Raw genomic sequence first — 72089 nt, 5'->3', positions numbered from 1 at the left:
ATAGAAACTATACATATCGAATAATATTATTGTTTGTTTATCACTCTTATTGATAAACCATAATTTGTTTCTGGACATGGGTTTAAAGATAAAAGAAAAGTGTTATTTCTGTTTTTGTAATTAAATTCTGATGGGTTATCGTCTCAGTTACTATTTTGATATATAAGCCCTTTATCTGGCTGCATCTACAAGCTTGGGAACAACCTCCAATTCAGTCGTCCATTTTGAAAAACGTGTAATTTTATATTCTGAAATCTTTTGAAGAAAGATAAAGTATGATATATATGGCAGCCACGCGACTGTCTGATTGGTAACTTAAGATAGAAATATGATCATATGAAGAGATTACCTCCAAGCTTAACTTTTCGTTACAAAGCATTAAAAATCATTCCTTTAAATTTATATTCTGACTCTTAGAATTAAAAACTATATCATCTTAATTTCTTATAATATTAAGATGTTTTTATAAGTAAATATCTGTCTATTTTCATATTTATCACAATTTTTATGTTAATGTGATATTATCAGACATATAGCAATTGTATACCTTTCCAAATAAATAGGCCAACCATATTCTCTACAACTCTACAGGAAAATAATTCATACTCTGTTTCTCAACCCTTGTACTCCTCGTTCCCTCGTTGTAACTTCTATCTGGTACACCTTCGCCGCAGATAAGCAAAATGAAAAAACACAATGTCCAATGAAAGCTATTCGAAGAATGACTTATTGTTGATTAGGCAAGAGATCTTGGCAGGGACGGTTATCGAGAGATGTCACTTGATCATCATATGAAGTCAAAAAGCTTTCCAGAGACTCAATACTTCAGTGAGTGTGATATGGGGATGAAATTCACGGTAAAACAGGGATCTTTGTCTAGAACAATATTCTGATGTGCGTTTAAAGGGCAGTACATATAGTGTTACCATTGCTCAGATATTTAGCTTCAAGTACCTTCGTACATCTTTCAAATATTATGTTGCACTGCTTGATACCTACCAAAACACTATTTTTGATGAGTAACCCACTGAACTTACCTGAATCTAAAATATGCATTAACCTATCCTTTATTTGATTAGAAAGCATTATTTAGTACAAACAGAAGTAAAAAAAAAATACCAAGACTTGTCAGAATGCAATCAGTTAATCTTGACAAGATGCGTGCTCGAACTGATGCGCGATGTTTTTAACCCTTGTACTCGGTTCATGCAGAGAAAAACTATAAGATTTTCAGTAAAGAATTTTTTGCACAATGGAAATCGATGGACACGGACGTTGATTCTGTAATTGGTTTGTAAAAAATGTGTACCGGTAAACCCACGTCGAACTAAATGACTCTATTACTACCATTGTTATTCACGAATATTCTCGTCTATACACACGAGATTTGACGTAAAATAATTCCGGTGCATCACTACAGGGGTTTCTTTCATTTTTCCTTCTTTTGTTATAACAATAGAAATTATGATAACGTGAAGTAAAATACGATAAAAACATTGAAGGTTAGTGATAGGCGACTAGCTAGTATCTAATGAGTAAAAATGGATTGAATGAATATTGTGGTAATATTACAAGAATTGTGCAAACCAAAATCGGAAAATGCTTTCTATAAAAGTTGAAATCTTATATTTATCAAAATTATGTAGTTGGAGATACAACCAATAATTACAAATTAGTACCAAATTACACTTCAATTAGGCTGCATCGAAATTTTGAAATAGTTGTATCGATTAGTAGACTGCTTGAGTCAGTGAAGGATTGGCGTAATCATCTAAAAATTCATATAAAAAAAAAGTTTTCATATTTTTTATTATAACGTACTTGAGATACTACAACCTTTCAGTGCATTACAACATTACAATATAATGCAATTATTTCAACAATGAGGAATACAACTTAAAAAAATAAAACAAGAATGTTAATAAGTTATCTAGAGTAAACAACTGATCGTCATTTTGCCACATCATAGGATGCCATTAGATGTTTCTTTAAGAGCCGGGTATACAGTGACCTCGGGCGAGCTATTTTGTTTCTTCCTACCAGAGATATGATTAAAAGAACTACAGAACTATTCTTTCCTTAACATTTAGGGTTATGATAAACCAAGTACTCACGATCCTAACCAAAAATCCAAAATCTGTCCTAATTATACAGTCATTCAGGTGTTTATGTTTACCATGATTACAGTAATGGTAACATTATGTCATATTCATATTTGAATAGAATTTCTGACTGAGTCACTGATTTACACTTCAACAATTCCTTTTTGAATAACGAACATGATGAACATCTACTTTACTTATGTCATAAATCATTTACACGATCGTCGCATGTTAGCTTCAAGTATATCATGATTCATCTGAACCAAAGAAAAGAACAGACACGTGACTTGCAACAGATTGGTAATGGTTGGGTTTCGGGAGGAATGCTAATCAACTATTCAAAGAGAATACAGTTTCTTAAGTACTTGACACCTCGTGATACAAATTACCATGTTGATTAAATTAGAAGCAATCGAAGCAATCTGTTGATGATTTAAATCATTATACTATCCAGTCATTCACCTCATATTTTTATTCAGACTTCTCATTAGAACCGACTAACATAAGCTGATATGCTTAAAAAGAAAGCCTTTGCCTTCTGGGAGCTTAATGCACTTCCAGGTTAAATGGTCAAACCAATTTTCGATCGTGTTAATTCCATACGCTTTCATGATAACATGGTCTCAATGGTAGTTTCGAATTTTCGAACAAAAAACAGATAATGCTTTCATATTGATGGTGGGAATCTCTATTAGCTTAACCTTGCATAGAATGGAGTTTTACGTCTTTTTTTTCTGTACCAACTGTAAGGTGTACAGCCTCTGTTTCACTGACACACCAATTGCAATATAATATATTTAAGGACGACTGTCCAGACATTTCAATTTTTTAAAAAGTTGATTTCTGAAGTTAACATTGTTTCGAATGACTAAATTCGAAAACTTCATCGCATTGCAGTATCTATTTTCGCGAAGAGATGACTGCTTTTGGTAATATTTCATATCAATATGGTTACAATAAAGCTTAACATGCTTGAGGTAAATTGTTTGATACCCTGGATCCATTAGTATTAGTAAAGGTTTGACTCTGGGAATTCGGGTCCATACAGTCGACAGTTCTACTTCAATATACACAGATGAATCAGAGACAACTTGTTTGGCAATGTCTGCAAGTTGATTCGATGCCAAAAACACCACTAAGAATTCTGAAGATTTTGTGAATGATCTCATGGTTGATTCATTGTTTTCTCCTTGACTGAATTCAACAAATATAACGAGTGATTCAAATATAGAGCAGAGTATTATTTGTGTCTGATATACGTCATAAGTTTCTATTGGGACACAATCAATAGTAACTATGTGGTTCTCTTTCAATAGATCTAAAGTACATCACATAACTAACAAGTTGTACCAAACAAACCACGTTTTAACTGAGTATATGGCTTAATCATAACGTGAAGTCAATGACCTTGTGTGGAATGGAATATAACTGCTGCTTCTTGGAAACAAAGCAATTTGTGGTTCTAATTTCCAGAACAAGAACTCAGGATAACTTTGATAAATGGTACAAACCCCCCTTTCCAAATCAGTCTCGATCTGGTTAACCAAAGATGTAGGCTACTATTTATGGACATAGACGACTGTCTCTCGTCCCGATGGAACCCAATCAACGGACGATTAACTAATTATAAATGTCCCTTGTGATGATGATTTGAGATGTGGATGATCAATATGTCCAGCTTTATATAGATGTTATTGACTGTCTATTTTTATACTAACAAGGGCCTTGTTACATACATTATTTATAGATAATCACTAGCTGTGAAGGCCATTGAGTGTATCATCTTTGATTAGACTGTCCTTGATAAAATACTGCGCATTTCTATATCAAAACAATTGATTCATGCGAGGGCGGACGATGTTGCTACAGCAATGAAAGACCGTGTCAAGAGTCGCAAGTTAGATGAAAACGTAGTACTATGTTCAAAACAAATGATTCAGAATGTCATCATCACTTTCCTTCGATTCCAATAACCTAATAAGACATGAAATCAACTAAAACGGTTCCATTTGTCAATATTGGATTGTTTGATTGAACAAAAATTAGTATTAAAACATCATGACAATAAAATAATGATTAGTTAATTCCATTTCACAGGTCGGTCATACTTTGTTTTCAGCTGACCACGAATTTGTTTTCACAATTTTTGTTGTTATTTGTTCATCTGAATACGCTAGAATAGTTTTCTCGGAAACCCTGTGAAGTATCTCATTTACCTTTGTGATAAGGCGTCCTTAAGCATGCGGACCCATTATTTTATCCATAATACACACCTATGAAATAAATAATTATGTTTCCTATTATCTTTAAATAAATGTCAAACATTGAAAAGTCACAAAATTATTATTTGCTGTCAAAAATTGTTTACAACTGATGTTTAGCTTGGAACCTTTTTACTAATGATTTGGACTAAATAGCCTTATTAGTCACGACATAGAGAACTAGAAATTGTACAATTAGATAAACATTTGTCCACAGATCGCCTAGGGTTGTTTTTGTGTTTTCTTTTTGTTTCGATAATGGCAGAAGGAACTGGTAATTTAATTAATATTAAAGGTATGAGACGTCTCGCACTATTTAACATTATTGACTTTTTCCTATGATCTGATGCCCTATATAAGGTCTTTGTTATCGACTATTGGCTACAAAGTCACGCAAATTGGCATTAAATATTAACTAATTCTGGACTTTGATAATAACAAAATTACTGGAGTTCATTGACTCTGTTCGTCCACTCATCCACAACGATGATTCACACAGTTTAATCGCCAATTTCTCTCAATAAATTATGGACGAAGCGTACATAAAATGTCCACTTTCTCTAAATAAGGTTAATGGTCATTTATTTCACATCAGTAATAAGTCGATTTTCTACGACCACCATCCAACTAAATCATTCGAACCATGTAATCTTTATGTTTTTGAGAGGAAAATCTTCAGCTGTTCAGAATTGTACAGTTACTATCAGATACAGATCTCGTCTACCAGCTGGTATATGACCAACCTATATAGAAATGATCTGTTACATTAATGGTTTTTTTCAAGGTCAAGCAATGTTAACAAAGTGGAAATACTGTTTTATCTGTAAAATTAGAAGGAGCAGCCAAGACGAAAAATTTCCCTGGACTAAAAGGGAACATTTACCACGAACGATTACATCTTCTACTGGATAGAAGCTTAACAAGTGTCCCTTAAAAGATATTATTCTTTGACAATTTTGTACATTGTTTCATCTATTCTTCAATACTAAGTTGTTCTTACTTTGAGTCCAAATGAACCTATTATGAAATCTGTACCAAAAGAATGAATTGTTGGTTGTTTAGAATATACATTCTCATGCTATGATGCTATGTACAGAAACACTGGTCTAGGTCGTCTGTACATGGAATGAATCACCATGTAAGAAGTCTCTTATAGATATTTGTGATCACAGATATAGTAACTGTTAGTTAACTGTTAATTATAATTCCCGCAGGTAAGACATGCCCCTCTATTCTCCAATAGTTATTTGATAGTTTATTCATTAATAAAACAAACCTTTGATGTTGACGCCACTTCAAACAGTGTACTAGTAATGAAATTAAAAATGACTGTTTGTAATTGATGATGATGATGAACAGTGATGTATTTTTAAATTTCTTTGTCTTCTTGTTATGCTTTGATTTGATTTGAATTTTGCACTTGAACACTTAGGCCCTCGTCCTCCAGCAGTTCTTCCCAACATTTAGATTTTGAAGTATATAGTTGCCGTAAATAATCCTTGAGCGACATTTAGGAGTAGAGATAAGATTTAATTACGAATGATGGTATACTACTCCTGGACTTTATTGTATACAACGTTTCAACAATTTACATTGTCGACATCAAACAACAATTCACCTTATGATGACAATGTTATTTGTTGAAAGTGTCTTACAATATAACTTAGGAGTAGTATTCTACCATATTGTCTTATTAAATCGTTGCTGTAGAAAGTTGTAAAAGGTAAAGTTTAGGAATCCTTTTCCTGAAGGATATGGACACTATTGTAGTTTATGTATAATTAAGCCCATCTCTGTGACTCATTAGATTAAGACAACGTGTGAACAATATTGTTTGTTAGTTTTTAAAAATAATATCAATCGTATTCCAATTACTTAAAGCACTGAAATTTTGTTTCAGATTAACGATATGACCAAATCTTATTGGATACAGAACAACTACATAATTATTATAAAAATGGCTAAATAATTACCTAATTAAAACGGTTTTTTTGATAACACGTGTAGAACAAGAGTTTGTTATTCGAGTCCCGGATATAACAGTTTCTATTTGTCTCAATTCATCTGTTAATTGGGTCTGAATTTCAAATCTATTTTTTGTTGGGATTGCTATTTTAGGAACAAAAGACAAAACAATCGTGGTTTGACTTTTGATTTTAATTTCGTTCCCACGATGGGTTTTTTCTGGATAAAATTCTATCCAGCACGTGAGATAAAAAACTATTGCGTTTGAACATGACAGAATAAGTCTTGACAAATTTAACAAAAGACAGCAAAATATGACTCAGAACACGAAATACATACACGACATCCATGTTTAGCCAACTGATGAACATAATCCAGTTAAAACAATTTGTCAATGCACAATGACGATATAATACATTAAATATCAAAATCATAAAGGAGACAACATTACAAGGTTTTCATAAAGACCACATTTTATCATCCAATGACACTTGACTTTTGGGCCTTCAATTATACCAAATCGTGACTTATATCGCCCCCATATTTTTACCTAATGACCTTTTTCTTTGTACACAAATTATCAAAGAAAAGTGTATAATCTTAATCGTACCTCTTGATATATTGACATACGACTGACTGACAAAGTTAAATTTTAAAAATTTCAATTGAGTCTACTGATAAGGGATGGGCTCGTTTTTACACTTTGATTTCAGATTTTTGTCATGACCTACTTTTTGTGCTATGCGGAAATATAAATATATCTTTTCTTTTGTGTGTGTAAATAGTTTTAAACATTATTTTCCTGTTGAATTCCTTATGAGACTGAATTTTTATTTCGTTTTGAATAAAGATGCTTGTCAATGTTACTCATCCTGGTGCTATCTAATAGTTCAGAAATGAGATGTTAATCAAGTTATAATCAAGAACAAATAATGTATATTAGCAATTAACATTATTCATTAAATGGTACAGAATGATACTAACAGCGATTCAACTACGTAGTGTATATATTTTATTAATTGCTTATTGACAAAATGTTGGACAGTTAAAATATGTTTTATTATCATATTATATATCATATCATATCAAATGATTGCTATTGTGAAAAATATTTATAAAGTGATATATATCGCTTTATTTAATCATTAATACATGATAAAACTCAGCTTTGCCCATCCACATCTACCAGATGCTATAATTCAAAACGTTACGACAATGTTATTTCATTTATCATTGACACCAACTATCCTCATGGAGACCTTAGTATGACTATCGATTTAGCCATAGAATGGACCATTTGATCTATATCAGGGGCAGGGGCTGTACTGTATACATCACAAAGAGATTATACCAAATTCACATGACATCATTTAAATTTCGAAGTAAATCGTCAATTTCCGGTAGTCAGAGTAATTTACCCCCAATTTCGTGATGAAATGGTTGACCTAGGTATTAATATTTCCATGTGAAATTGTGATGTACGTCATAACAGATGTCATACAGTCTACGCGCTCTGACTTCTACCTTCGTTAATCATCTAGATGTCATCTTTAACCTTGAAATAATTACAATTTTCAAAGTGTTATTCAACATCACATTGAAGGGACATAGTCTTCCGTGGTGTTTTGATTAAACTTTTCAAACTGAATAATACTTGTTGAATTTGCTACACAGTCTGTAAAGAGAAAAGTGTTACAAGAATAGCATCTGGATTATCAACGATGATCAATGTGAAATAGAGTGTAAGTACCGAATGCATAATTTAAAGGCGAAAACATCAATCATAATAAAATATAGTATTAGGCCTCGAGGTAAGCAATCCTGAACCATAAGGCCAACCTCGAGGTAAGCAATTCTAAACCATATGGGCAACCTCGAAAAAAATCGTAAACCATAAGGCCAACCTCGAGATAAGCAATCCTGAACCATAAGGGCAACCTCGAAAGCAATCCTGAACCATAAGGGAAACCTCGAGGGAAGCAATCCTGAACCATAAGGCCAACCTCGGGGAAGCAATCCTTAACCATAAGGCCAACCTCGAGGGAAGCAATCTTGAACCATAAGGCCAACCTCGGGCAAAGCAATCCTGAACCACAAGGCCAACCTCGGGGCAAGCAATCTTGAACCATATGGCCAACCTCGAGGGAAGCAATCCTGAACCATAAGGCCAACCTCGAGGGAAGCTAGAATAGAATGTGTTCCAGTTCATACGCGAAAGTTCATATATACAAAAACAAACACCAAACGGTCATCTCCGAGCAAGAATGCGCAACCTGAAGGATGCAGACCTCATATTGAAATCTGCCATTTGTGACAGATTTGAAAGTCACAAAGTAAACAAAAATATCTTAAGTCACATTGTGATTGTCTTCTGTCATTGAGTTCAGACATAATTATTAAGGTGTACAAGTGACATGGCGACATGAAATCTATTTTAATAACATTGTTTCTATTTTAGAATGAAATATTTGTTAAAACTATCAATCATATATCTGACAATCTTCTAGACTTTAAATAATATATTAAAATATATTCCTATATCAACATATTTGTAAACATGGCTGTGTGGCTGTCAAATATGAACATTTGAATAATTGCAAAGATACATGTCCACGTGATAATACCTTATAGTCCCGTTACACCGGAATGGCGTTCTTACTGCGCTGCAGTAACTCAGAGCGTGTTAAGGTGGTCATAAGCTTGGTATAAGCGTATAGGAAACTCCGAACAGTGTGGGTGCTGGTCGCTACTGATTGCCAAGTTTTCGACATGCATATAAGGAGGAGGCGACTTCCGTCCACATATCCTTTACGTCATCATTATGTTGCTTCTAAGTATTATTACTGCATTAGGAACAACGAAAGTTGAACAATAACGATCTTATGAGCTATATATTGTTAAAGATCTATTTTCTCGCTCTGTTCATAAGAGTTCCGTTTAATGAGGATGCTTCTTCCGTCTTCCAATTAGCTAGTACGCCATTTGTAGCCTTGAATAATGAAGTATTTATACATAATATATATCATCATATATTTTTATTGCAAAATGTTTCGTTCCGGGAAACAAAATCATAACTCCATTTCTACTTCCGGTAATTTCAGACAGCTTTCAAGACACACATTTCCAATCCAAATAAAGTGCCACCTGTGGAAACGTGGAAATGGCAAGAACGTTGAACGCACCATACAAGAAACCTTTGTGTAAGTTGTGGAGGTTCTTGACCGGCAAAGAATAAATAATTTCGCAATTCATAACCATAAGCTATGCACCAGTCGACAATGGCACTCCATGAACTGCAAGCTATGACTGCATATCCTCCCGGAGCAAATATTAGCATAGGTCATAGGGTGAACTATTTTAGTATTTTCATTGCCTTTGGTTATAACATCAACTATAACATGATATGACCTGAGCTACAATGTACTTATTAGCCTAGAGACCTATATTCCACACCCAAGATTATGGTTGTCACTTAGAGTATAATGTACGTCTTGACATCACAACAAGTTAAATATATCAAGTACTTATTACCTTTGTCAAACTTCACCTCGGGCGCATTAACATTCAAGATCAACTTCCGACCTGACATATCAAGATGTGAGGGTCGGACAATGTGTCTTAAAGTAAACGTAGTGGTCAACTACAATGGTCAAAAAAAGACACTCCTTTTTCAATCTGATTTAAATTCTAGATATTTCATTTTATTATAGAAATTTGCGTTACGTGTGCTGGGTAACGTATTCTGCTAAAAGGGGTTTATGAAAGAAATCGGAAAAAAATTATGAAGAACTGTTTGGTAATGAGCCTTCTTCTGTCCTCTGATCCGTATATTTAACCTTTATAAAATTAAATATTGACCTCGCTTGACGCTCTTCGTGGAAAACTTTTATCCCCCCTTTTAGGGAGATGAAGCAACAAAAAATGTTTTTTACGGAAGACATATTTGTCATATTGAACTTGATCTTGATTGGCCAGAAAGGTCACACTAGTCTAATCTTCTTTGACACAGTTTTAAAATTTAAAAAGAATCTAAAAACAAAGGGTTATTTTTTCTTAACTATGTTAACAATAGAAATGGGTCATGTTTATGGGGGTCTTAAAGTTTCCAAAGTACAAAGCAAGATATAAATCAAACGGTGGGGTTTAATCCTTCAGGGCGCCATCGAGTATTGATAAATGATTGAATGAGCTCTTTGTTACATCATACACTAGAGTTTTTGTTTTGAAGTAACTGAATGTGAATAAGCTTTCAGTCCATTGTGTATGAAATATTCCTATTTTGATACTGGATGAGTGAAAACAATTACTCTTGATAGGCTGATATGGCAAACTGGGAGTAAGCTTACCTTGTTTTGGTCGACATTTTTGAGTTAGTGTCATATCTTGTAACATGAATACATAATAATAAAGTTTCATCATCATCGATGTATGTTTGCAACGAGAGAATATTGTTTTGACTTTGACAGCGAAAATCTAAACAGATAATCTATGATTAAGTAGGCTTTACACCAATCCTGTTCACAAATGTGTACAATTCATATCTCAAGATGCTTGAAAACCTTCGCATTAATAATTACATGTACCAATTGGACATTGCACAGGTTTTTGTTAGTTCAAAATTGGTTACACGTGCACCACTGGAATCAAAAAAGAGTAAACCTGTTTTCCCCACTGTCCAAACAGACTAGGCCTCCATTGCGTTCTTATCTCTTTATCAATTCTCAGACTTTCTGACCATATATAGTAAAAATGTTACTATAAAGAGTAAGTCGAGCTGTCTTACAGCTATATCGGTCAATGTTGTAATGACCTAAATAATACAACTTCACTACATTCTCATGGTTCGCTCACCTATACAGTCAGAAGACATGGCGGGAATATATAGGCGGGATTATTACACGGCTGCTTCTATAACATTACTGACGTCACAAATAACCTCTAAAAGGTGCGGTGGTTTTGTGTGTAAGATAATCCAGACATAATCAATAAAATAAAAATGAAATTCAGAGGCTTCTCTTAATCGTATTATAACTGTTGTCGTTAGCAAGTTACATGTGGTTTAACAGTTCAACGACCTAAATGTGCTACGCGACACATATAACATTTAATAAGAAATTTAAGTGCAGCTCAAATTTAAAGGTAGTCGAATATAGTAATAATTTATATGAGACATACTATCTCGTGAACCTGAATACCACGGCTCTTTTCGAGACCAGGCATGTTGTATGGTACCGCCCACTTACGTTGACCTAAATACCACGAGTTATTACGTCACAGATTATAGTAGTAGCTTTATTCACGACTAGTCCATTCATACAACATCAGAACTAGCCATAAAAGACAAGATGAGAGACGAACGGGTTCCCGTATTGATTAAATGTTTTTCAGTGTGAAACTCTTCAAAATTATACAGTTTTTGCATATTAAACTTACAATTATGTAAATTTCTCCATCATGTTTTTGCAACTGCAACTAAATAATAAATCGTGAGCACACTCAAAGTGCAGGAAGCGAATACAACATCCAAATACAGTGAACTTGTGCTTTTAAGCAAATGAATACTAATACGAGAACTGAAAAAAACGCTTGATGCAATTAATGTAAATGGCAATGCTTTGCTCTTGAAAATTTTATGGTTGCATAAATATTTAGCCAGAGGGAGCGTATAGCAAGCTATTATTCTGAGGGAAACATAAATTTATTTTGAACAAAGCTCATCGATGTATACTTATATAAATACATATAGTAGGAAATATACATATGCATCTACTCAAGCCAATACAACGGTACATAAAAAGAAATCAATAATGAAATGAAACGCAACTATTTCACAGTGCAAACAATGATAAAGATAATATTGATCTGTAGACAGTGGTTGAGATGTTGGCCTACAGAATTCAACTGATTTATAGACATAGTATTGATCTCTAGACTGGTGACCTTGAGCTTCTTCCACAATTTATTCCTTAAGCGTCTCAAGGAAACGAAATAGGAATTCTTATCTGATATTTGCCTTTATTTGGATAATGAAGATGGACAATGACATGTAATGAGAATTGAGTTTTTCCAAGCTTGCTGTCATCTGTTGAGGGGTCGTGGATGTGCACAACCGGAAGTTGTGTGCTACACAGCTATGTCTTAGAACCACAAGTCAAAAATTGTAAATTGGAAAAAGAGAAGTGAAATGGTGCATTTTTCCTGACGATTCATCTGAAATATGTTTAAAAAACGTAAACCTAAATTGTAAGGTTACCTGTTTAACTACATTTAGAAAATTAACCAAAGTCAAATAATTTATAGTACATTTCACCATCATGGTTTCGCCACCCCACTGTGAATAAACCTGGTTTATGATTTAAGGTTACCCCCTGTAACCGCTCTGACGCCATGATATTCTCGTTGGTCAGTTTAATGATAAATATACCCAACTACAAAATTACGTCTTGGGTGTTCATTACTTCGAAATTTTTAGCATAATGTTATACTGCATAACCCAAAATAACGTAACTGTGATCTTTTTTTTAAAAAGTATGTATCGAACATGCCTTTGACCTTGAATAGTACTACTAGTCGAAGGTTTTGAGCTCGGTGATCTGTTTTATTATTTAGAAATTTTCAACTGGTCATTATCCGGAAACATGAGGAGTGGTCTACACCCAGATTTATGCTTACAGAATGTTAAAGGGATATATTTGGCTTCGAGTATGAGTATAAGTATGACGAGGACCGGACTTAATATTTAAATACTGAAAAGTTATAGGGATATCGTTATCAGCTGATGAAGCAAAATTTTGATGACTTAATTCTTTAAGTAGTGGAAACGCAACTAAAATTAATCAGATATATACTTTTCATCATTATGTACATCTTGCCATATCATTAGTTAGTCTAATTTGATAATGAGGTTAGTAATGTCCGAATTAACATGGAATGAATGGAGTTTTACGTCCTTCTTTTCAAGTCCGAATTAAAGAAAGAGAAACAAAAAGTGTGGATACAATACAATAGGTTTTAATGGCGCGTGTCATGCTGGGGTGAAAATTTCATCCTTACGTCATTTATCACCGGTGGTTAAAACAGTTTTTGTTTACAAAACAGCTGAATCTTTTGTATTGTGTTGTGAAAAAATCCTTTATCCTACGTATTATAAAACTACAAATATCTTGCACGCACACGGATCTGTGAACATCTAATGTACGTATGTATTATACGTTTATATGACTACATCTTTCAAAAAAGTAAAAGCAATTAGATTCAAACACTTGTCTAATCCTCATCATCGACAGAGGGCGTAAAATATAATTTCAGTGTCGTTTTCACTTTAAATTATTGTTAATTTACAACAGAATCTCTCTACATTTTGTGTCTAACTATTTTACAGTACATGTTAGCGCGTGTATTGCATATTTAGAGTATAGTTAACAGATCATGCAACACGTGGTAAATTATGCAAATATTGCATTTGCCGCAGACCGTGAACTATAAATACTTTAAAAAGATTGGGTTAAAAATCAGAAGCTTACATCAGAAATAGAGGTTATGTTTACAATATCGAAATAAATTTGTTATTTTTATCACAAAAGTACGAATATTGCAAAACCAAGAATGTTGCAAAGAGATCTATAATAAGTTTCCTTTCCTTTGTATCTGTATCAAGGACAGTGAAAACATCATTAGCAACATTCCAACATCCGGTTTGACGTCTGTTGTTATTTTTTTTTTTTTTGTGCAAAAAAAAATGACATCCGCTGGTTAATTGGAAAGGGAGAAATAGATATATATATGTATAAGTGACTCCTCTACAGCTAACATGGCATCAGAACATCTTTCGTATCCCTTTAACTTCAACTTTTAAACGTTAGTGCATTGCCTCTATGTTATTGATTATGCAGCAGTTTCTGTATGCTATTATTCTGTTGAGGTATTTTACAGTGTACATCTGGTTATCATTCTAAAACACGGTGGTTGTTGAAGAGAAGACTGAATGCTATTTTTAGCTGACAGTAAATCAATGAAATGTTAATGGATTGCCTTCTACATGTTAGGAAAAGTTGATATGCATCTCTCTTGAAGTGTCACTGCACTATCACTGCATTAGTATCTGTCACAACTGAAATACAGGAACATGCTCTCTGTATAGTTGATGTTGAGATTCGATGAAGAATTTATGTACCATCAGAGTAAGCGTGCACATATATGTTATTAAACTGAAATGTGTTTGCCAAACCGTTTTTTTTGGATTTTGTTTTTCGTTAGTACTTATTTTTTTTATTCTTAACAAAATTTTAGAAATAAATTGAATTAAATTTATTTAGACACTCATTACGTTGGTGTTTTACTTTGCCTTATAATCATTAATGTTTTTGGACCATCAAATTTTTGAAATAATGATAAATTATTTAAGACATGACATTTATTTCGAAATGTGTCTAGAGGATATAATTGCACAATATTCCAGTCAATCTTCCCACTGTATTACGGAAATGTATCTCGATTTTGTATTTGAAATGACACTTGACATTTTTCAAATCACAGGGAACGTTATCGCTCGAGACCAATCTCTTGTTACCATTTATATTTATAAAATTACTGATTTATATTACAAGAAAGTCACACCCCTAAGCTTATTACGAAACAATCTGGAATAAGTATAGGCTAATGACAGAATAGGTGACTAATAATGAAAACAAATGTACTTGGTAAATGAAAGCATGGCTTGGTTTTTTTCACATTCTTGGTACCAAAAGATCCCATAATATTTCATAAAATCTATATTGTGTCTTATTTACGCCAGGTGTGTTTGGGATCAGGTTAAGTATCATAAGTTGTTATTTAAAGAATTTAATTGGATTTGAAATCGATCGTTTAAGCCATTTGGTAGCGATTTACAAAACGGAAAGTCAATTAACCAAACGTCATACCACATAATACAGACCAATAAAGTCCTTACGAGAACAGATCGATATAACGACAGTCATAAATTGGTCAATATGAATGCTGATTAGAGCAATGATCGTCAGGGTTATCCAGACAGAAATTGTAGGGCTATGGCTTTTAAGAACTTGTAATGGAGACTACAATATGCTGCAGACGTAAGAAGACAAAAGGTCGTTAAACTTTTACCCATCAACCTTGACATCTTGAACTGCGATTCACTTAAAAATTTGTTCACTGAGAACTACTCCCTAATAAGAAGTGTGTGTTCGATATCAGTTTCTAAATCTAAATATTACCTGGACACGATTTGATTTTCCGATCAACTGACTGGAAGATAGCTTTTGCCTCCAGCAGAAGCTGATGTCGCAGAAAAGGTAGCCTATTTGTAGTCGTGGCTGTAGGGTCTGGATTTAACGGTAAGGTATTGTTGGTTTGGTAGTTTAACCTAATCGGTTCGAATGACGTGGCAATGAAACTCGGCCCTTGGTAGATCGATTTGGTTTGGAATTGTAAGTCGCACTAGCTATGCGTGATGAGAAGCGTCAGTAAAATGTAAAATACGTCTTGAAAATGGAAATCGAATCTAATTGTCGTTCAAGTTTAAGGCACAGACATCTGAAAGAACGAGGTTATCTTTTCTAATGGGTCATTCTCCTAACAATAACAGGATTGTCCCCATACCCACGAGCTATAATCCGGTAGATATGATCGTGTTCATCGGTAATCTGACATTTATTCAACTGGCCTTGACATACTGTTAAAAAAATCATCCTACGTAAACATATCGCCTATTTTATTCATGGTAGTCATTGTAAATTTTAGATGTGTTTAAAAAGGAGAATTCTCGCATTGCGTTCATCATTCTCATGATTGGTTTTTTTTTTTGTTTTTTTTTAATGTTTTGAATATTTTGGAATCTGTATTGGACATCATATGTACGTTTTTGAATAAAGAAGGATACTTAAATGAAATGAATGAAGGTTTACTTCCCACTTTTCTGCACCATGTGGGCTAAAACGGAGAAGGATACTTAAGAAGGGAAGAAGAACAACACCTTATTATTCGTAACGATTCTCACTACTATTGAAATTTCTATCTGCATTTTAAGTAAATTATATTTATAGACCACCAAACATTGATTTTGTAGTTTGGATTCAAGAAAATAAGCTGTGTAAAGGAGACAGTTTAAGAAAAAAAAACTAAGAACGCAGCAATCAATTTCAATAAGATGATTCTATAAAACGAAAATCCATAAAAGTTTTCAAATTCAAATAATTATATATAGATTTTTCTCAATTTATATTTTAAGGAGGATGAATGAGCTTGCCTAAATTAAGAGAAAACGTCAGTCTATTGACGTCACGATTATTTACTTTAGTTGAGGAAACCTGCTTTTAAAACCTAATATCAACACATGTTGTGACCCAGTAACACACTAATACTTCAAGTCTCGTCATCTTTTGTCTATATTTTACATGTTCTTCAATTTGTACATCGCAGGGACCCGAGTTCACTGGTGAAACACTACAAGACAGACCTCCATTATTGTCCAGGGATTTGTTGTACAGCCTGTAGCACACGGGCCTCGGGTTTTTGTGGTAACTGAACGACCAGACGCTTGTCCTATATCTATATCGACCTATGGCAAAATCAAAGCTCGGACTAGGTCTACTTTTGGAATTGAGTCAAAGTTATTATTTAAATGCTTCAACATAGTACAATGCTTTTTGACTTTTTCTTTGGCAACAAACTGAACTAATCAAATAGATTTCCATTTGTTCAAAAATGATTCAAAATATTCATTTACTAATATAAGTTAATATCTAGTAAGAAGGGCTACATTTGTATTTTTAACTTTGGCTCTTTTTTCAGACCCCTGTGGTTCACACTCATATGTCCTTGCAACCAAATGCTTTCCATGTTCTTTTAGTTTACTTTTACACCCTTTTGTACTTGGTGATAACCAGAAGGTGAAATATTTGACTGGAGAATGCATGTAGGCTACCATACTGATACTATTGACTTAGTTTTTTACATGTTATGGCGGAAACTAGCCGGGGTAAAATAATCTTTTTATCGTGCAGATAATAGACCGAGCTTTGTTTTAAAATATCACCAAAGTAACGACACAAACGCCCATGCCTTGGATTTTTATTTGACAACTCGAAACCAAATCACTGATATACTAAAGGAAATGTTGCTGATCATTGATCCTCTTTACTTATATCTCTGTTATCAATAATTTATGTGCTTATATAATATATCTTATGAATATATAAACAAACATAATGCTTGTGTAAATATTGATAAAGCAATATGTACGGGTAGTACGTGTACTTGAAATAAAATAGCTCCTGGGTAGCGGTTTGAAATAATTTTGGTAAGACAATTTCCTGATAGCCTTAAATGGTTGTAAGCCTACGTGGTAGATTCCCGACTTAAAATCAATATAATGTAGCCTAAGATAGCTCTTTTGAATTTTCCCAGCCATATACATATATCTGGTATGAATATTGCATCCTAATAATAAGGTCCAGAAGGCACAAAAACCTCAATTTCATTTGAAACAAAATAAATAGGAAGTAGACGTTATTATTGCGATTCAAAATTTTAACGGAAATAATATGTGCCCCATTTTAAAATAAAATTCCCCGTTGTTTTTGTCAATGTTTCAATCTGTATAAGGATGTCCTTGTTGAGTGTCAGTAAAACAATAAAATATTTTGACTCTCTGTCGTGGAGGATTAATTCATACATGTTCTTTGTTGAATGGGAAAACAAAATAGCACAACAGGTTTATAACCTTGTTTAAATCCAAGGGAAGGGATTCACAGACAAGATGGCGTGTGGGTGAGTTGGTGTGCACCATAGTCACCATCAAAGGTATTATAAAAACCAGATTTGCTCTGTTTTGTTTCCAGCTTTTTAAAATCGAAAGAGTTTTGTGATCAGTAAGGGTAGTCGAATTCTTTTAGAACATACAGATAACCAGATTTTCCAGATTGATGACGTAATCGTACCCCTGATTAATTTCGAGCTATCTTTTTTAGAGCTTGATGACATCACCAATTCTGTGTGACAAACAATTAATTTGAAGTTCAATATTTTAGCTGGCTTAAGTTGGATGTCAGACCGATCAGTTGTATAAAATTGAAATAATGCTTCTGTTATATTGCTTATTAATCTCACTCGTATACTTAATTGGAGTTGCTTTTCCTTTATGGACTATGTTTTTCTATGATGCGTATGAATACAAGAAAGTAGTACACACATGTATGCAACCGCCATGATGTCTGAATTTGATGATTAAAGTTTATTTGTTTATATTCGATTCTTCCTGTCCTGCTTATGCTACGCTTGGCCGTCCTTACGATACAACATAATTGGCGACGAGGTAAACAAGTTTAATACTACAAAATGGATTCTCCTACATCGGATATGCCTACATTATTCCGAGAAACTCTCACATCGTTACCTGCATATAACTTCGTATCGTATCCCAACTTCCGGTTTGAAGAGATTCTTTTGTGGTATAGGCCTAATACACGTTGATGGTGTCTTTGGTGGTTCTAACTTATATAAACTGACCCATTAATCTGTTATTTTCAACTAAATACAAAGTACTATTAAAGGCCATCTGATGATAAAGAAAGTAAACAGCCTACTCTACCCACGTACATACCTTCATTAACTTACATATTTCAACATAGCAACATAATATTTTTCAAAAAACACTGTAACTTAACCTTGACTGTATCATAATCGATTTACTACGTAACCGCGTGGCTGTCAGGTGTAAGAATGTATTTATCAATAATATCACTGGAAGTTTTATTCATAACTACCAAATGCCGATATAGCGAGATAGCCCCTCTAAACATTTATAAAATTCTCTATATCGGCATTTGGTAGTTATTAATAAAACTTCAAATACCTGTGATGATATATACCAAACAACATTAGTAATTAGATGAACTCTCAGTATGTAGAATTGATAACCAAGCTGGAGTGAAATCAGGTGCTCAAAAAGAAGGGTATTGTGACCTTCAGCACAACAATAACGCTCAAAAATGGACTCGAACCTTAGACTTAACCCATTTCCTTGTCTCACATGTCGTCATGACATTAGTAATATAAGGGACCAAAAGTCATGGTTGAAAATGAAATGTGATTGTATAACAGCAACTGTATAGCCCCGCCTAACAACACTTACATTATGTATAAGTATCTCAACAAACACGATTCGTTCGGGATCACTATTCTAATTTCGGATCGAATTGAAACTTGCAAATGTTTATATCAAGTATAACGAGCCGTCGTCCAGAATACAACCACGAAATAGAAAATTAAGTTTCAGTTGAACGCATTACAACGACAAGGGCATGGACTTAAAAAGTTCATGAACAACAGAATTTGAGCGAATGAAATACACAACGACTCTAAATGGTTTGTAAGAAGGGTGGAGATCAAGATTTATTTGGAGTACTCTTTTTACTAGTTACTAGGAAAGTGTCAATTGGATTAACACGACCACCCTTTAAGCTACAAGTATATACCTGTTTTACCTGTATTGTCTTATTGCTTGTAAACACTATTTATTACCTAGCAGTAAGCAATACCTTTGTGTACCTTAAAGAGCTTCATAAAACATCCTCTATTTATAATATGTCATTGGCTTTGATACAATGTCCTTTGATATTGTATTACTATGACCAGTAATGAAAATGTATATGAAAAATCCATGAAAAAACAGCAGCATAAAATAGCAGCTAAATTGGCATGATTCTTAGCCAGCATATATCCCAAACAAATGGTTCAAGAACTTGGTAAGAGTCAGCAAGTTGGGACAAGATTTCTTGGTTAAGATTTACAATAAATGGCCAGGTGAAAACATCAAAAGAGCCCCTCATGGTGTCATTCAAATAACAATGCATACCATGGTATACAAATACCACTTACTGATGACTGTTACAGTTTGAATTTGAAGAAATTAGGTCAGAGAAAAACGTAAGTTGGTGAAGCGATACACTATCTATGAATGGGACTAAATCAAGTAGGTTGGTATGAATTATAAAGCGTGGGAAGTGGATATGATAACTGATATACTAAACTTACTATCACATACCTAGCCTTTATTATAAATACCTATAGTGTTAGTTAAGGGTGGGAAAAATAATATTGACATTCTCACTGTGAAAATAGCTACTATAATAATAATAATATACATTGGTATAACTTACATTGCTGTTTGAATTTTACTACAACTATCATATCATTTATTTGATGAATGCCAAGTACAGACCGGCCGGACATTCTAACCCTTCCATAGTTTTAGTCCCTGACATACCCTTTGAAAGTTGTATACATGTATTATTATATGGATCAGGGTTACAATTCGATCAGGTATTATCCGTTTAACCTGATGCCAATCTGAGACTGCGCTTGTCACCTCTTCACTTCTGTATGCCGTTTCAAGTATTTCATATAACCATTAGTGCTGTCTTGGTATCTTACAGATACCTTTGCCTTGCTAATAATCTTAGTTCCAGTTCTTTTTGTATCATAATGTAGGTGTACCATCACCGGCAATCTGGTTTTTTCCATTTATCAGCAACTTTCTCGTTTCTACATTAGCCTTTCTGTACTACTTTTACCTCACAGAAATCTGTAATTAATAATACCAATTAGTATCTCGTCTAATCGCAAACTGTCTTATGCACATGCATCAATTGCTTTATATATGTGTTTCGTCCGTAAGCTGCCAAGCTAATTAACTTGAGAATGTCTTCTGTTAAAATAAGTAATTCGTGCATTCATGCCGAATATTTTGAGAAGACGATACAGCTGATGGTAATGGCGATTGATTGGCGTGCCAGACGAAGGTCAGTGACTGAAGGCTGTAGCGTCAAGGTTGAAAGCCTAGGTCAATGAATATTTCCTCGTTTACTGATACGAAGATGCTTCTAACTATGACGAGAGTTCATCCGAGGTTACTACTATTGTCTGGTCAAACTTGCTTTCCGACGACTATCTAGACCCCATGGTTTCTATTAATAGAACTGTCTGTTAAATATGATGCTTGTATTAGTGTCACATCACTCTTGACTTGTCAATAGTTCTCTTACTCATCGTCTCCCATCATCTTGGATTAAAAACATTGACGTCTAATGATCAAATATGGTCTAATTAGAAAAATCTGTATGGTTCAATACTATATACAATTTAAGAGACTCTGTTGAAATGAAGTACATGTATATTGATATCAATCACCTCGGTTCAATCAATTCATTAACAACGAGAGCTTGACCATCACTTACAACCGGAAGTCCTGACACTTTATCATTCACATCCGGTTAACATCAATTCTCATAATGCACAGTCAAATTTCACAAGCGATTTTCCTCATTGCTGACATTATACAGTGGAGATTTTAACACATTCCATGGTTTATTCATGACCATATTTGCCCTCGTGGTAACCTATTAGAAAATTTACGATTCTATTATTCATTTCATTCATATTTGACTGCATTGATAATACTATAGTACATTAAGGAGAATATATCATTCACAGGGAATTTGGCCAGATATAGTTATGCATTAAAGGAGTTTAGTGGGGTAAATCGTTTTGTCACCATGGCTGAATGTTTGCCCTTTGTTCTTGGTTTCCCTCATTTGATGAGATGAGTTTCATAATTGATGAATAATCTCAAGATGGCAAGCATCAAGCTATTTTATTTGTTATTGTTGCAAAGTTTGCATATTATTTGGTATACTTGATAATACGGAGATGCGAGTTTCACAACTCTGAAATTAGTGATGTATAATTTTCAGCTGTCTTAAGTTTCTAGGCTTTCCTAGAATAGCTCAATAATAAATTGTTTCAAGATTTTTCGCACATATGTGACATCGTGTTTTCATAACTTTTTAACACACGGTGCTTTTTGCAAACTTATTACATTATTACTTAAACTCTATTACATACCATGTCCGTTATGATATATACTATTCCTGTCAGGTGAGATAATTAGATAAAATGATAGGTAAGTCTGTAGAATCACATGGCAATCCAATGTGACGACACAAATTGATTGAACGATAAAAAATCATCCTGCGTTATAAAGCTTAAAAGTGACGACGTTTCCTGTCTATATAACTTAATCATTCAGTAGGCAGACTGTCGTCACATTTCTTGTACACGTGTACATATGTTGTAAACAGAATTATCACGATACTTCCAGAAATAATTAATTACAAACTGTCGTGTTTTCTTATTTATTTACTTAATACTGATATAATACTGTCTCTAATAATATCACGAAATGCTCAAAATGACCTGGAAATAGGATTTCAAAACATCCGTTACCATGCCACAACATTACAATGAACATTATTCAAGGATTTACCATCTGTTCACTTACAAATTGATAATTTACGTCAAAACAAATAATGACCCAATATAAATGGTAGAGTGGTTGAAAGGTAACAAATTACTATTCAACAATATTTATGTTTATAATCCCATGGGCAGTAGATTCATTAAGCCTACACGCGAATGAATATTATAGAAGAATTAATTCTGCTTGATGGTATTTGGCGATTGATGGTCAATGCTTGATTTTGGTATGGTTGTGATATAATTATGTTACAAAAGAGACTCTGTTGCTCACCAAACAAATCAAAATAATAAAACTCCTTTGAAAGAAAATTCTATAGGGATTCAACGTGTATTATCCAAGTTCCATGGAAAAAAATCAAGGAAATGTTATAAACATACAAACTGACTTAATAATAATAGTAATCATTCGAATCTTGTTTATTCCGATCAAATAATGATGAAAAGACTTGACCCAATTCCAAGGATAAGAAACCAAATAAAATTCTATTGATGATTCAGTGTCAGTTTTCAGTTCTCGTCAAAACCTAGTGGACACAGTAAACATACTACCATTATATTAGCTTCCTCTTAGTCCAGAGCAGGTTCAGTAAATAGAACACCCTGACCTATTTCCTGATAATCACAGAGTAAAAATATCAATCTATAAACACGTCTGTCTTGACCTATAAAAGAATTCGGTCAGTTTGGACTCACTATCAGGAATAAAGAATAAAGATTTTATTCCATAAACAAAGGAATTTATCACTGATCACATAAGAATACCTTTCAAACACACTGTCGGTAAATATAGACATGTTTACACTATTATGATATAAATATAGGGAAATATCGGTGAATAATAATAAAATATTAGGTAATATCAGTTTATATAAATATTATTATAAAACTTTTACATTTTAAATTCCATTATTTCTTCAAATAAAAATAAAACTCATCTATATTATCATACACTTAACTTAAATAAATTTAAACTATTTGAAATATTAATACGACCAAGAAAATGGTAAATCTGAAAATAAATTTCGAAAATTGTTATACATCTATATATATGAAATGTCCTGAATTGTTCAAACCCACAGCTATGTTATATATTATAATTATAGATGATTTGATTTGTTAATCTAGGCCACCGTGACCTACATCATAACTACTGATAGTCTATTTTTAGTTTCATTGTTTCATTATATAAGTTACATTCGGACTATTTATTAGATTGGACATGTCTTTTTTGAAAGCGTCCATAACATCAAAACCTATGGAAGTCTTTTGGAGAACAATGACCAAACCAGCTTTAATAAATACTTTTTGATAACCAATGGGAAGGCAGAAAACAGGGTCTACCAGCTGCAAAGTAGACATGGGCTTGGTATTATAAAGAAACATAATCAAGAGCATCTTTGCTAGTTTGACTTCAGAAAGACCTTCGATCACTTCGCACCGAGTAAGTGAACTTAACGGGTGAAAAACTTGAGAGGCCTTATCATGTCACTACAGCATGCTGGTTTCACAGCCCTTAGTCGTATCTGCCCTTGAGATTATCTCCACCTCTATTCAAATGATTCAGCGTGGGTTTCGTCTGGTTAAATTTGAAATAGTTGTCTGTCCAGCTGTTTGGTAGCTTGTAGCTATATTTGGTGGGTGAAGGAGCGACGTGGTGTCTTGTTTCTCCCCTAATGATATTTTAATATATACATTACTTTAAGATATAATTTCACTACCATAATAGATTATCACAATTTAACCTTGGCCATCTGGTTTTCAATATCATTTAGAAATCTAGAATAACTTACTGGCATTTTTAACCCAAACAAAATACCTTTTATGGAGTAATTTTACCCCCAACCGTGGTGTTGTCTAGTGAAGTTGTACCATTGTTAATGAATCAGGGTTGTTCTTTTTACACAAAACTAACCCAATGTAGTAATATAAGGTAATTTGGAATTGACTATTGACAGGAGCCTAGCGTTGCATGTCTGTCTATCCGATTTCCATAAGCAATGTTTGAAATAATTGTCAACGCCAACGTAAAAAAGACAAGGAAGCACTGTCAATTCACCATTTTCTTGAATTTATATGGAGAAAACAATGTGACATTATTTGTGAAATGAAATATGAGCCATTTATTCCCAGTATGAATATTTTTTCCAATTCCACCATTCAATTTTCCAGCTGGTTTTGATTTCAGTCCCCTATCGAGTGTTTCCGGAGAACTGGGTTAATAAGGCTTATCGACCTATTTTCAACGAATCCTTGTCCAAATTTCATTATCTTAATGGGAAATTTCGATTATAAATAATGCCAGTAAAGGCTCTATTGACATTACAAAGTAAATTGATGGCCTCCCTATTATGCACACGCGTGTGTTTTTATTTGACCTAATTCTAACATGACCTAAATTGATTCTCTCTGTTTTCAGAACTGGGTCACGTTTTGTGTTTCTGGTCAGCAATGAATCATGTTCAGCTGGAATAATTTGGTCACTAGGTAAAGAAACAATTGGAAAACATACACCCTATGAGTTGTGAGTATTTGACCAATCTCAACCTTGGTTTAATGAAAGAAACCTAGGGTAAAATTACCATCTTATTCTGAAAAAAAACTTGTCGTTGGATATAAATATGGCGAGCGCCTAAATTGCAGCTTGTAAAGACCATCTATGTAAAATTTTAAAGAATCTTGAAGCATGATTAAGGAGTCTATATTAGAAAAGCAAATACCTGAAATATCTCAGATCACCCTGACAGTAAACTTTACATAATTTGTTTCAGTGAAATGACCATTCGGAGTGTCCGAACCACGTGTTGGTTATCTTGTGCAAATAAAGTAGTAGGTCGATGTGGCCGAAATACCATTCTACTACAATTACTACCATGATAAGTAGTGGTCAGTTAAACCTAACAACACCTTAATACTTGGTCACTTGACCTCTTATCAGGTTACTACCAAGTACAAACATACTGACCCTATTTAGTATTTATTATCAACAGAACTGGGGTAAGTTCCAGGTGGGGGTTATCAGGTACCGTTACAGACAACTTTCATTTGTGCCTAAAACATTTAACAATTGTTGTCAGAATTTGTATGTCGTAGTTGACCTTATTTCTTGATCATTTCATCAATTCAGAACGTTTCTTAAATTTGAAATACAGGTGTGTATTTCACTATTTCAAGTTTGACTGCAATCAAAGCATTCAATCCTTGTAACTAGTTAAAAACTGGCAAAAGTTCAACTGGATGGGTCGGTATATAGTGTATTGTTACTTTCACCCCCGCATTTCATATATTATTTATGAGCTGATATACGATTGAGTGATCTGAAGAAACCTTTGTTACATCTGTATGGTGTCTCTTCAATCCCTTGAACGTCAAATTTATGATTCAACCCTGCAACAGGTTATCCTATGAATATTTTAAATGAAATGTCAAGAGGTTTCTAACGTTGGTATGTGAGTAAGAGACTTCACAGTTTCGAAAATGTCTGAAATTTCGTTCGATATCACTCGCTTTTAAACAGGGGCACTGCAATGACTTAAACAAAAACTGTGATCTACCGGTTGCCCACACAATTACCACATACGACCTTTCCTTTCCTTGCACATATTTCAAAACAACTATTCTCCAATTATAACAGATTTGTAACACATTTATTAATCATATCAATATTTATTAACCCTTACTGACCACATTGTGACAGAAATAGGTCAAGACCAACCGTTATCTAGGTCACCATCTGGGTTCGAATACATAAGTAAACATTTTCCATAATAATTGAATTTCTAATGGTTAAAATATATAAGGTAACACGTACTAGAGCAACAAAAATTATCAAAATAGAGTGAATGGGGTACTATATTTACTGCAGTGAGTGGAATTTAGTTTTATTGCAGATTCTATATTTACAGCGGTCAGGGGTTTCTTAAGTACAGGTAATGAAACCAGACTACAACAGTCATATAATTCTAGATTTACTGCAGTCAGAGCATTGTAGATGTCTTGTAGTCAGGTAGTTTTCGATACTGTAGTTTACTGGATTGCATATACACACTACTGTCAAAGGAATGCACAGTATGAACTTAACAATATAGGGTGGATCAAAATAACAACACACATCATCTTTTTATGTGATCATTGAAAGCAACCATGCAATAAAAAGCAAATAAAATACCACCCGTATAGTATATAATACATAAATAGCCCATGAAACTGTAAGTTTACTGCGTTCAAGAACAATAATGGCCATTTATATATATATCAACTTGTCTCGATGGCAACAAGCCTGAAAGGTCATCAGCTTCTGTTAATCTGAACAACATAATCACCCCCCACCGCCCAATCCTTTCGTAAGGACTGAGTATAGGGTTTTTCAATTGACAGAAGTGTTTCTGAACCCAAAATATTCTTCTTGCTAGAAGAGTAGAAGAAGGTCATCAAAACAAACTCTGAAGGACCCATTTCTACCAGTTATGAAACTTACATGCATTAATTCCAGTTTTTTAGGTACTGATTGCATGTTTCTTTTCAGATAAACCTCCATTAGACAGTTGATATCTGTAACTAAGATGGTATCGGACAAGGATTTATAGATAACATGCAAATCATTTATGTAGATAAATCAGTCTCTCTTTCGTAAATTATCAGCAAGGCTGTGTTAATGGTCATAATTCACTAGCACGGGTAAACATCATTGGGAGTTATGCATAACAAAGTGAGACATCATTGGTGTCTGATGATCAGTTGCAGATCCCCAGCGAGATTACATATACAAAATGGCTTGTGGAACTAAAAACATTATCCTTATCGTCCAACATAACCACCGTCCTAATATTTGCTCAACAATAATAATAAATCTTTGATCTGTGAAGCATGTCTTAAAGAAGATATAAAACGATGGAAAGCTTTGATAGGTATATTTTTATGAATATAACATCTGTTTGGTCACTTGAAAACGAGAAGATGATGATATATTGAGAGTTAAAACATGCTTTTCATCTCCTGGATAGTTTGAAGGGTCAGTTTTGGGTGAATATCTGGTTTATGGAACTCGTTTTATCGCCTCATAAATGCTACTGTAATTTGTATACATTTACATCAATAACACCTTTTCGCATAGATGAAGAGCTCATATAGACTGTAACTGAAACTAAAGACAAAGACAGGACGAGACGATCTTCTTTTCCAGCACAAACAAACAAAATATATGTATATATGTAAACTGCAGCTTCTTTTTAAACTTATTTCCTGTCATTAGGATCGGTAGTACTTGGTTTATCTATTATACTGCATAGCATTGACCAAATTCCCGACACTTTCAGTTAAACTGAAGTGAATCTACAAGTTATATCGTGTATTTTTGTCTTCAGATGATCTTAATTTCAGAAGATAATTGAAATTTGCTTTCAGCAATACCCTGAAAAATATTCTTTATCAACATAGAAATCAAGATTAACTCGAATAATTAGTTTTCAACTTTTTTATTATACGAAATGTTTACAAGGCGTAGAAAAAAATTAATAGCAAATTATTCTTCTTTGAATGAAATAGACAATGAAAATATGATTAGATCATAGCTATATGTTAAGCGTTGTATGGTTTTAAAAACTTTCAGCTTCGGTCATTACTACAAACGTACGGAAACGAAACACAACTATACTACTATTATTACTTTGTCAGTCTACCAGACTGAAAAATTGATAGCATCACAAGCCGAAAGATGGTTGTGTGGTTGATTTTTGTCTACATAAACAAGACACTGCTCTTCCGAATCCTTTTACTGAGAAGGTTGAATGAAAAGGGTTTCCCATCAGAATACAAGATAAACATTTTTGCTTTTAACAGCTAACTTTCTTATAAGTATGCTGAATTTTACTAAAAGAATATCGAATAGTAACATTTAAAGCAGGTGGCACATAGTGGAAATCTACGTAAATCTACACACCAAGACAGGCAAATATTTCACCATGGTTGGAAAAAGCACAAACATCAATACTTTTACACTTTCACAAGATTTTTAAAAAAAATTCTGAGAGAATATATCGACTGATAGATATGATTATTGTCTTATAGCAGCACAATACATATAGATGTTTCATTATGCATTTGAGGATGATGCACATATACTCCTATGATTTAATGACGATACAATTTTAGATCTTGCATATTACTTATTATTGTTATGTCTGAAATGATATGAAATGCATAGGTTTAAAGGTATTTTGGCATTATGAAGTTCACAACATTCAGATAAACAAATGGTTATGTGCCATATCATCATTGCTAACTTTACAGCAATTATTGAGACAATTTTGAAAATTTGTAGATTGTACACGTAAAAATGCATGGAACACATATTTTAAGAATAGTCCTTCCTATTTGTAGACTTGGATCGTTTCATTGGATCGCAACTCATTTTCTATAATATGGAAATTGTTGCTGAGGCTATAATAGGTCCATAATAGTTACTAGTTAGCTTAGCACTGCTGAAAATATAATGGGGAGTGTCGAAAACAAAATCCTGATGGTAATTTAAACCATGGGCTTGTGTGCATATTTGATTTAAGAATCATATTCAAAGTTCTTAAATACCAAGAAAGTTGCATACTCTCACAGATATACAATAGACCACACAAATCTACCCTCAGAGAGGAACATCCAACTTTACACTAGGGATACATCATCTTGATAAGGCAAGTCAAACCAAATAATAAGCATAAAAAGCAACATAGGATAGTAAACACTAAGCAAATAAAAATTGCAAAAGAAATATTTGTGTAAAATATTTTAATGAGATTCAATATCAGATATGTACAATATTTTGTTTTATTGATGTAGTGTTTTACCAGTTATTTCTACTGGATGTAAGGAGTTCATTTCAATGTTAATATTTGTGATTTGGTTCAATACTACCAAAATTATCTTCTAAAAAAGATGCTCGTTTCTGTAACTGGTATAATATCAACTTTGAAATGAACCCTTTCATTGATTATGAAAAACAGTCATGCAGCTCAATTTGAAGATATCAAACAAGAGAACAGTTACCCACAATAATAATAATGATGATAAATTTAACACATACATCAAATATAACAGTGACTAGATCCCAAATAGTATCTATTGGGAACAATCTAAAATCTCTAATAGTTCAGCAACAAGTTCTCAATGGACAAAATCATTCTTGATATTGGCATGGTTATATTAAATAGTTCACAGTATGGTAATGATTCATTTTGAATTGCATTGTAGTTTGACATAAAGATTATAATTTAAAGGAAGTTGGTGGGCGAGTGAGTGAACTTGTTACTAAACTATTATATAGACAACTATATTTACAAAGACATTACTTCATCACTGAGCCAGGTTAAGCCTAGTTTAATCCTAATCCAGGTTAAGCATAGTTTAATCCTGATAACAGCTTCTATATATCTATAGATATGAAATAAGTCAGATTTATTTTTTGAGGTATATTAACAGTTATTTTGATCACTGGATACTTTATAACAAATTTAAATTATATCATTCTATTTCTATTTACATCAAAAATCATAGGTGGATTTTATTTTCATTAATCAGCAAAATTAAGTGAATTCGTTTCAATTGGATTATTTCCTTCATATTTCAAAATGTGGTAACAATTTAACAGGAAGTTATAAAAAAATTCATTAAAACATGAAGTCAATTTAACAATAGGTTTGGAACAATAGTGAAATTCATTTGAACAATTTTAAACCATAAATCTGTTTGAGACGAGTCCCATTGAAGTTCATTATAAATTAGCCATTTGTAATGTTTCTGTTGTTGTTTGTAATTCAATGATGAAACAATGTCAAGTGACTAAAAGGGAGAAGGAAACATGCAGAATATAATAACATATTTACTATATATAATAACATTTAAACAATGAAAACCAACAATAGGACTATAAAGATAATAAATTACTTATTGAAAGAGGTTGACTTATACACTAACTAATTTCATATTAGTCAATGGTTTTATAAAATGAACACTGTAAATATATTTTATATTGTTCAAGACCAGAGTGTTTTATATGATTCACCAGATTATCAGGCAATATTTAACTTGGTGCCAAGGTGCCAGGGGGCTCACCCTAAACTAGGTATGATGTTCGCAGATTCTGTCAAATGTCAAGGTTTTACTCACACTAAGGGTGTGAACACAACCTTGACATATCAACTGTGACCTTATTAGTGTCAAATTAATTATGTTGGGTAGTTAATTCTGATAATTCTCCAACCCAATAGAAACCAGGACAGGGCTGACATTTTAAGTCAGATTTTTATAAACATGAAAATAGTTAAAGAACAAGTCTACCAGCAACACTATAATACAATCAATCTCACCCCATACACAGATTCACGGTTTCATTTTAACAAATACACATTTAACAGACAGAGAGAGTTATTATGTACAATTCATTTAAACATTTTTATACAGTTATCTTAGTACAGTTATCAGAAACAGATTGGTATTTATCAAAGCCAACGAGTACAAAATTTGAGTAAATTAACCAAATATTGGCTGGTAGATAATCTAAGTTCTGATAACTATATTGATAAGATTGAAGAAACATATATAGTACTTTAAATATTTCTATCCTGAGCCAAAATATGAAAACAGATCCAGCAGTGGTTATAAGATTATTTTGTTTTTTTTAGGTTTTTGATAAATTTTTTAGATAGATTTCATCTAGAATTTGAAAACATGAAAAAAGCACCAAAAGTTAAAAATATGAGTGACATACATCAATCTAACACGTATTCATATTGTATACAGCATAACAAGAATAAATTAAGTATCTATAAATAAACTGTGGAATATTATTCACTTTAATAAATATTTTTTTTGGGACATTTTGTATTTATATAGCAAAGATTGAAAATAAAAAAAGGAATAAGAGACTAGTTTGGGGGCCAATGGAAAACTTCTAAAATAAGCAAGAATGTTGAATTAATATACTGTAAACCTTCAGTTTTTATATTTAGCACATTTTCCAATGACTTCAGCCTCAGATTTTAAATTATTGGTTCATAAAATGATGTGAAATAATGACAGTTAATCAAATGGTAATTTCTTAAGAAGTAAGTTGATTTTACAAATAAATAATAAAGTAAATTTCACAAGAAAATCTTTGGAAAATTGTGATTTTTTAACTCAAACTGGCCATAATAATCAAAGAGAGTTGGTATGCCATTTCCTATCACTTCTGAGATTGTATGAAACTATTAATGATTTGAATGCTATTTTATAATTAGAATGGAGGGGAATTGAACTCACTTAAGATTATTTGATATGTAATGGTACAACATAAATATTGACAAAGTCTGGAGAGAAAACTGCATTAATAAATAATAACACAAGTTTCATACAAAAAAAGAATAAGAAAATAAGGAATTAAATAACATTGACACAGAACAATATACACATTTCATAATAAATAATAAACTGGTGCAAAAATATATGCTTGCAAATTTGTACAATTTTTTTTTTGTGGTGAATTTATTTATAAATTATACAAAATGTTGTAGAATTGGAAGATTACTCGATTAAGCTGAAGATCTTTTATAAGAAATAATCTTATTGTGTAAGCTAAGTGGTTGTCTTGTTTTAAAATTATTCAACAACCTTAGATCAACTGTACTAGATACTAGAAGTCATGTCACTGCTATCCCAGACATATAACCGACCTTCACCTTGAAATAACAGTGCATATATGTTCCTTACTGGAATAAGTTTTAGGAAATGTTGGCCTGTAATTCTAAATGTGACATTTTGTTGTTGAATAATTTTAATCAATTATTAATCAAATTATCTTATAAAAAAAAAGACAAAACAATATGGTAACCAAATTTAAAAATTTTGAGCATATATGATGTCTGTTGTATTTTGTGAGATTTAGAATTAATGATCTAAGTCAGAGAAAGTAGGCCAATAGACATGAACAATCATTATCCAGTTGACTATATAACATGAAGACAATGTAAACTAGCAGTCAGGATATTAATCAGACTTGTAGTTTTTGTCTAGACTATTATCAATACTTTTATACTATACAGGATAAAAAAAACCAAGTCATTGAACGCTTCAAACAAAGATCAATGTAAGAGTAAAGTAAAAATCTGGATTTGTGAATTAGAAATAAAGTGAACATGTTGTTGTTATGAACAGGCTGGTATTGAATTAGAAGTATCTATCATGTATTGTATCTGTCACAGTATTGATTTTTACTGAGGTCATTTGAGGGTAATGATAATTACTACCTTTATACCCAGCTAGAGTATATATATAATCTATATCCAATAAATAACAACAATATTCTAGTTACCATACTGCTTTGTCCACTTTCCTTTTTATAACTTTGTTATGGTGGCTACACACAATATTTTGGCTATGTTAGAATTCAACTGGGTGCACTAAGGTACAATTACCAGCTAATCAGCCATGAATAAAGCAGGGTGTATCACTGTTTTGAAATCTGTCCTGACTAAAAGAAACATCAGTCCACAACCCATTGACTAAACTAATACAGTCATCCTTCATTACTCCAATGCCTTCTAGTATTATATAGCAGGGAGAGTTCACAGACCCTTAGATCAGCATGGATATACACTATCCATAATTTCCTTATCAAATATAGATTGAAAACTAACTCTGAAAGCTGGTGAAATTTGGTACGCAAAAGGTTGCAAAGCAAACAATAGCACTCTTTCCATCACATGGAAGATCACTACAAATTAATACCAATAATATAGAGACACAGGTACAAAAAGAAAAGTGTTTATGCATATTCTATGTCTATGGCTAAGAAATGGGTTATTTGGCTCTCTTTGATGGTAAAATGATGAATTGAAATGTGTTGTTTCACAACCGTGGATAAGCCAAGCCTACCTGTTTCTTGGATACCTTATTATTAGTATCACTGCCTATTCGTTGATTTTGTTACAAACAGGAAAATTGTCTGATTTGAGCAAGGAAACATAATTAAAATGTCTAAGTCTTTAAAAAAAATATCTGAATGGTAAATCCTCACAGAAAAGTATAAAAACAGCACACAAAATAGATGATAGCAGGCATACATCCACTCAAAGTTTGATTCATCAATTTTTCTTTTATTTTCTTTGTATTTTATTAGAAATGGCAGGCAATGTTGTCATTATCTTCGTCACTAAGTGAAGTATTGTATTTTTGGAAGGAAAATCCTGAGTTATGCTTTGAAAGTTTATAATTTAATGTTAATGTTTTAATACATTTTTATTTGAATAATAAATAATTCACATTATGGTACTGTCTCTCTGTGTTGAGCCCTGTTATTTATGTAAGTTATCAAGTTTTTATATAACACTGTAGTAAACCAGGTATATCATACTGTATGTATAGTCACTGCTTCCTAGGAATAAACAAACAGGCACTATATTTTTCACTTTTTGAAGAAACTTTCACTGAGTTATTATAAATTCCAAAATCACACACATAACAGGGCCTTCACCATAGTGGTATGAATTTAACATTCCATAGCTAAGGCTCTTGCTGTAAATCGGGTTGCAAATTTTTCCTCTGCCACAGATACTCCTTGTGATAAATTGTCCACAGAATAGCCACTACTGGAATCCTCATCAACAGAAGGTTTGGAATCAAAGTCATTGTCGTTATAACCTGAACTACTAGAATTGCTCTCAGTTTCCAATGATTGACTTCGCTGTATTTCAGCTGATGAGGGTGATGGTATGGTGGGGTTGTTTTTCTGAGGGTGACATGATAAACAGGGACGTAGTAATTTAGGGTCTACTAATACCTCACCATTTAACCCTTTAAATATTGTTCCACAGCAAACTTGGGTTCTACAAAGACAAAAATATATTTCATACTAATGAATGATCTCAAATGAACATGAACATTTATTAAACAGTAAGAAGGGAAAACTGCTTAACAACATAAGGGAAATTGAATGGACAACGGAAATACATAATTACATTATTGTTATGGACAGAGGAATGACAATTTCGCATCATTAATAATAGAAATTAAAGCTACTTACTTCTTCCAGTAGGTGAGATCTAAGAAGGAGCTAACATATTGAGATCCAGATCTTTTTCTAGGTCGGGGAGAAACTTCACGTTGTTCTTGTCTTTCTTCACTATCTGATTCATCACTTAATTCAGACCTTTTCTGTGGGAATTCACTTCCATCATTACTGTTCTCATTACCTGTAAATATAACAATAAAATATAGAGTTAATTTTTTTTAACATAGGCTTGTATCTATAATTGTATCTAAAAACTTGTCAAAGGAACCAGATAAGCTCCTGAGAAATGTTACCATTACTTATTTTAGCTTTGATGATAAAACTTAATCATTTTTACAATGTAACATCAGTAGTTATATATAATGAACTTACAATGTTAATTGAAATCATTGGCTCAATAAATCAAATAAATTTCAACTTAAAATGACAAGGGCTTTGTATTGACAAAACTAGAAATTTAAAAATAGGGTGTAAATTTATGTTAATGTTTAAACACACAGATACATTACAAAATCATTTTACAAGCAAGGTTTAACAACTTTGGTGCATGATTGAAGACTGATTTCATAATTTCGAACATTGTTTATCAAAATAAAAAATTTCATATTTTTAAAATACATTCCTATGACTCATAATAAATCAACTGAGACCAGTTTGTTTTTCAAGTTCTGCCAACATCAAGGCTTTATATGGTTATATAGATCATACAGCTTGGGCTACATACTAAATCATTGAACTTTGACCTACATAGGTATGAGCTATCACAAGCATGGGGCATGGTATTAGATTAGCCATTGGGTGTCATTGAATGACCTAATGTCAAGTCATTCATAACCTTAGTAGATTTCTGACCCACAGTGAGGTATTTAGTAAGAAAGTATAGTTTTGACCTAAAAGTTTATTACCACTGTTAGGTTAGCCTATATACAACATGTAGCTGTGAAGCTTTTTATAGCACACTGGGTGTATCTATGGTAATAGGTTTATAGAACCAACAGAATTCTTTCTAATTTATACAATATTATCTAACCAGTTTTCCTTCAATAATTTGATGAAAATCTTTCAGCCTGCAGACAGTACAAATTGATTATTTTTCATAGGAAATTTACCAGTCACAGTCAATGTATGTTATCAGGTCAAAGCCAAGTCGTTTTTAACATAAAAATGTTTGGAATTCAGCCCAACTGATAGATACAAAACAAAGACATGATCAATTCTTACAGGTTTAAACAAATACAAGAGAGAGACATGGTATCATCAGACCTGTTTAAAATACAGACTAGTCACATATTATATTTGAAGATTTCTCTGGGTATATGATTCACCAGTCTCTGAATATCCAATTTGGAACATAATTGTTCTCTAAATATAAATAATAAATGAATTTCAAATCGAAATGCATATGCTATATATACAATACTTAACAAAATATCTAAAATTGTGTATTAAAGATGTTGTTAAGAGGTTTTCTAACCATTTTAAGTGTGTCAGGGTTATTCCATTTTTTCATCAGATGAATCTAATCTTACAGAACTACTTAACTATTTGAGATGTGGATTTTGTAAAAGCTGCTAATAAATTATTCACAGCTTTGGCTATAAGAATATCTAAATAAAAGCTTTAAAAATCAAGTGGAACCATAAGACCAACAGACAGATTGAAAATTGGAATTATCCCAGATACAAATAAATTTTCAGAATTCTTCTGTACAATCTGTTTAAAGTTCAACCAATCTTTGAAAGTAATGTGTTGTTATTAACAGTTTCTATTAATTCAATGTAATATTAAAACTAACTGGAATTAGGTCACAAGGAGAGAGATATGTAGGTCAAGTTTTTATCATTTTCTTTGTTAGGTCAGTGTGTTTAAACACATTACCACATTGATTTTTCAGTCTAACATATGGAAGATATTCTCTAGTCATGTATTAATGATTGCACGTGAGATGATGTTGTTAGAAAACCACTTGAAGCAAATCAATAATTTATTATATAAACTGATGAATAATGTTGATTTGGAGCAAGGTTGAACAATTTCACACAATTTTAATAATTAGAAACTAATCGATGTTGAAACTTATATAATAATTACAAACAATAAGTCAATGGTAAGTAATAATATAAAACTATATGAATATCATTCTTGGTTTCTTTCTGAACTAGTTAAGCAACAGCTGTCCAAGTTCTACTGACCAAATTTTAATAGTGAAGAATTATTCTTTGTTTATTCTATTGAATGTTGAATTCTTTAACTTTGTATTTGTATAGGCAGCTGTATTCTCACTTGTATCTTTGAATGGTTTTACATAAGAATTACACTCTGAACAAGTTCCTTACATCCATAGGTATATCTTTATCACTGGACAAGGGCAGTAATTCATGATTTAACTAAGAGCTTGTTCTCTTACCTGATGCATCTGATAAGGTGGGGCTAGGAATGTTTAAATACTGGCTTTCTTTCTTTATTTTTTTCTTATGTTTCTTAAACTTCATTGGACTCTTTTCTTTGTTCTTCATTTTATGTGCTGATTTGGTTCCTGGTCCTGCTCTGGCATCAACCACCTGAAATTACAAAGAACATCCAGAAATGAAATGAAATGCATTAAAGTGCATCAGCACCGTAGGACATCTAGAGGTTATAGACATATCAAGCAAGGTCATTCATTGCTAAGAAACATGCATATAGTGCATGAACATTCACTTGTTCACTACTAACTTTACACCTTATATATTGTTCTGCACCTAAATGAAACAAGGAAGACTTTTCATAATACAACAAATAAATAGAAAGTGCAAGTCAGCATACATATTCACTCTACTTATATAAGCTTATATTACATATTATATAGCTTACAATGGTAAAATACATTGACTTGATATTTTAATTTGTACATCATATCAAAAGGACAAAATTCATTTTCAACCTCATGGATAACATTTCTTATTTATTTTTTCCTAGCCTTCAATTTAGGATGTGCATCAACATTTACAACAAATGCAAGAACCATGACTATTTTTCATCGCTGATAAAGGTCGAAAGAAGGATGCGATTCAATAACACTATTGAACAAGTTGCAGAATGTTTTAACTAGCTGGAAGCCAACAGGAGGTTTGCATTACACAAAAAAAAAATCATTATTCTGCAAGAGCCAGGCATAATACTGACAGAATGCAGAAGATAAATCTATAAATAACTTTCTACTAGTGGTAGTAAAATTACACTAGAGTATATTGTGCTATGAAAATCAATAATCAGGTACAATTCTGTCTAATATTGATATCCTGGTTTCTAGAGATTGACAACTCTCATAAGTCTGACATAAAATAATAAAACACTGAATAACGAATATATTGAACATGAAATATGGTTCAATTTCTAGGAGAATATTTTCTTGTCCAAGCAGCTACCAGATCATTTTGAACAATCTGTTCACAAAGAATGGCTAAATGGTTAACCCCTCTCAAAAGAACAAAATCCTTTTTTTTTTTACTATTGAAATACATTGTGTCAACAAAATCCTTTTTGTGCTGAAACCCCACCATATTTTGTCAAATTTGTTACCAGTTTATGATGTCAAATTAGGTTCAAACTGCAATAAACTAATAAATATGCAAAATGAAGTGATAATGAAGATATTTTTTAGGTGGTGCAACAAACTATTTTAAGTTCTTACTGATCATTACAGTGATTAAAGATTAGGGAACTAATATTATCAATGTGTATGAATATATCTACGTGGATTTATCCAGTAATTTCCTAATATAGATACATAGTTATAGGGATTTCCAAGTTGTATATAACCAATACATGTTATTGTTATTTCAACAAATTTCAAAATATCAGGGAAGTATATAGGTTGTTTACCTTTCAAGATGACTCAGTAATATTTATCAGGGGTGATCATAAGTTCTATTAATATTCATATTTATCATGTATATACATATTATATATAACAATGTTTCTTTACTAAATATCAGTTAGTGATAGTCCCCAATAGAAAGATAAGACATAAAATATATCAAACTGAAAGTCAAGCTATTTTTGCTGTTTTTGATTGAACTTTGTGCCCTTATTCTAAGGGGTTTAGGAGTACTAGTGTTATAAACTTATTCAATTTATAATGTTAACAGGACATCAATGAAATTCATAATCAATCAAAGTTATTGGAAGTTACCTTAACTTTGAATTGTGTAATAATTTTAATGAAATACAGGCCTATTGATTGAGTATAGAAATGGGTTAATTTATTTGAGTTGCACAGAGTTTGACCTAGCCAACAAACCAAGGACAATGAACTGTTAAGAAATCAATAGAAACCTCATGTAATAAGACTGCATTGCACTGCAGGCTAGAGTTAACCTAATGAAAAATATCTTGAAACCGGTAGTAGCTGTACTCAAGCTTTCTCAATACTACATCATCCTTAGACTATAAGTTTTTTGTACCTTACAGCTAACAAATATTGGCATATTTTCTGATTAATTTTCAATAAACACTGCTAAATTGTTCAACTGGTAAAAAAATAAAATTGTATTTTAAGTTATCCTGTGATGGAATTTGGACTGATCACTACATTTTACCACTGCCAAAGAATTCAAACTGTTTTTGAGTCTTTCAAACATGCTTTATCTTGTTTATGCTTGGATTGGGTAAGGTCTAAAAATACCCTGAGAAATGAAACAAAGAACAAAGATTTCCCTCCAACCCCATTTCTTACCCTTAACAACATGATAGTAATAGTAGTAGGAATGAGGACAGGGGTTATTGAGAGGCCAGGTCACAGCTCTGGGAACATTTCGAAATGACCAATACTAGCCAATTCAAACAAGGCAATATAAACAACACTAGTGTCCTGTCATTGGCTACTAAATCCATTCAGTATTTTAAGAATTTAGTTGGCATTAGTTGTTTACTACAGTAAATACTATACTTCCAACATTTCATATTTCAGCAAGTTTTCAGAATTTTACTTCTAAAAGTTCTTAGCCAAAACTATAAAGTATCTCAGCATAAAATATATGTACATCACCTAACCTTGAATATATGAGAGATAAAATGCATTTTGAAACAGTCAGAATAGGGCAGCATTTATACCTAAATACTGGCTTATGAAGGTTACATAAAGGGTACAGTTAAGAATTCTAAAAGACATAATTAAGAAATGAGAAAGAATTCTACAAGTTGAGAGTTTGACCTTTGTATCACACTGGTAAGAGGATTTATGTAAGAGTAATTATGGCCAGAGGGAGTTATATAACCCTCAACAACTGATCACAGGGTGTCTCTACAACTCAATACTCAAATAATGCAATATGTTGATATAATAAGGTCTTGTGAGACCAGTGTCCACTAACAACTGGTCAAAAGTTCACTGAAGCTTCCAGCAGATGGAAAAAGATCAACTGTGTTCAATGACCCATTTCTTTAGTCTTCAGGGTCATCAAGTGACCTTATATATTCAACAGGTTGAAACATTTCGATACATTTCAGCTACTTTCAGGTTTTGTTTTTTTAAAAATGCAACCAAATCTATCCGTCTCAACTATGTTAATAATTGTTTATTTTTTTATATAATAATTATAAGATGATAATTTATCAGGAAATGTCCTATTAGTAAGATATCTCTGGTCAGTTGACCTAGTAATTAATCAATTTGAAACTTGACCATAAGTTATCTGGACCACATGTTGTAGGTATAATTAATGAAATGTGTTGATGAATGAATAGTAATGAGGTATAATTTATGTAAAGGATGGAAGGAACAGCTTGTTTATAACATATTGAATAGTGATGTATCGAACAGAATCACTGAACAATATTTGACAGTTGACAGTTATATTCCAACAATTGAATCTTTTTATTAAGTGAAATATATCTATTATAGGCTGGAGTAATTACATACAAGCAAAAACTGTTGTCTATTTCCTATAAATCAAGAATCATTTCCACATATTTTACTTATAACAGAATTTAGTTGAGTTTTCCTTAAAAATTTCCACCTTATCATTGGAAAAACTGTTCACACATTTTCATTAGAAACCTCCAAGCCATGGTTGCTGAGGTGATTTCTGTACCAAACAATTCATTGTTCTTTCTTACATAATAAGGTGGACAGTCAAGTATTGTTATTTGATTCAAATTAAAGCCACACCTTCATTGTGTGTCAATAAATGCTGTAATTGAAATAAAATTACAGCCCCTTTCTCTTCTTTCATTGTTATAACCCTATTTACGACACATTAATTATAGACAATTTAGTGTCGGCCATCAACACCTTGTTGGTCATTTGAAAATCCTAAATCCTCTAGGTCAGATTAATTTTTTTGTAGACCCATAAATATTTTGAACTGAACTATGGCGAAGGGAATCTGGGAGTGATTGGTGATGTATTTGGAGAGGGAATTAATTCAATTGAATGAGAACAAATAAATTTTCTGCTTGCAGCTTTGTGTATTTCTTCAATAAAACAAATCATGAATTATAAGAGGTATCAGCAAGCTTAGTGCTTGCATAATTCAGCTATAAATCACATCAAAATGTATTGCAATATTAGATGTTCGGTCAGACCAACAATAAATTTTGTCCACTTACATGTCACTGACACTTGATTTGATATTACATCATAACAAATGAACTCATTAGTTAGATTGATGAAGTTTTCAATTTAAATTGTGCCCCGGAGGAGGAAAAACTAGTCATTCAATAAACATGAGACTCCACCCACCTACATTCCACATTCTTGATTGTACAATAAAAGTACATTTCCTACTGCTGCTACACAAGAAATACTTTAACAGTAACTTAACAATTTTTTGAGCCAAAAATATGTTAATTATTCATAGTACACATTCTTGTATTGATCATTTAAAGCAAGGAACCCCACATCCATTTCGCCCTCAAAGGAACAAATCTGTCTGATTTTCAATAAAAAAAGATACTCATTTGAAATATAGATTTTTAAAGTCTAAAACTTTGATTGACAAAACAAACTATTGTCTGCCAATGACAAGGTGAAAAGTTTATCATTAAAAGTCAAACTGTGACATTCAGTGATCAGTAAAGAGATTATTTACAGTAAACATTTTTAACCAACTATAGAATCCTATATGGTATAATGATGAACCAAGAACCAAACAAACACTTGGAGTAGAGCCTGCAAAATAGCTATTAAATCCAAAAACAAGCTTCCTAGTGAGACTGCATTTCCTATGTATGTTTCAATTTGATAATGAACAACTTTAACAGAGCTATTTCACTTAAATATTACATGAAATTAAATTAGGTAAATGTCTTGACATCCTTTTTTCATTTTATTTGAGACACATACAAGGAGTGTTTGTAATGTTCAGTCAAAGACCAGTTTGAATGACCAGTAGAATAGACAAGTGGAAATAGTTCTAGTGGAAGGTATCTTGAAAGATAACACTTAGAACTACAGACAGGGATGGATTATACTAAAAGAAATATTATAATTTGGTAATCAATCATAATTCAAGCTGAAACTAATCTACGAACCATCACAACACAACATAGCTCTTGCTTCTGACCAGGGACCAATACTTTTATCTTCTTTCACTTTAACAAAACGGATAAATTTTGTGTATTGCCAACTGCTAAGGAATCCGAGAACCTTTACATTTCGTTTTTTTTTTTTTTTAATGAACTGGATGAATCTGTGTAATGTAAAAGGTAACTATTATGTTCCTGTTTATTGATATGTTATTGAAGAGAGTTAATTAGGAAATAACAATAAGCATGGTCACTATTCGAGGAATGTGTAGATAATGAACTATTGACCACCAACAACAAAATAATACTTAATGTTTATTTTTTGCCATGTCATCACTGACTATTATTGACATATTCCAGATCTAAACTCCGTTTAAACTATCAACAATTATTATCCATTATTTCATCTGACTTCAGTTTGAACTTAATACACTCTTAATTAGCTTTGGCTTCTTAAATATAAACAAATACATTCCATAATTTTATTCATGAATATTTCAGTTTTTTATTTTCATGTCACAATTTTTTGTTTTAATACAACAGCTTGTAATCACAACTAACCAACCACAATATCTAATGACAATGAAAAGTAACCTACATTAAAAGATTTTTCTGATAAAAGTCATATTCAGGTGGAAGATAGAATCACTCATGATTCAAAGAGCACAGAGGTAAATTCAAGGACAAAATCTCATACACAGATTACATAACAATTTACAAAATTCAACTGCAAATTTGAAATATCATCTCTGAATTCCCAGTAACATATGGGAAATTTGTATTTAACAATGAAAGTATGAAACTTGATGAGATTAGTTAACTTCTTCAGTCATGAACCGTTAACATCTCTCACTGGATCTTTCTGATTTACAATGTAAATATGGACAATGACTCAAGTTTGCTCTGTAAATAATTTCTTTAGTCTGCCATTAACAAACAAATAGTTTCAATTGAAAATGGAGCACTCATGAAAGGAGAACAGTTTTGAAAACTGGATTAGAAAAGGAATTACATCAAAAATAGAAGAAGAGGGACTATTATGGTCATGACTATTAAATGTATAACTGGTAACAAAACAGCTGGAAAGGTTGAACTAAAAGTTGGCAGTTCTAATCTGAACTACTGACAGCTATCCATTTGTTGTCTGTAAAGTCTAGTTTATGTGGCATCATTCTAGATTGATAAGTTTTAAATCTAGCACTGACCCAGTCTCATCTTGTCTAGACTTTATCACAATATGTTTTTTTTTTTCCTTAGTAAGTTACAAGTTCACATCAATAATGTCTGAGGAAGGCTGTCCACAGCAAACATTATATTGGAATGATATATTCTTCTTGTAAGTGTTTAGCTCGATTTAAAATGGTGGCAATATCATTGAGCATTAGAATAGCTCTATGCTAAATTAAACCATAGTTTTAAGTATGTACATGTATAACAATTTGACTTGAAGTGAAATAGTTGGACATTTACATGTAGTTTATCATATTTCTTTGCACCATGGAGTTTATCTTATACAGGATATGAAAAGTACAGTCCAGGTTAGGATATCTATAAAATATTTACTTATTGATATTTCAAACAAAATAGTTAAGTTTTTTTTATAATAATGATTAAAGCAGTTATCATTATTTTATAGAAGTAAGCTTATTTTATAAGGGTTATCATTCTCTCTGATTAAATGATAATAGTTTAAACAGTTTATTGTGTAGTATAAAAGAAAAATGACCCTGCAGCTAAATTGTGGATTTAATTATTCTTTCAAATTAAGAGAAAACAATAGTCTGTAAATAAATCTTTTTAATGGTGAGATAATCCAATTATATTGATCAACTGTTATCAATTAATATCATCATTATCAATCTACTAGATAATCAAATCTAGAATCTTTCCTGCTAGCCATGTTGACACCTTTGTTACATTCTAAACAGAAGTCATGATCGGTAGAAAGAGAAAAAAAACAAAAAATTATTTAAGTTGTAAAGTAAAATAACTTTAACTTACATGATGCCAATGACGATTGGTTCCTTCGGGTAATTTTTTCCATCTTTTAACCAATAAAACACAAGCATTACATATTTCTCCTTCCCGAGAATCAGTAATTCGGAAACAATTTTCAAACTGATCCTGGTATTTGATGCTGTCTGTAAATCGTGAGCTGGATGACTTGGCTCTGCAGATACAGCAGCCACTTAAACTTCGATAGATTTTTGGTTTGTGGAAACTGAACATGATTATGATTTGTGACACACACTGAAATAGTAATCAAAAGTAGAATGAAAACATTAATCCAAAGACAAGAAGAAAGAATCAAAGTTGACTGTACTAATACATTATATATCAGTATTGGTAAGCTTATACAACAATCCAATAAAACAAGTCAAGCTAACACGAATGACACACAAGATCCTGAATATTTCCAAATGTTGTAATCCAGTAAAAAATATTCCTGTATGAAAGTTTAAGTTGGTAATCACACATTACTTAATAATGAATCACTCCCTCATACTTTGAACTAAATATAATCCCACCTCTCTCTTTCTCCATTAAAACTGTAGGCCTAGTGGTATATTGATAAAACTAAACACATTTCACCCACTAAATATTCAATACACCCACATAATGATAGGACGGTCTAGTCTATTACTCAACAAAGTAAGTCATTTAGAGATAAATCTATATAAACTTTTCTTTGTAAGTATAATTTATTGGAATCAAGTCAAATATTTCAAGTCGTTCAACCAAAACCTTGAGTCTGAACACAGCTCAAATTGTTCAGCTTAACAGTTTTATTTTCTAAACTCTATTGAAGCAGAGTTCATTGTCCCCATTTCTAGTTCAGTCAGTCAGTGCATGACCGTGCATGAATGACTTCACCAAGAACTTTGGTTCATGACTCCTGAATCAAAATATCACTGGTTATCAATACCTTCACCATTGAAATTCAGTTCATGACAACAGGCCTAAATTGTCAAATTACTTTTTCTAATTATCCCTATCTATGTGATACTTTATTAGGCTGTCAGTGAGAGCCCACTCTTCAGCCTTTAGCCTAGTCTACTCAGACTGAATATAACTTATCTCGACAATATCAGAATCAAACTCTTTTATCTCCGACCAACATGGTTAAATAAATAATTCGTATATATGACATTGAACCAACAGACAAATTTGAGATTGAAAAGGATACCTATTGAAGTCACTTGAATTAGGCCAAATACGTCATTACAAAGGCATGAGTTAAAACCCGCCCTTCTAAATTTAACAGCCGACAATCAAAGATTATTTCAAGAAATCTTTACACTTTCAGCATTCAATGGGGAAAAGTTGAGTTATCGGAACTGGTTGTGTCATGAACGACTAGAGTTGAAATTAACATAAAATCTGAAGTAAAAAACTCTTTGTGAAGAACCGTGAACATGAAGACACGGAAGTTTATGATGACGGAAGGAAAGCACGTAATTTACTTTGGTAGATCTACGTAGGCCTAGATCTAACGGGCAAATTTTAAAACTTTGAATTAAAATTCAGATTATCTTGAATGACTTTTGGATCTTCGAATGTCTAGTACATATCATGGAATACAAATTTACAGATGACAAGAGTATTACAAGTCTTTTTTTCACATTGACAGTCAAATTTCCCAATCATCGGCAAAGCCACCTTTCCAACAATGGCGATTTTTACTCAAGAAAATCGGTCAGGACACAAAAATAAGAGAAAAATTCGCGAATTCATATATTTTTCAAAAGACAGCTGTACAGACTTAATACCCACCTTAAATTCGTACCCTTTCGATGGTTGTCAGTAATAAAATATGTATCCAATCGTTTAAAATTGAAGTTTTCTTCTCACTACCGTCGGCATGTGTGCTGTCGCGTAGTAAGGTTGTATCAGAACTGACTCTCGACAAATCAACGTCAAGCAGCTGACAACTACTCTCGTGTTATCTCGTCCAAATATTATGGGATGTACGAGAATTCATAGTTCAGTCGACGCCATCTTGTAAAGAAAATTCTTATTTCGCGCCTAAAGGCATAAAAAAGTGATAAATATAGGCTTTCGAATGCTTTATTTTATGTTGTCATAACTAGTAATTAATACCTGCAACATTGATTGAGTATTATCATCAATATTTTGGTCAAGAAGTCATTGATGACAACTATTGAAACCTTTGAACACCAGATAAGGATTGACACAAATTGTTCAAAAATGGAGAAAAAATAGCCAAAGTGACTTTAATGTGGAGCTGACAAGCCTAACAGAAGCATTTTACTATAGAAACTTTATAGACCTGTAATTGATTGATTTGTAAGTGTACCAGATTCGGTGTCAAGCTGTATTTTGGGCTTGTGTTGGTTAAAAAAATTGAAACTTCTGGTCAACGTCAACTGGTCCCCATTTATATCATAGCCCAACCTCTTTCAAGCACTGTCACAGTCAGTCAGGTGCTTGAAGGTCTGAAGCAGGTCTAGGCGCAGCCTGTTTGGATATGCAACAAAACTATTTTCTAAAGAATATGTAGTGACATTTGCATACCTTAAAAATCACCATTTTAACTCCCAACTGACAAAAAATGTAAATTGCAGCACTAACACTAAGGCTGCCAACACTAACAGGGAAGCTGTTTCAGATAATCAGAATAACTGCAATGCATAACGTTTTTCTTGTTTCATAATGGGTTGCTAATATAGCATAGCCCTTTTGATGATAACTGTTGTTCTATTTTAGATTTAAAATGTTTTGGAAGTTTAACATATTAACCAATACACATATAGATAGTCTACTAGAAAAAGAGGTTTGTTGTTTTTTTTTAACCTGGCATTAGAACTATGTAACTCATCAATGTCAGAAAAATTTGGATACCATTTGTTTGATTTGATGGTGGACCTTCTTATTGACTTTCATTTCATTTGAAGTCTATTGTTTTGGCATTCCTGGTACCTGTTCATAAGATGCTGTGCATACAAAATTTGACTTTGAGGCTCATTTTGAAGTATTTGTATCATTATTTTTATTCCAGGATGTCACATTACATGAACTTATGGATGAGGATGATATTCTTCAAGAATGTAAAGCTCAAAATAGGAAATTAATAGAATTGTAAGTTAAAGCTTTGGAAAAATTGGTTCTTTTCTTCTCTGCATTTATTATACTTACATTGATATGTCTATTTAATCTTGATATTGATAATCCTAATGTCTGATCCTCATCTCATACAGCCAAAGACCTTTGTTCTACTGGCTGTGAACATAAGGTTTTTTTGAACGACTTTTTCAATATGTATTGCCAAAGTGGTGTAGAACATCTCAACATGAAACAGTTTGCTGCATTTATTGTAGTTGCACAAATTTACAACTCTCATAATGATTAATCAACTATCGGTGTTATAACACAGTGTGTTACACTATAATGTCATACAATTTCTTTTCAGTTTGGTTTTACCTGAGAATATGGAAGCCATGGTTAATATGATAACAACTGAACCCTCAGAGGATGTTGAGGAAAAAGTTAGATTTAAGTAAGATATATTTTTGTTATATGAACATTGGTGAATATTTTGTTTTGTGAATCAATGTGATATTGTATATTTGAACAAAATGAATTAAGGCATTCTCTCTTTTGTACAATGAACACAATGTTGCATAGTGCTTGAGACTTTGTTTCAACAAATCTCTTTTGCAGCATCTCAAATTTATAATGTCTCAGTAGGCATATCAAAACTGTTAAACAAATATGGGCTACATAAATTTGTTGTTATTTTGTAGGTATCCTAATACAGCATGTGAATTATTAACATCTGATGTGTCACAGATAAATGATAAATTAGCTGGTGATGAAGACTTAGTAGATAAACTTTATTCCTTCTTGGAATCAGAGGCACCATTAAATCCATTATTAGCCAGTTTTTTTAGTAAAGTTATGGGTATTTTAATAACTCGGAAGAGTGAAATGGTAATTACTAATATATCAAGTATAATTGATAAAAATAAACACAATATCAATCTGTACACATATTTTCATATTTTTAGCAAAGATATTTGTGTATATCTAGGTACAACTCCTAATCCACTACATTTTCTGACAGTTTAAGAGGCAATAAACAAAATATATGATTTATTTATTTCAATGATTTTATTATTTATGACCAAAAATAAATTAGATTACTGAATTACTGAAAAATACATAAATATCAAGTTTGAAATGGTTTATAACTTCCTTCTTGTATGGTAGAGTTCCTCATTTGAATGTATGTTTCTATAATACCAATATATTTTCAGATATTTGAGTATTTGAAAGGTCGTAAAGATTTTGTTGGTAGTTTATTAAATCATATAGGTACATCAGCTATAATGGATTTATTATTACGATTAATAACCTGTATAGAAACATTATCAACTAGGAGAGCTGTAATTGAAGTAAGTTTATTTTCTTGTTTAGCTGGTTCTTTGTTGAGGTAGTCAAATTTATTTTCACCAGCCTTGATTCATAAGAACTTCATACTATTCAAATATTCAATTAATCTTCTGCAAACATTACATTATCAGCGAAGCAGTCTATGGAAAAACTTTCACTTATTATACACTGCATTTGATTAATAAAGTTTATTTTGATTTAATTATATTTGGAATCAAGATAGTTACTCATTTCTAACTAAATCTATATGATAGATGTTTTTAAGTTAAAACACATACTTAACATGATATTTCAGTGGTTAAATGAACAGAAAGTAGTAGAAAGATTAGTAGCTAGTATAGTACCAGAGAAAGATGAAGATGTAAGTAGTAATTTGTTAGTAATTGGGGTTTACTCCAAAGATCATGTACTAGAAATCAGTAGGGATATGAGTTGTAAAGTTGTTAAAAGTGTAGTTTTTTTAAGAGAACTGTAATATGAACTGTGTGTATTGTAGATTCACTGTAATGCAGCCCAATCATTATGTGATATTGTAAGATTAGGCAGAGAACAGATTATGCAGCAACAAGATTCTTCTGACCCTGATCCCCTTTTAATCACTATGGAATTGTAAGTACTTCTGTGATTTTTTTTTCAAAATAATTTAAGGAGTTGAATGATCCATATATACCTTTAAGGTTTTTGTAGAAAATTGCAGATCAACTATTACCAAAAGTTATTTTGCTCTGAACTAGAGAGTTCAAAGTGTCTATTCAAACAAAAAGGTCATTTTATTTTTTTCTTTTGTTTTTCAGAGAAGAAACTGTAAGTCAATTATTATGTAATATGTTAGATACCAATAAAAACGAATCAGTGTTAGTAAATGGTTTATTTGTTATACATACCTTGTTAGAAGTTCGGAGACAAGGGTAAGCTATTTATAGTTATCATTTATTAGTGATGGTGCTGACCATGTGACGTGAGCTGTACAGTAACATGATTAAATGGCATTTCTATTGAATCATTTTGTGTCAATGAATCTAGACTAATTCTCAACCAATGATATAATAAGAAAATATCCAACTAGATCATTGGTTGAGTGTTTAAGTAAAGCATTCAGTGGATTTTCTAAATTAAAAGGAAAGTCATCAAATCATTTACTTTACTAGCTGGTGACCTTAACTCTTTTCAACAAAACTTCAAATTAAGGGCATTACTGACCTTCCCACATTACAGTTATTACTGAATTACTAATGGCATGATAGTGACAACATGCTGTGTTTTTGCTCTGGAAAACACTGCATAAGATTTTTTCCTCAAAACACATGGAAAGCATATCAGCTGCTAAAACAAATTTGTATTATGAATGAATGTTCCTTAAGAGCATTGTAAATGTTGAAATATTGGAATAAGTTCTGAACAAGATGAATAAGTTGGAGTAGTTTGTTTTCTGCCTTCAGGCCGGAAGGTTCCACAGATCAGATGTCACAGATAGATACTGATAGGTTATCACAGGGTGTTAATAGTGTTTTAACAGCTATAACTCCTCGATTAAAAGACTTCCATAATTTACTCTTAGATCCACCAAAGGTAAGTTGTTTTATATCTACATAGTGTTTTCAATCCTTATTTGTGAGAGCATAAGATATTTTGTAAGAATTTATTTTGATGAATTTGCAACCCAAAACAAAGGTAAAACATAACATAAATTTACTTGTAAATGAAACAAGATATATCAGTTATCGTACTGCAATACATAAAAAGAATTTGTTCAGAAGGGCTATGATTGAAACAATATGATTTTTTAAATTTCAGCAAAGATTTAGTGCAATGCCAACCTCTGCTGGTCATTTAGACCCACCTTTAGGGAATACCCGTTTACAAATAGCTAAATTAATTACGGCATTAATATCAACTAATACCCATCTTGTAAATATAGAATTAACTAATTTAAATACTGTCCATGTTTTATTGGTAAGTATTTGATTGTTTTTTAAATTTATGATAGAATTTAAGGAACGTGTCTAAACCTAATTGCCCTTATTGTGTTTATATAAATTTTTCTGTTGTGATAAGAATATATTTGTAAGAATTCATGATAACAATGGAATTTATTGTCTTGTTGTTTGATGTTTGTTACATTTGCTGCTGTCAGAGACTTCAATTTGTTATGATGTATATTTAAGCAATACTGTTCTATTTTCAGGATCTTTATTTTAAATATATATGGAATAATTTTTTACATACCCAAGTAGAGCAATGTTTATCTACAATACTCACTAATGTACCTATTGATATAGATGGTAATAGACAACATCCTTTATTAGCTCAGGTACAGTTCTTGTTTCTACTGACACTTTACTGCTAACAGTATTACATCATTATTTTTTCACCCTGTTGACCCGTCTGTTCACATTTGGCTTGTGCTCACTCTACGGACTATAATTCTTTACAGATTCTTTTGATTTTTTGATCAATGTCATTATGAAGATGAACCCTATCGATTTTCGAGATGATCTAATAATTTTTCACCAAAATGTGGTTTACAAATTAGTGTATTCACCCTATTAGCTATTTAGAAACTTTTGCTCACTCTTCAATCAACAATTCTGTATGGATTCTTTTTGTTTTTATATGCCTACACATAGTATGGAAGTATATTGTTGTCTGTGCGTCCATTCTTGGCTTGTGTCCTCTATACAGACTACAAACAATTTGTATTTGCAATCAGAGCTGCTGAAGGGCGAATGTCACTTTGCTTCTCAAGGCTTTCTTTTTACTGTTTGAATATAACCTTTTGCAAATGTCTCAGAACTTTTATTTTACTATTGTGGTTTCTAACTGTTTCTGTTGATTTTTTTTATTAGCAGTATTGGCATGGATACATGGACACTAAATTATTGTTGTTTTGCTTTTTTTCTATAAAGATAGTAGGCCTACATTTTAAGTAAAATGTCTCTTAGATTGATATTGATTTTTTGTAAAGATTCCCTACTTATCCTAGGCATGTTATTCTAGTTATTTTCAGGGTGTAAACTAATAGAAAGATTAATTAATGAATGGGAAGATAATGATGTTTATGAGTAAGTTTTTATTTTCAATCTCTTGCATATTCAGTCTTGAGTAATTTTGGTGCAACTGTTTTCTTTTGTAGCATGGGGATACCTTGTGAAATGTGACTTGCATTGTGGCACCAACTCTCCCTAAAAATACCGTAAATCTGATTCTTTATCAAGTGCCTTTAAGAGTTTGTTCTTTTAAAAAATTTCTTTCTTGGATGGACTTAGATCTAGTACAGATTAGTTATAAGACTAGTTTATTTATTTATTTATTTATTTGTAGGGGTAAAGAAAATGGTAAACGAAAAGGGTTTATGGGTCATTTAACAAAAATAGCCAATTGCTTAGTGAATGCTAGAGAAAAAGGAGATAATTGTGATATAATCAAAGAAAAATTCTCAGGTAATCTAATGTGATAAAAATTAAGATTGAGTGTTTTTTTTCTATGTTTCTTGCAAAGGAATATCAGGTGTTTTGAAGACCGAGTAAGTCTTGCCTGTTAGTAATCTGATGATACTTATAATTGCAATAGATTAATAAACTTATTATAAAGTCATTTTAAGGCTAAAATATTATTTCTGATTATAGAACTTAGTGAAGAAGAGAGAGAAAAATGGGAGAAATTTGTCAGTAATTCACTAGCAGATGTTAATAAGAAAAATACAATAGAATTTGTAAGTACTGATGCTGTTATTAGTATTTTATCATTAACAAGATAAGAATATACAAAGAACACTCCACCAAATTTTAAAGGACAAAAGTTAAAAGTTAGTCTGTATCAGACTGAAGTAAGTGATATAAAACTTTTATTTGTTACAGTTACGGAATCATACCATAGCTTCCAGTAGTGAAGATGATGACTCTGATTTTAAAGACATTCCATTTCCTCAGGATACTGCCATGCAACAGGTAAAGTACACATCTTCTCATTTGAGTAGCATCAAGTATAGATTTGTCAGGAAATTACTAGCTAATGGGTACAATATTACTTCAGAATCTGTCAGTGGATTGCGAGAAGATTTATAGAAAGAATATTATTAGATAGCTACTGTCAAGTTAATGAAAATATATTTTTATCCATGGATCTTTTTGACATGTTCTTTATTTTGCTTGTGTAACTAGAAAACTAGAATCTTTTGTATTGCCTGGTGATGGAGAATTTGAAGGCATGAATATAGAAAGGATTTGAGCTATCTTCATTGTTGTTTGTTTCCACTGTAGACTTAAATTGCTGCTGGTTCATGTTAATCTTCACTACTTTTGATTGAGCAATTGACCCAGCTGTCTCAGTTGAAACATAGTTAATTGGTTGTTAATAGTAATACTGAGATCTGTATCAGTGTTATTGGTTTCAAGTTATTTCTGGGTTAGAATAAATTCTATAAGACAATGTAAATGGGAAGTGTAGGGACTATAAGCAATGTAAGGCTATCTATGTTCAGGGCTACTGGGATATTGTTGCTCTAGACATTGTTATTGCCTGCTTTTATTATCAGGCCTTCTCTGATTACCAGTTACAACAAATGACCAGTACGTTTATTGATCAGTTTGGTTTCAATGAAGATGAATTTGCTGAGCAAGAAGATAGAATAGAGTAAGTTTCCCTTTAATTGATATAACCAGGCCAATATATTTATTCTGTAGTAGTTTGGAATATTTTGTTGGTCAGAATCAAACTCATAGCAAGATTTAACACATCATGTATTGCTGTGAATGTTAACTCTGCATTATTATTTTATTCACATATCTATAAATATCTATAGATATATTTGATAAATGTTTAATAGGTATATTAATAGACAGAATAATTGTAACAATATGAATATGACCTCAATTGGGGATATCATTATTCTTATGATCTTATGTATATACAAATCTATATTTATGTTTTGCCCTTCATTCATTGTAGTGCACCATTCAACGAAAGAATATCCAGTATAGATTTTAATATCAAGGCTGACGAAGAAAATGTGAGTTTTTTTAATTGAGATATTAAATTACACACCTCATCATAATTTATATGTAAATTGCTTTTCTGTCTTTCCATATTGCAATACTGGATTTTGTTTTGATCATGTTTGATGATCAAGGAGTTCGAAATTCGAGGTATTTCAATATATGATTTTGGATTTATGTCCCTTCACTCATCATAAACACATGATTAACAAATATTGACCTGAGAATGAATAATTGCTAAGAGCAAATTTATTAATGATAGAAAACTAATTTGATATTGATATTTTTTCAGACTGCTAATACAGCTATGTTTGAACAAGCTTGTAATCAGAAAATACAACAATTTGATGATAATGATAGTGATGAAGATATCTGGGAAGAGAAACCGTTAACATATGATAAAAATTCACTGCCTAATATGAACCATAGACCAGTGTAAGAAAACAATTATTTACCTTATGCAAAAATAAATGACCGAAATTATTGCAGATTAAAGATCTCTTAACTAATGTAGGAATTTAAACTCAAAAATGGTAAGAAACAATTTTGTAATATAATTATAGCATTAACGTTATCATATATAGACAGAGTAAAGTGTGTAGTCATCTTTATGCTGTAAATATGAAATATCTAAGCAAATTGATTCTATGATATTCTTTAATTTATGAAATGATGCTATATCAGTCAATAACCATATATTTATAGTCGAAGTGGTGGTACAGGGGGAGATCACTCTAGTGAAGAAGATAGTACAGATAGTGAAGAAGAATTAAATTCACCTCGTATTATTGTTCAGAAAAAAACTAAAGCAGAGAAAATGGATGTTGATGGTAAATAGATTTAATCAATAGAGGTTGCTTTTGATGTGTTCATATTGATTACTTGATTTTTTTTTTTTGAAAGAAAAGTTTTAGAGATACATATGCTGAGAAAAAAAGAAATTTGTTAGTTTATTAAACTGAATCATAAATGTTTCAGGTTGGACTGCGAATTTCGATGATGTAAATACTGAAGGTGCTCATGTTGCTATGGAAACAACCTCACCATGGGATAATGTTCCTGTAGCTTCAGCAACAGATAATGATCAGGAGAAATGGGCTGACTTTTCAAGTAAAATACCAGCCAATGACAATGAAGAAAACTGGGCAGATTTTTCAAACTTTCCTTCCACAGAAAATGCTACAGAGAAAAAGTATGTTATCAAATTATGTTGCAGTAAATTTTCCTCACTGATCACTAGTTGTAGATTATCTTCAATACAGTGAATCAATCTTTTCATTACAATCATGTTGAAATATAAGCGGTATCTAGAGTTTTATTTACCCACCTTCTGTTGTTGGTGCAGGAGTTCTAATTTGATCATAAAGCTCTTGAAGATGTTCAAATTGTGGATCTTAATTTCTAGTTTTGTTATTTATGTTATATTTTACAGTAGTCCACATGAACCCAGAAATAGTTCTCCTATCGCCATGGATACCAGTGATAACAATACTGGTAATACTAGAAGTAGTGCCTATGGTAAGGGTTTCCTCAGATCTCTAGAATTTGTACACAAAACTTTATGAAACAAATACAATAGGTTGAACATGTGTAAGGCGTTTGAGGTACTCTAGCTTACAACTCTAGCTCTACCTAGCATAAAAAGCATATTATAAAGAAACCCGTTACCAGTACTTATATTGTTATTATTATGATTATAGAAGTAAGTGCTGCAGTGAATATTGAAGATCAGTTACAAGAAGCTAAGAATAGTGAGAATATTAAAAAGAAAGTTGAAGATGTAACAGTAACTGATATTACCAGTGTTTCTAGTGAATTTAATACTGTACCATCATCAAGGTAGAATATACTTCTTTATCAGTATGACCAGTGATTTACAAAATATGTAACAGTACTATTCGACCACATTGATTTCCTACTTTCTAAATAAGCTAGGATTGAAAAACAATTTCTCCACATTCAATGTATATGTAATTATATTCTGCTAGAAAAAGAATAAGTTTGTTAAATCAGGTTCCATTGATTTTGTGAGATTGAAGACTAAAATATAGATTTGATAGATAACAAAGACAACCCCATGCAGTTTACAAATATGAAATTTTGTCGATATTCTTGTCATGCATTGCCAGTATTCTCTTATGGTATGAACTATCTTGAAAACAGAAGGTACAGTCACAATGGTGTCAGAAAGTTGTGCCTAATAGAGTTTTAGTGTAGTTTAGATTAACTATAATGATGTATTTTGTGATTTCAGTGTTAAAGAAAAAAAATCAGAAGTATCAAGTCCCAAACCTACTGTCAATAAAACTGATGAAAAGTATGTAGAATCTAAAATAGTTTACTGTTTAACAACATTCTAACTTCAGTTGTTTTCTATTAACATTCAATAACAACTGCTAAACAATGGCCTTATTCTCAAAAACTGAACTTAGATGTAATACAGAATTATGTATGCTAAATTAGAAAATCAATTTCTTGACCATTTACCTGACCCCCAGTATTTTATATGTAAAGCAAAAGTATACAGACAATTTGAAAGTTCATCGGTAGTAACAATTGATTTACTTGTATTTGCTAACTAAAGGAGGAAGTTTCGAAATAGAAATAAAGGAAAAGGTGTACAAAGTAATTTTGAGTGAGTGAATATGTTGCTTACTTGTGGTATCTGTTGTAACGAATTTTTCATATTTTTTGCTTCGATCTTGAAAAAGCTTCAAAGAAATTTTCTCTGTGTGGTTGTCTACTATAGTCAAGCTTTATTTATCTTGTTCTTTTGGTGTATAGAGAGTTGTTATTGCTTTGTATTTATTTTTTTAGATACATGAGTTTATAACGTATTGTATTGATCTGAATTTAGAATTTTTCTGACTAGGTGTTTAACTTTCTACATGGAAATATGTAAAATTTAGAACTGATTCAGATATCAAGATATCTATTTATATATATATCTATTGTGAAGGTGTAAAAGTTATAGTTCATAACTCATTGCCAACATTCTTGTAAGAGATTAGAAAAATATAATTTATGGTACAATTTGAATAATCAAAGAATAACAATGCTTCATAGCTAAATAGCCACTTTTCGAAGATTTCAAATTATGTATGGTCCGCTACAGCATTAAGTATTCATATGCTAAATATTTTGATAATTTTGTGAATTTCAGCTTTTTAACTAGCAGTGGACTAATGAAGGATGCCAATACTGTAGCACCCCCATCAGCTGGTGATGCTGCTAGTTTACAAGATAATAGTGCCAATGATGATAAAAAACATACTGTGACAGCATCCAGTGAGGCTGTTACAGAGGCCAGGTAAATTACATGATGGAAATTAAATTGATGTCTGATTTATAGACTTTCTATTGTACTACATGTCACAATCATGTTCAGAGTTTCCTGTATATAATTGTCACAATGTCAATGTCTCATGAATTCTTCAAATCTGCTGCAAAGCCTCAAAAGTTAAACTATCTGTAAAACTTTTTTGACAAATTCTGAATCCGGGAGCTGATTAAAATTTGAATGTGTAGAACAAGTACTAGATATAGTTTAATAATATGATTTTAAAATTCAATTTTTCCAGCACTGACTCCTCTTTTATTTTCTAATAGTAAAGAGGATGTTATTTGTATTTCTAGGGCTCAAGCAAAAGAAGCTTTAGATAAATATGATGATGCGATTAGTACATCTAATACAACTACTACTACTACTCAACCTAGTGTTACTAATGTTCAAAATGGACCGGTTTGAACCCAAAACATTGTGATAGGTACTTATATAAATTATATCAAGTATATCTCAGTCATTTAGTGAAATTATAACTGAGAGGACCTTAATGATATCTTATAATTATCAAGAAACCTGGTCATTAATTAAGTATTTATCTTATAATCTAATATAATAGTAGTGTACGCTCTTAGAGCATACTCTGAGCATTGGCTAAATAGCTATTAATGAATGTGTTGAGTCTTAAGAATTATGATTGAAATTAAATGAAAATTGGTTATTATTTAGCTTATCCTTGTTCACATTGTAATTTCCTGAGATTTGACTGAAACTGAATTTATACAGTAATATTTATTGTCCGGTTGAAGAAATTAGTCGACACAGAGGTATATACATGGTGACTTATATATATTTACTTTCATCTATCTGATTTAAACACACAAGATATTTCTTTTCGATTTTAAATCAGAATGTTACATTCATGTTACATTAAATTGGGTTGTGTATCATCTTTATAAAAATATCAAAATTATCATTCATTTCACCCTGAGCCCTGTGAGAATATTCTTTCTGTTTCATTATTTATATCTCTAATCTATCTTGATTATAATCTGATTTCCTGAAAGTGTAATGTTTTCTATTTATTCAGTATACCAGCCGATAGAACTCCATTTCCACCATCTATACTAGCACTATTTAGAAAGAATATCTAATATAAATATGATATATTGTGATTAATAGTGATAGTTGACCTTTCATATTGAATCTGAATTTAGAACTTTATATTCTAAAAAGTGTTAACAGTAGCTGAAAATTGAGTTCTATCAGCTGGTCTATAGAGTATATAGGACTAAGATAAATGTAGATTTGAGTCTATTTTTGATTTGAAGCCTGTTAAATTATTGTCCACCACCTAACATTAGTAGAGGAGTTACTTTGTGTGGCAGCTGCCATGTAAATAATGCCTTATATTGTACAGTGTACATTGGTTATAGAAGAGAATTGTGATGTTTATAGAAATCTATATTTTAGCTTGTGTTGATATACTTGTATAGTTTATGCCTAGAGCTAACTTATATAGCTCAGATTTTAATGGAATTCTGAGAGCTCACATGTCTCATTTGTTATTATATTATGTTGTTGTTTATGTAATGTTTATCTCCATATTTTAAAATTTCTTACCTTTCCTTAACCTTGACCAGTTGGCTGTTGGCTTAGTTGCTTATTAAAAAAACATGTAGGTGAAAAATTGAGGGTTTGCACAAGGAATTTTATTGCTGTGTACAATAGAAGACATGAAGTCTATTTCTATATTGGTGAAAGAATAGAGAACATCTGTTAAAAAGTGTTGTGTATTAGAAATTTAACAATGTGAATTTAAACATTTAAATATTTTGTTGTTTAGTATAAGTGTTGGTATGAAATAATGAATGTTACCTTTCTTTTTGAACTTCAAGCTTAACAGGTAAATATGAAATTCTGTTAATATTTTATTATGTAAGATGATTTAACCCGAACATGAATATGTCCATCTTTATCACCTTCAAATTCACCATCCATTTCAATATTTATGTTGGTCATTGTCAACTTTGTTTGAAACCAAAGCTGTTAAATTTTCAGGTACAATTTGATGTGCATGTATGTCCAATCTTCATTTTTATAGGGGGAAAATAAAGACAGTTATCTCCCTTTGTATGATTCTTAGAATGATAGCTTGTATGAAAGTTGACATGGGATCAATTTCTTTGATATATTGGGATTTTACTTTTCTTTGGTGTCTTACAGAAGCTTTAATTCCTTCTTTCTTTAATTCATGTATTACTTCATTTTCTTTTGGGAAAAAATTTTGGAATGAGAGACATAGAATCTATAATCAAATTAATTCCTGATAAAATTAAGGCTTTGTGTGGTCATTTTACCAAGTATCACTTATTCTAATGTCCAATATAAATTCAGATAACAATGTTATATTGTTTAAATTAATCAGGGTTGTCCTAATTAAATATTCAAATATGAATAAATAAGATTAAATTATGTAGATATGATTGGATTTACAAGACAGGGTTAATCATAAACTAAAAATATTTCAGTTATTATTATTTCTTTACCATGGATTCTGTCTTTCTATTCTCATCTCAATTTATAACAAAACTATAACTTGTATAAAATAAAAGTTGTATAAAATAAAAGTATTATACTAGTGCTTTCCATTGTAGAATGGTAGATGATGTGATATAAAACAAGTTGTATATTTTGAATATGTAACCCCTAAAAGTCACGAATCTTGAAATGTGTTTCACCTACCTGGATAAAAAATGACAGATTTTCCATGAAGATCTCTAGCATTAGATACTATATATAGCCTATATTATTATAATGATATGATGTAAATTTGTATAATCTTATCACAATAGCAAGTTTTAATTTTTTAAGTGTGCACTATTTTATTGGCTGAACTTATTTTACTTCTTCCATTACTCTTGATATTTTGTTTTCAAGGTTTGTCTATTTGCTTCTTACAACAATAATGAATATAAATGCCTATTATTGACAGTCAGATAGTAATTGACTGTTATAATTTTCTTTAGGCAAATTTAATATTGTACAATAATTTTACTTTGAATTAATATCAGAACTTATTTCAATACAATTCAGTTTTCTGACAGTTTAGTGCTTTTCTTTGGGTCGCAGGAATAATAGAATTGTTTCATTGGAATGATACGTGGTGGCATAAATGGTTATCAGAGACTCTGAGATGTTGCAATTCTGTGCATCAAAGGAAAAATTCCACCTTGTAAGTCTGGAAAGATATGAAATTTGATTCTGCAGTGTAATTCTGAATTCTGCATTAAATGAAACACGGTGAATTGGTTATTTTTTCTTCACTTTCTGAAGTATTTGTACTTGATTTTGTAGGATGAATTATATTTTCTACCATGACAAAATGATTGAAAATTGGATATTATATTCCAGAGGATAATATAGGTTTATGTTATAATGGAAGGAAAAGTCATTAATATTATTTAGTAAGAAGAATATTTGTTTTGATTGCTGAGGGATTTTCATATGTCCATATCACTTAATAAGTATTTTGAATTATTTATCTTGTGATCCAAATTAAACACCTGATTAGATATATAACAGAGTGTCAGAAAGATTGTAACTTAAGATTTTCATATTTAATTTACTTCTAGAAATCAGATTGATCAATATTATCTTTGAAATAAGATCAAAGGGTTTTAAGAATTTGATGTATATGATAAGGTTATAATGTTTCTGACAAGTAGTCTGAGGTTTCTAATAGTTTACAGTTGACAAATTCCTCAGTTGATCTTGTCTAGATATAACTTAGTTATTTTTTACTGGAATTTTTGATGGTTATTCTTGGTTTTTAATAACCAATGTAAAAAATGTATGTGTAACTTGTATACAAAGACATTTGTCTTAAGCAGTTGCTGGAATCCTGATAACCATGTTAAATTGTATATGAAAATAACTAAGTTATATGGAGATTTGTGATAACATTGTGTATATACTATATTATATAAGCTTGATTGTTTATATTTGTAAAAGATGAACATATTTATAATAAAGTTAAAAAATTAGAAATCAGATATAAACAATGTGTTTTAATTTTACCGTTGGTTTATAAGAATAGATGTTAATGACACTGTGCCCTTTCCTGGCAATTGTCAGGCCAACATTTTATAAAGGTGTCATCTCTGACAAATTCAAAATATTGAATATCAAGAAAATACTATTCTTCTTTCGATGTTGATTTTCCTTGTCCATGACTATGATCCGAGGTGTCTTGGAACCGTCTAGTCGATGCTGCAATTCCAGAAATTAAAATCCTGAAGGTATATTATCATGAACTCACATATATTAAAGTACCCTGCATTCAGTGTAAGATATACCCAAAAAAAAATGTTTGCAAAGTAATTTATCTGCTGATGAATTTGATATTTATTGCCTTTAACAAGGACAGTTTATAATTATCGATTAGTTGACGTAGGTAACCACTTACACTCGATTTCATGTAATTTCATGCATGTAGTTTTGAATGTGGACAAGTTTTTTTTTACAAAATGGTGACTGATGATTTTGCATAAATATACCGAATCACATAGATTATTTATATTATATCAGTCAGCAATTAATTACTATTTAGACAAACTGATCCATTATTTACAAATTACAATAGTTTATTGTTTGTTCCGGTTGGGTTTGATTTGGAATGAGTAAATTCATATTAGTAATTAAATATAATAATGATGTTAAAATATTATACCAATATAACTGATTCCGGTCACAATTTACGGAAATCAAGAAGAGTGCTGTTGTCAGGTTTGTGGTTCATTCTGACCACAGTAAACTACCATTGAACACAAGTACAGTTGTCTGTAACGATAAGCATCCATCTTTTGGAGACTCAGCTTAAAACTTGCGTGACCTTCTTTTCTGAAAAGTAAATAATAATATTCAGTGAACACAGCCATTACAAGCATATCTCGCCATGTCTATACCCAGTAGACTGCTATACGTGGAATTTAATGTATTTTAAAAAAAAGTAGTCAAGATTACCTTTGGGGCATAATAATCATACAAAAGCACTGCTCTAATGAAACATTTAATGTGAGATAGGCTTGTTAGAACTATTCGGATAATTCTATATAACGTGTTTATTGAGCAAATAATTTCTTCAGACTTTATTGTACAAAATCATCGAATATTATCATATTTAACCATATATATGGTTGCTCATTGCTATCGTGTGACAATCTGGCAGCCACTTAGACACTTAAGTTTTGTATGGTTTGATGTCATGTACTTATTAAGATCGGAAATATTATCAGTCATATATCAATTTAATGCTAGTCTATGTTTCAATATTTCAATAATCAGTGAAGATGGTGACCTCGCGCTGGATATTATTGGCTCTGTTAGCTGTAATTAATTTTGAAACAGTTGTTACACAAGGTTTGTTTTAATATAATGTTATGAGATACTTGATCTAATTAGAATCGAAATAGTATATTTGCATTAAATTGGTTAAAATTATAATATTTGAAAATTCGAATAGAGCATCCGTTTGCAACCTTATACATTGTACATAGATAGTAAAACCTCACAAATTAATATTTGGGCACTTATTTTAATAGAATAATATCAGTGATATTATATACCTTATGTTTAAAAAACCAATAACGATAAGGACAGATCCCAACTAGTCAAAACGATGATGTCACTGACAAAATCTGACTACAGCAGGCAATCTTTGCAAATTCGTTTTATAGCAGTGTCTGGAAAAATCTGATGAATATTTCTGTATGTAGTCGCCCTGAGCACACTACCTTCATATTGTATTTTGAGAACGTTAATAGAACGTTTGAATTATGTTTCTTGTTTGTTCTTTGTTTTCAGATATTTGCCGTAGGTTTCCCTTTCCACAGAGCCTCAATACTTACAGTATCTGTCAGAAACTTACCGGAAGTATTAACAACCAGATGCAGAATATAGTTATAAATTGTGCTGATGCGTCCATTGTTGAGTTAGGTAAAATAGAAATAGGATACAGAGATAGACAATGTCAAGGCATTATAAGCTATATAGGTTGTTGTTTTGGTACCCGGATTCCTAGTAATTCGTCAATAGTTTGTCAGTCACAAGTTGATATAACTGGAACTACTAACAGACTGCTGGAGTTTAGAAATGCGATACTTAGGGAGTGTCGTGGACGATCATCGTGTACATACCAACTATCTCTACAACCACTACTAGAACAGGTCTTCACTGATGCTTACTTTGTTTATCTTAGTGTTGACTATACCTGTAGTTCAGGTAAGTACGAACACAAGTCCAATGCATTAACTGACGGATCGGTTTTAGTAACCTATGTCACTTTTCAGAAAGAACGGAATTTAAACAGAAGTGGTTTAAACGAAGACGAGAAAAGTTGTATTTATCCTTGTTTTACCTCAACGATTTGAATTCAATAAACTTGCATTCTTTAAGGTACTCTTATCAGTTGCATGGTTGCGAATAATGAAAGTGGTCATGAGTTCCGAACACAGCTCACAACTCATACGAAATTACGTATGGTTCTTACATAGAAACAACACACGCGAACGTAATACACAACAATTTTAAATCACTACTTTGACTTAATAATTCTTTACTATCATTCGTCTTTTGTAGATTCTATGGGGCCATCAACACCCAAAAGTAAGTAACCATTGTTTTATTGATAGTGTGGTAAGAGATAGCTAGTTATAATGGTAACTTTGATGTGAACAAGTGCACAAGTTTATGATCTGTTTTTGTTTGCTCCGACTTCATTCCATCTCCACAATGTCAGGCTATTACAAAATTCGAACTACTGCAATAGCCACTAGTCTTATATCAACCATACAGCCATTGGATTTGGTTGTACGACAGCGAATACAGCCAATCAAAACTCTCGACAGAGAGGCTGTAAACATTATACTTGTGTTCACATACTTTCTATCTAGGACTCTGATTGGCTGTATTCACAAGAGTACAATCCAATCAACTCCATTTGCAATCTTCCATAGAAGAAAGGTGGCTATTGCCGTCAAGGTATAAGTTCGTAATGGTTTGACATTGTGAATATGACTTCATTTCAAACTGATCGTTTTTATTTGACTTTTTACAGCCGACTCATCACCAGGTGGTGATAAGAACGGTAAGTGTTATTTACATTACCTCCCTTATAATTTCAAAAGTTTGAACAAAATAATTCAATACGGAGTACAGTATATTATTGTGATCACCATTTCATGAAATGGTTAATCAATTTGATATACCTTTTTATCTGAAAAAGTTGCATATTTTTATAGCATTCCGATCACCAATCACAAAAATTGATTTAATAATGTCTCAATATCAAATGGCCTAAATTAGGTTGTGATCATACAGCGATATTTTTTTCAGCCATAATAAGTGAAGTTTTTGTTGATAAAGCCTGTCTTGATAATTATGTTCTAGTCTATGATATCAGCTACTACTGAAGCCGAACGTTAACTTGTCATCTATGAACCCATCTGATATGTTCTAATTTGATTGCAGGTGTTTTAATAACAGGATGGATTGTAGCTGCTGTTATATTTGTACTATTTATTGTTACCATTGCTGTAGTCGTGTAAGTTTATTTTTATATATATAATTATCGAATTAGAAACATAGATTCATTTCTGATGCAAGGAAATGCTCAACATCTAAAACATTCAGCAGAATTTTCCTCACTGGAAAGAAATTGACATTTAATTGAAACTACGCCTTAGAATGAACATTTAAGTAATCGAAATGGTCGATATGAGTATAAATTCTGTTCTTCAGTGAACTTACCTGGTGTCATTAAGTTACAACAGAATTCCAAAAAATTGGAAATTCACAAAACTAAGTAATTATTGAAAAACGCTTAATGATAAAATTAAGCGTTTTTCAATAGTTAATTGCATATTTATGGATAATTGCTAAGTTTTTGGGATTTATCGGATTATATAAGGATCTTGTTATGGTATTTATGACACCAGGAATATATACTGATGAATATATGCTCTTATTGGCCAAGTTTAAAATTCTAAAATTATATGTTCATTCTAAGACGTAGTATCACTTTAAAATTGATTAATATCAGTCAATTTTTATGAGGCCGAGCCCAAGGAAATATTAACTTTACTATCGTTTATTTTCCTTGGCGATGTTCTATATTGAGTTCAGGTTGTCTTCTCAGCGAAATCTTTTTCACTCTCTGTGATGGATATTGTTTATCAATGATCATCCTGACTTGTATTCTTTACCATTGTCAAATTGTTTAAGTAAGACTTAAGTTTTAAAGGTTTAGCTGCATTTGCAGTTTGATAGTTGAAAGAAATAATAGATCCTAATTTATTATTTTCAGGTTTCTGTATAGACAAAACAGAGAGAAAGTGCAGAAATGCATTCCAAAATCAAGTTTACAAAAACCAACAAAACCCTTAAGTCCACTACCGAGTGTTCCGTATGACATAAGAAATAGCAGCTATACAGCACTTGACGATCGAGAATATAACACCATACCTAATGATTATGAAAAAATACAGATGGAAAATAGTGTTGATCATGAATATTTAGAGCCAACAGCACCATCAGAATACTCGGTTGCCACTAGTGTAGTTACTCCCCATTAATGCCCTGTGATGCGCTCGTGAATACGCCAAAAGACGATCACTTAAAAGGTCCATACCGAGGCTTTTTAAATATTGTGTTCAATTTTTCAATGTCAAAGATGGGTCCATTTTAACGCCAAGAGCCTATTTTTTATTAGCATGTGTAATTTTAGCTTTTGTAATGTAACTGCTTCTTCCAAATTTGGATTACAAAGCCTCAGCATAAGATATATAAAACTTTCCATTCATCAGATAAAATACCGAAGATAACAATTTTTGGTAATCTCTTCGACAACTGTAGTGTTCATAGGGAACTATTGATGTTAATGGTTTGTTATTGTTAAAGTATTAAAAAGGAAATTAATCAGCCTATTTGTCTTAGAAATCTTCTCTCTTCATTTTCCCTCTATAGTTAATTGCATTAAGAGGGAGAGTAAACGATAGAAGGAAAGAGTTTTGTGTTTGGATCTATTGTCTATTAGGAGTGTAGAATAACTCACAACTACCAAGTCTTTATCTTCTACACGTTCTGTGTCTTTGTTAGTTGCTTGTTAGTCGATACCGATCTCGTTTATTTTTCACAACTAAATTACCTCCTTTCTATATTAAATGAGTGAAAACTTGATGGAAACCAATCCGCTCCCATTCCAATATTTCCTCTGTTATCCTGGAAGCTATTCCATATTCTACATTAGGTGTTGGGAACTGTCCAAATGTCGTATTTTGCTCTCTGATCAAAATTAAAAGCAGCAATTTTTAAATATATACATTGTGTCCATAATATAAATCCAGTTCCATTACGAGTTTTTAGTCTACATAAATATATTTGTATATATGCGGCTAATACATGAACTTGTTTTAGATCTGCTTACATTTAAAGCTCTGGCCTATATTATGCATGTACAACGAATCATGTGATTTTTCAAATTAACTTTTAAGGGTTTCAAACTTAATTTTCCTCAACCAAGTGACTGTATGAAAATATATACCTAGGACTTCTAAACGGTTACCACCCTTGTAGAATACCACATTGAGCGTTGGATAACAAACAAGAATACTAAAAGATAATTTATTTTTAATCACTTTTTGTATATCAATTTAACAGCTTCGAAGCAAAAAAAAAGAAACAAAATTGTATTTTGCTAAATGACCTTTATAAATTCTGACGACCTTTCGAGATACGCCCCTTTTAAGGGTGTTAGTTACAAATGAACGGAACGTGATGTCTGAAATAATAAGAAGCTAAGACTAGGTAAAATATCTGTCATTTCAACGTGCTTCGAACGCTTGAAAAAGAATTTGAAAATTCAATAAAATATTGACATATTTTTAAGAAGTGTGCTTAGCAACTTCTAACAATGATAGGATAATCCTTCTAATTGATAGCACAGATTTCCACAATGAATCATTATATTATTTTACTACTTTTTTTATGGGATTTTATTATTTAAATAGTGTTGCTCATTAACTAATGATTTGTAAGAGAAATGACTTTTGAAGTGACCAATTATCAAACTAAAAACTTACCATGACGTAATATTAAAGTTTTGAAAAATGAATTTCGTGAAAGTTAAGTTGATAGTTATCCCCCATGAATTATTCGTTCAGAAAAAATGGAAATCTGTTAACGCCCTACCCTAACCAAACTTTTAAGGTATCAAAAACGGACACAGAAAGTTCACAACCACCACCACGTCTATACTCATGTTACAACTGTCTAGAGATCTTTACTACGTACATCGTTATTTTAGTACGAAATCAAAATAAAAATGTTCATAAACTGAGGTTAATAAAATTTATATAAACTCTTGCTATACCAGATCAAGGTAAAAATTGTGGGTAAACTAATGCTTTATGAGATTAAATTCAATATTGCATTAACTGTAATACAACTCACAACTTCATTTCAATGGCACCAGTCCAATCGTCTCATTGGTTCCTTAACTAAGACTATTATCCTGATATAGACCAATAGACGATTCCATATCAGCTTGCTAGTCTGGTTGGTTGAAACATAAAGCCAGTGTTCAATAGAGGTCTCCATTAACAGTTCCTTTATTGGTTGGTCTAAACACTCTCTTGGGGCCTAAACTGAAAGAGATAACAATATTTGACGGGAATTAATTTGAGAAAGTGGCATTTATTTGATACTAGTAATGAAATCAATACAATGGATTATATTTTCCATTTCATGCAAATTACTTAGTCGCCAGAAGGAGTAAAGTTTGTACGCCTTCCCTCACGTCTTATAGACACAGAGTAATCTAAAACAGCTAGGAATTAAATACACCATCGTGACTTCTTCAACATCTTGTAGGCAATCTTCTTGATTGCTTATCCCGCTACCATTTATCTTGTAAACTTTACATGGTAAAAGTTACCCGAGAAAGTCGTGTCAAATAGCCTAAGAGATGAGATGTCAAATTTGGACAAGTTGTTGAAGTGTGCTCATAAGCCTCTCTATAGTGTTTACTTTGGTTATATTTGGAGATGTTGTGGTGAAAAACGTTTTAGTAAAGTCATTAAACATCAAAACAAACTATTGAATCAAACAAACCACTGCATTTTATCTCTTTAATTCATAGTGATATATTGACTGTTGTTTAAGTTATTTATTTATGTGTAATAGTTAATTGATCTTTATTTATTCAAGATAAAACCAATAACCCATTCTCACCGTTTAAACCAAAACCTCATCTTGATTTCCCAAAACACCAAAACTTTCTAGATATTTGAATTTCCCATTAGTGCAATTATTAGAAATTTAAAAATTGCAAATTTTCATAGAAATGTCAATAATCAAAATATATCAAATTGCAGAGATAGGTGCGGCATTGTTTATCAGAAGGTAATAAACACAGTGAACGACTATATAGTTATATTTCAAGGTTCTAGAGACACATTTAACAATCACGTATCAAATATACACATCTATCACTAATGCAATCTTTGTAGTCGACCTAATAGAAACAAAACAACAACAAAAAAAACAACAACAACAACAAAACTACCAACTTTTAACCTCTCAATTAAATACGGTGCCTTTCACAAGATTGGTCTTTTAAACCCACTGAGAAAATAATCTTTATTCGTAATTAGCTCGTACTTTACTTAATTATTCTATTTTCAAAGCTGGTTCAAATGATATTACTGAATCCGTTGACCTTCTACTATAAAAACACATGGCTAAATTCTTATAACAAAAATGTGGAGCTACCCATAGATAGGAAAAGTCAGAATTTGTGGTCACACATGACATGCTCAAGGATTTCGTCAAATGCATACAGTATATTGGTGTTTCTCATTTGAACGCCTTGATTCTTGATTATTTATTCGAAAAACGGCAATCTGAAATAAAATGTACAAGCTTGTGTGTTTATAATGTTTAATGCTTAAGTTGATAGTTAATTTGTTCTTTTCAAAATACGAGACCAATGTTAGCGAAAGAACAATGAAAAAACGTGAAAAGGGGGTTCAAACAATGGTTCCTAGCCTTTGGATGCGTAATGGACAAAGTGATACTATTCCGATTTTATTTTCTCTGGTGTCTGAAAAATAATGGTCAGATTATGACCAACTGGGTTTTGGGTCTGTCATATTATGTTATGCTTTCCGATCTTTTCCGGTCTTTGGACCGAAATTGTGCGAGCTAAAATTATCCACAGATAGCAACTGGTCAAACAGAAATATCAACTAGTCAACAGGCGAAAACGATGAAAAAAGTATATTTTAAAATAAACATTTGGACCAATGCACATTTGGGTTGTGGAAGGAAATTTTATACTGTTTTTACTAGTTGAAATAAAAGCATGTAACTGAATTATTCAAATGAATATTTTTTTCAGTTTTACATTGGAGCATTTCACAATCACAACCATCATATAAATAAGTATACGATATACAGCATATAATTGTTGGTGTTCTTCATCATTTTTTAAATTTTTTTTCGAGAATTTCTTTTTAATAAGTATTTGAAACCTATCGTGTTCATACTTTTATGGAAACGAAAAAACTATCTTGACTTTGATTGTCGATATCCATTATTCGAATCTTCATTGTATTCTTATAACCTATAGTGTTTAAAGTGATACTATGTCTTAGAATAAACATAAAATTTAAGTTCTAGAAATGGTCAATATAAGTATATATCCACAAGTTAGCTTACCTGGTGTCATTAAGTTACAACAGAAACCTGTAAAATCTGTAAAATTGGAAAATCCATAAAATTAAGTAATTATTGAAAAACGCTTAATCTTGATATTCACTTGTAAACCAATTGGAAACCGCGGAGACCTAACCTTCATAAAGGTACCGTATTAGTCCATGTGTTTACTCGCTAGTAGGTGAACACATATACATATAAACATATTTTGGTTTCTAAGTGTTAGTATTATTTTTCTAGTATATTGACCGTATGCACAACACATCACATTTTAATTGTGTCAGCTATCGCTCGTAAATACTTTCACTTGGTCTTGTTGCCAAGTTTTCAAAAAATTGTCAAATGCAGAAGTCACATGACGTGTCGGGCTGTCGGATTTATCAAATGTTTTCCTTTCACAATCTATTTAAAAATTTTGTAGAGGTTTCGTTCTATTATTATTTTCCGACAGAAATCTGAAAGCGAAGAAATTCACAAGGTTTTGTTATGATGAATAGTCCTATCGGACACGCTGTTTATATCAAATATAAATAGAAATCTCACAGAAATATCGTGGAGTCGACCACAGAACTGAAAATGAGACTTTTATTTCTAGAAGATACCTTGTTTCAGAAACTTAAGGAGGTCAGTTGTAACAAAGAAAATGTTTGTTTCAGTCTCCAGCATGAGCCAAAAAATAATTTACATAGACTTTTATGAGCTTCTCAAATAAATTCTGATTTTCAAAGGTCATAGCATCAATCTTATAAACATAAAGTTAAGATACGAAGTTCGTACTCTGCTGAACTTTATCATAAAACTCTTTTCAAATTTCATCTTTCTTTTATATACTCTATAATACTGAAAACAATGATTTTTCGCTTGGCTGAAAACAATGCTGTCAATATCTTTAAGGGCTAACCTGTTATTATCCGATAATTAAAATGAGAAACAAAACAAAATTTAGCATTGCACAATTTCTGATTTTAGGTAAAGACCTAAAGATAGTTGCCGATCTAGCCTACCATGTCAGATCGTCTCTTCAAAATTTTTCCTACCTGGTAAAGCAATAATCATATCCAATAAAACAGTAGAAATAGAAGTTAAGAGTGAGTGGATGATATCAACATCTAGAAAGTTTTAACAGAATATAAAGTATTTGATAATTTACAGTAAAATATAAAGACTATTAACGGGCTGTACGTGTCTTCAGATTTGGACATAGGGAGTTAAATTCATGATTTTCCTTTCTTTTCGCGGCCTCAAATTTCCTTTAACTCCTCTATTTATCATTATACGTGAGAAACCTGCTTCTTTCTATTACATATTGCACAACTACCATATTATCAGTGAGCTCAGACCGTCAGATTTTCCTTAATCAGGGTATGTTACTCTGACTAACACTAGCTCTCTAACGTCTAAAGTCACATACTGTATTTCAAGTTCACGTATTCAATCCAATGAGTGTCATTGATTTTGCCAATGTGACATCCGATGAATTTACATGATAATATTTGGCTTGAGTGACATAAATATCAGTTTATGTATAATAAATGGACTTATTTTAAACACCAAACTATGTGTTAAAGTAATAAAAGTTTTATAAATCGAGGTTCAACATTGTGGAAACTGAAATCGTGACGACACGACCCTCAGGAATAATTTTGTAGGAGATATCTTTTGCTTTGAATTGAACTAATCACTAACTTAGCCAATTTATTATATATTTATCAGAGGACTTACCTGGTGTCATAATTATATAACAGAATTTTACCACTAACGTTAACAGGTTTAATCTGCAATTCAATGGTATCATATGCCAACGGAATCATAAATAAGTATACGCTAGACTGACAAGTTGACTCTAAAAAATACTACGTATTTTAGAGACAGACCACCAAGAAGATAAATATTATGCATTTTTGTATTACTTGATTTAAACCTTTGAAAACAGTAAATTTTGTAAAGTATAAGATAATAATGGAATAAGATATACATTACAACAACTTGACATTATGTACTTGTGTACAAATTAGATAAATGTCCATCAGGCGGTCATTTTTACTCAAACTACGTCGCCATCTTTATAAAATTTGTTGAGCCAATGAAATTCATGTCTTTCGATTGGCTGAAATTTTCAATGACAAGAAGGTCATATAAGATGGCGACCATCTTCTTAATAGCTCCACGCTTGAATATTTTAACTTAGATTAGAGACAGCAATTAGTGGTTTATTCTGTCTAAAAAAAATGGCATGGAGCTGACCTCATAACAAGAAAATTGTCAGTTTTTGGAAAAAAAAACCTCAAAGAAGAATTTTTCAACCCAACCAAATTGTGTTGCTCTAATTCAAGATACATTCATAGTTAGTCTTCTGACTCTCTGCCGACGGCATTGAGAGACATGATGTTTCGGTCTATGTATTCACGTACCCATCAA

General features: G+C 31.8%; 3 protein-coding genes across 3 annotated transcripts; 2 read left to right on the top strand and 1 right to left on the bottom strand.

Moving 5' to 3' along the window:
- Positions 1-34427: 34427 nt before the first annotated feature.
- On the bottom strand, positions 34428-44435 carry LOTGIDRAFT_95027 (hypothetical protein; the record flags this gene model as incomplete). Its single annotated transcript, XM_009062072.1, has 4 exons — positions 34428-34512; positions 34710-34808; positions 37086-37258; positions 44208-44435. Coding segments are annotated over 4 exons (585 nt in total), but the record flags the coding sequence as incomplete, so codon positions are not given.
- A 2506-nt stretch (positions 44436-46941) lies between these two features.
- On the top strand, positions 46942-54053 carry LOTGIDRAFT_106669 (hypothetical protein; the record flags this gene model as incomplete). The annotated part of the gene is made up of 18 exons (XM_009062071.1): positions 46942-47001; positions 47227-47306; positions 47638-47724; positions 47972-48158; positions 48485-48622; positions 48916-48981; positions 49117-49229; positions 49415-49528; positions 50060-50189; positions 50415-50573; positions 50806-50931; positions 51618-51682; positions 51942-52060; positions 52247-52354; positions 52497-52567; positions 53155-53252; positions 53568-53628; positions 53907-54053. The coding sequence occupies 18 exons, from the start codon at positions 46942-46944 to the stop codon at positions 54051-54053; spliced, it is 1929 nt and encodes a 642-aa protein (XP_009060319.1).
- Positions 54054-62210: 8157 nt separating this feature from the next.
- Positions 62211-65879, top strand: LOTGIDRAFT_229164 (hypothetical protein). Its single transcript, XM_009062070.1, has 6 exons — positions 62211-62318; positions 62763-63179; positions 63537-63563; positions 64015-64044; positions 64428-64500; positions 65263-65879. The coding sequence occupies exons 1-6, from the start codon at positions 62249-62251 to the stop codon at positions 65528-65530; spliced, it is 885 nt and encodes a 294-aa protein (XP_009060318.1). The 5' UTR covers positions 62211-62248; the 3' UTR covers positions 65531-65879.
- Positions 65880-72089: the final 6210 nt, after the last annotated feature.

The sequence above is a fragment of the Lottia gigantea genome (assembly GCF_000327385.1).
Source record: "Lottia gigantea unplaced genomic scaffold LOTGIsca_5, whole genome shotgun sequence".
Classification (NCBI taxonomy): Eukaryota; Metazoa; Mollusca; class Gastropoda; family Lottiidae; genus Lottia; species Lottia gigantea.
Note: the sequence above shows the minus strand (reverse complement) of the source record. Positions and strands in the feature narration are given on the sequence as shown.

What these genes read in the sequence shown, in the direction of transcription:
- LOTGIDRAFT_229164 (XM_009062070.1), top strand. Translation starts at nt 62,249, where the DNA reads ATGGTGACCTCGCGCTGGATATTATTGGCTCTGTTAGCTGTAATTAAT. An exon ending in TGAAACAGTTGTTACACAAG is followed by an intron (nt 62,319 to 62,762) that starts GTTTGTTTTAAT and finishes CTTTGTTTTCAG; the next exon opens with ATATTTGCCGTAGGTTTCCC. An exon ending in TGACTATACCTGTAGTTCAG is followed by an intron (nt 63,180 to 63,536) that starts GTAAGTACGAAC and finishes CGTCTTTTGTAG; the next exon opens with ATTCTATGGGGCCATCAACA.